The sequence below is a fragment of the Mustela lutreola genome, chromosome X (assembly GCF_030435805.1).
Source record: "Mustela lutreola isolate mMusLut2 chromosome X, mMusLut2.pri, whole genome shotgun sequence".
NCBI classification, from domain to species: domain Eukaryota; kingdom Metazoa; phylum Chordata; class Mammalia; order Carnivora; family Mustelidae; genus Mustela; species Mustela lutreola.
Window position 1 is genome coordinate 126,810,838 of NC_081308.1, and position 61,418 is coordinate 126,872,255.

The 61,418-nt window shown below is 37.9% G+C and overlaps 1 protein-coding gene across 15 annotated transcripts; it reads left to right on the plus strand.

Annotated features, from left to right (window-relative positions):
- Nucleotides 1-21,521: 21,521 nt before the first annotated feature.
- Nucleotides 21,522-60,008, plus strand: FMR1 (fragile X messenger ribonucleoprotein 1). 15 transcript variants are annotated; one of them, XM_059156969.1, is made up of 17 exons: nucleotides 21,721-21,878; nucleotides 32,194-32,246; nucleotides 35,552-35,645; nucleotides 38,230-38,301; nucleotides 38,582-38,730; nucleotides 39,693-39,786; nucleotides 39,873-39,989; nucleotides 42,194-42,364; nucleotides 42,459-42,537; nucleotides 46,425-46,534; nucleotides 47,425-47,559; nucleotides 48,070-48,132; nucleotides 50,336-50,422; nucleotides 52,937-53,132; nucleotides 54,676-54,858; nucleotides 55,337-55,419; nucleotides 57,586-60,008. In XM_059156969.1, exons 1-17 carry the CDS (start codon nucleotides 21,828-21,830, stop codon nucleotides 57,745-57,747), a joined length of 1,899 nt encoding a protein of 632 aa, XP_059012952.1. In that variant the 5' UTR covers nucleotides 21,721-21,827; the 3' UTR covers nucleotides 57,748-60,008. The 15 variants fall into 15 exon arrangements, with proteins under 15 accessions (XP_059012958.1, XP_059012965.1, XP_059012951.1 ...); XM_059156971.1 differs by having other exon boundaries at nucleotides 57,637-60,008; XM_059156970.1 differs by having other exon boundaries at nucleotides 54,712-54,858.
- Nucleotides 60,009-61,418: the final 1,410 nt, after the last annotated feature.

The window sequence follows — 61,418 nt, forward strand, 5'->3', positions numbered from 1 at the left end:
ATAAAAAAAATAGAAAAAAATAGAAATAATAATTATAATAATAGAAAATAAAGTGGTTGCCAGGAGCTCGGTGTGAGAGGGAAAGGTTGTAGTTATACAACTACAACTGTCAAAACTCAGAGAACCATACACTGAAAAGAGTACATTGTGATTTATGTAAATTATGCTCCAATCATAGAAACAACCCAAAGAAACAAAATAGCCTAGACTTGCACTCTGTGGTTACCTCATGATCAACATAGTGAAAAACTGCAAAGTCCATTCTTTCCAAGCAATCCAGTGAATACAACCCACAAGAGACTCAAGTATGGAATATGGTTTTGCCAGACCCATAACAGGCTAACAAGGGAGTGAAATTCCTACTCAAACTTGGGTGGGACCAAGGCCAGTAATATATTCTTTAGGATTTTAACTGCTTTAAATTAACCCTTTTCTAGAGGTAATACTAGCAGCTCTCATTTTGCATGTCCAGCCAGCACATGTGTTCACCAGTTATCTGGCTTAGCGTCAGGGCTCAGTCAAGCTTCTCTCCTCAGAGTTCAGTTTTCAGAACAGTTTTTCATTTTTCTAATTCTATATCTTCCCTGTGTCTGTGCTCAGACTCTTCTCTGAGCTCTGGAGGTGAGAACTGCAGCTTCTCTTCCACCAGGTCCCATCTGACTTCCTTTGCAAGTCTGACTCGGACATCTTTATTTTTAAGTTTTAATTTTAATTCCAGTTAGAAAGCTTACACTGTTATATTAGTTTCAGGCATACAATATAGTGATTCAACACTTCCACATGTCACCCTGTGCTCATCATAATAAGTGTACCCCATCACTTATTTTACCCACCTCCTCTCTGGTAACCATCAGTTTGTTCTTTTTAGAGTCTGTTTCATGATTTATCCCTATATATGTTTTCCTTTGCTTGTTTTGTTTCCTAAATTCCACATAGTAGTTAAATCATGTGGTATTTGTCTTTCTCTGACTGCCTTGTTTCACTTAGCATTATACTCTCCAGTTCCATCCATCTCATTGCAAATGGTTAAGATTTCATTTTTATGGCTGAATAATATTTCATCATGTATATGTACCACTTCTTTTTTGTTTTAGAATTTATTTATTTATTTATTTATTTATTTATTTATTTGACAGAGAGAGACAAAGCAAGAAAGGGAACACAAGCAGGGGGAGTGGGAAAGGGAAAAGTAGGCTTCTCACTGAGCAGGGAGCCCAATGTGGAGCTTGATCCCAGGACCCTGGGATTGTGACCTGAGCCAAAGGCAGATGCTTAACAACTGAGCCACCCAGACACCCCAATGAACCACTTCTTTATCCAGTACATCAATCAATGGACACTTGGACTGCTTCCATATCTTGGCTATTGTAAATAATGCTGTTACAAACATAGGGGTACATCCATCCCTTTGAATTAGTGTTCTTGTATTCTTTAGGTAAATACCTGGTAGTGTGATTGCTGGACTGTAAGGTAGCTCTATTTTTAACTTTTTGAGGAACTTCCATACTGTTTTCCACAGTGCCTGCTCCAGTTTGCATTTACACCAACAATGCACAAAGGGTTCCTGTTTTTCCACATCCTTATCAACATTTGTTGTTTCTTGTGTCTTTCTTGATTTTAGCCATTCTGATAGCTGTGAGGTGATATATCTCATTGTAGTTTTTATTTACATATACCTGATGATAACTGATGATGAGCATCTTTTCATGTGTCTCTTAGCCATCTATATGCCTTCTTTGGAGAAAAGTCTGTTCATGTCTTCTGCCCATTTTTGAATTGGAATATTTGGTTTTTGGTGCTGAGTTTTATAAGTTCTTTATATATTTTAGATACTAGTCCTTTACTAGATATGCCATGTGCAAGTATCTTCTCCCATTCCACAGGTACTTTTAGTTTTTATTGTTTCCCTCACTGTACAGAAGATTTTTATTTTCATGTAGTTTCAATAGTTTATTTTTGCTTTTCCCCCCTTGCTTCAGGAGACACATCTAGAAAGAAGCTGTAATGGCCAATATCAAAGAAGTTACTGCATGTGTTCTCTTTTAAGTTTTTCATGGTTTTGGGTCTCACATTTAGGTCTTTCATCCATTTTGAACTTATTTTTGTGTATGATATAAGAAAGTGGCCCAGTTTCATTCTTTGGCATGTTGCTGTCCAGTTGTCCCAACACCATTTACTGAAAAAATGGTCTTTTTCCTACTGGATATTCTGTCCTTCTTTGTCAAAGATTAATTGACCACATAATCATGGATCCATTTCTGGATTTTCTATTCTGTTCATTTGATCTATGTGTCTGGTTTTATGCCAGTACCATGCTATCTTTATTACTACAGCTTTCCAATATAACTTGAAGTACAGAACTGTGATGCCCCTAGCTTTCCTTTTCTTTTTAAAGATTGCTTTGGCTTTTTGGGATCTTTTGGATAACATACAAATTTTAGGTTTGTTTGCTCTAGTTGTGTTAAAAATTCTGTTCATATTTTGATAGGATTGCATTGAAAGTGTAGACTCCTTGGGGTAATATAGACATTTTAGCAATATTTGTTTTTCCAGTACATGAGCATGGGATGTCTTTCCATTTATTTGTGTCCTCTTCAATTTCTTTCACCAGTGTTTTATAGTTTTCAGAGTACAAGTCTTTTGTCTCTTTGGTTAGATTTATTCCTAGGCATCTTATTATTTTTTATGTCATTATAAATGACATTGTTTTCTTAATTTCTCTTTCTGCTGCTTCATCTTTGGAGTATGGAGATGCAGCAGATTTCTAGGCACTGATTTTGTATCCTGTGATTTTACTGAATTTGTTTATGAATTCTAGCAGATTTTTTTTTTTGTAGAGTCTTCCAGGTTTTCTACATAGAGTATCATGTCTTCTGCATATAGTGAAAGTTTTATTTCTTCCTTACCTATTTGGATGCCTTTTACTTCTTTCTGTTGTCTGATTGCTATGGCTAGGACTCTCAGTATTATGTTGTTTAAGACTAGTGAGAGTGGAAATCTTTGTCTTCTTCATGACCTTAGAGGAAAAGCTCTCAGTTTTTCCCCATTGAGGATGATGTGAGCTGTGGGTTTTTCATATTTGGCCTTTTGAGGTATGTTCCCTCTAAACCTACTGTGTTGAGGGTTCTTATCATGAATGGATGTTATACTTTGTCAAATGCTTTTTCTGCATCTACTGAAAGGAGCATATGGTTTTTATCCTTTCTCTTATTGATGTGATGTATCACATTGGTTGATTTGTGAATATTGAACCATCCTGGCAACCCAAGAATAAATCCCATTTGATCATGGTGAATGATTTTTGTAATATATTATTGAATTCAGTTTGCTAGTGTTTTGTTCAGGAACTTTGCATCTATGTTCATCAGAGATATTGGCCTGTAGTTCTCTTTTTTAGTGGTGTCTTTATCTGGTTTTGGTATCAGATAAGACTGGTACCAAAGGTACCAGGTAAGACTGGCCTCAGAGAATGAATTTGGAAGTTTCCCTTTGTTTTCTATTTTTTAGAATAGTTTGAGAAGAATAGGTATTAACTTTTCTTTACATATTTAGTGTATTTCCCCTGTACTGCACTTTTGTTTTTTTGGGAGATTTTTTTATTCCCGATTCCATTTCTTTGCTGGTTATCAATCTGTTCAAATTTTCTATTTCTTCCTGTTTCAGTTTTGGTAGTTTACATGTCTCTAGGGATTTATCCATTCATTCTAGGTTGTCCAATTTGTTGGCATATACTTTTTCATAATATTCTCTTTTAAGTGTTTTTTTCTGTGGTATTCATTGTTATTTCTCATCTCTCATTTGTGATTTACTTTATTTGAGTCATTTCCCTTTTTCTTGGTAAGTCTGGCTAGAAGTTTATCAATTTTTTTGATTTTTTTCAAAGAACTAGCTCCTGGTTTCATTGACCTATCTATCATTTTTTAAGTTTCTATGTCATTCATTTCTGCTCTAATCTTTATTATTTCTTTCCTTCTGCTAGCTTTGGGCTTCATTTGTTATTCTTTTTCCAGCTCCTTTAGGTAGAAGGTTATATTATTTGAGATTTTTCTTGCTTCTTGAGGTAGGACTGTATTGCTACAAACTTCCCTTTAGAACCACTTTGCTGCATCCCAAAGGTTTTGGACCATTGTGTTTTCACCTGTTTCCATACACTTTTTTATTTCTTCTTTCATTTCTTGGTTGACCCATGCATTGCTCAGTTGCATGTCCTTTAACCTCCATGCTTTTGTGGTCTTTCCAGATTTTTTCTCGTGATTAACTTCCAGTTTTATAGCCTTGTGGTCAGAAAAGATGCATGGTATGACTTTGATCTTCTTGAATTTGTTGAGGCTTGTTTTATGGACTAATACATGATCTATTCTGGAGAATGTTCCATGTGCAGTTGAAAAGAATGTGTATTTTGCTGTTTCAGGATGGAATGTTCTGAATATATCTGTAAAATCCATCTGTTCCAGTGTGTCATTCAAAGCCGTCATTACCTTGATTATTTTCTGTTTAGATTATTTGTCCATCAATATAAGTGGGGTATTAAACTTCTCTACTAGTGTATTACTATTGATTAGGTCTTTTATGTTTGTTATTAACTAGTTTATGTATTTGGGTGCTCCTATGTTGGAGGCAGAAATATTTACAAGTGCTCTATCTTGTTCTTGGATTGTCTCCTTTATTATTATCCTGTGTCTCTCTTGTTATAGTCTTTGTTTTAAAGTTCAGTTTGTATGATGTAAGTATTGCTACCCCAGCTTTTTTTTAAATTTTTAAATTTTTAAATTTTTTTTCTCACTTTTTTAAAAAAATTATTTTCAGCGTAACAGTATTCATTGTTTTTGCACCACACCCAGTGCTCTATGCAATCCGTGCCCTCTCCAATACCCACCACCTGGTTCTCCCAACCTCCCACCCCCCACCCCTTCAAAACCCTCAGATTGTTTTTAGAGTCCATAGTCTCTCATGGTTCACCTCCCCACCCCAGATTTGACATCCATTTGGATGATAGATGTTTCTCCATCCCCTTACTTTCAATCTGCAGGTGTCTTTAGGTCTCAAATGAGACTCCGGCATCTTTCATCTTGGCTAACTCTGGCTGTATCTGCAAGAGAAGCCCTTATGACCTGGCAACGTGGGAAGATGGGAGTTCTCCCAGTGTCTTGTTGGATCTTCTCCTACTCTCTCAAGTGTTCAATGCCCGAAGTACTATTGCACTGTGATCGCAACAGATTTCTACCCTGTCTGATGCTGTCCCTTTAATACCCCTGCCATCTTCTACAATCTACATTTCTCCACCTTTATTAAAGAGACTGTCCAAATTCTCTACTTGCCTGCTCCGATACCTCAGCCTCAAGCTGAGATTTTAAAACATTCTAAGAGTAAGAAAACAAAAGAAAAGCAAACTACTCTTTTCCCAAGTCTTATAGCCTTGGAGAAAAGCTATTCAATAACAAAAACCTGGGTTTATTGACAACTGATCCCTTGCCCCCAGTCTCAGCAGCATCCCACTCCAGCAAGATCATCTTCTTCCTTCAATAAAATCATGTCTGAAGTAAAATGAGATATCTAATTTGTTAAAATTATACTTATTTTAATCCTTTAGGTAAAGTACCTCAAGGCCATTTCAGTTCAGTACACTTGAAGAGCATAGATCATTATGGCAATGCCAAATTGTTCAGACCCATTAAATGTCCTAATACTGTCTGATCTACCTGCCCGAAATGCATACATACACTCAGTCATCTTCTAAAGAAAATGTCAGACAGAAATCATTTTTTGGATCATTAACCAGTGGAAGTTTTGTGTAATATTTACATATCCATTTTGGGGGAAAGGGTTAAATTCCAGGTAGAAAATCATTTCTGAATCCTTGTCCTCTGACTATCACTTAAAAGTAAAAGAATTCACCTACATAAATCACAGAGCTCAAAGATTTCAGCTGCCTTTAAAAGAGAAAGATCTAGTACGTATTTTACAAGAGTTACTTTTAACAAAAACTTTTAACTTGAAGTGTTTTTCCTCCTTAACCAGTTTTTCAGGAAAGTTAATAAAAGCAAAGTTTTTTTTTTTTTTTAAACTTCACTGGTATTAGTATTATCCATTCCTACATGTAAAATTTTAGGTATCTATTTAAGTCCCCTGATTTTTTAGTCTCCATATTTCAGACAATTTCTACAAGGAGAGTGAACTCTATGAAAGTTCAAAGTTTTTCATCACAGCTGTCACCACTTCCTGATTCTAAAAGCACTGGGTACAATGAAATTCCTGCCTGAAAAGTTAGCAACTGTTCATTTCTTGGGGTCGCAAGGTGGTTCTCAACACATCCCTAATTTCCTATGTTACCATCTGCAGAAACAGGACCTGGGGCATCCATTTGAGATATTTATTCAGGCCCCGGCTTGAATGTCTGGTTTCCCCTTTATTCAGGGTTCCAACTACCTTTTGTTGTTAAAAAATACAAATGAGAAATTAAAAAGACCTAAGACAAAAAAGGGGGGATTGCATAAACATTAAGATAGTACCAATTTCCCAGAACAGGGGAAAACTATAAATATTTGATAAACAGCACTAATAGCAACCTTGGTAGGGAGTAGATGCAGCATAATTTTCCATGGCTCTTCCCTTGCTTCTAAGTTCCACTTGGGGGTGCAGCTGCCAGTTTCACTTTCCCAGGCAGGATCCCCCCACAACAGAGAAAGTAGCCAAATTATAGCTACACCACTGCCCTTTTATTCTCAAACTTGAATCACATTCTGGACAATTTGAATAATCTGGATGCTTTCCTTTAAGGCAAAGTTTACAAACATTGAGCTATCCTGATTCTCGAGCAGGACTTGGCATCAGCCAAGGCAGGGAGCTGAGTCCATGCAATGGGAGCTGAGTCCATGCAATGGTGTCCCTGTGGAGTACATCCCACGGCTTTCCGGGGTCCTGGAAAGCCCATCTGCCTTCAGTGACTCTTCCCATCACCCCAGCTGGAAACCTGGTGACCTCCTTCATCCTGGAGACCCTAGTGTTCCTTCTCTCACATAGACTCTCCCCTATCTCCTCCTTTTTCCCTCTTAGGCCTGCTACTAATTTTCACATTAAATATGTGCCTGTCCTCCAAATGTCTTTTCTTTTCTCTCATGATTTCCATGTCTTTCTATTTTTTGTGTGTTTTGGGTTGATATTCCAGTCCGCAAAATTGGATCCCAACAGTGACTCTCCTTCAATTCATCTACTGTACTGTTTAGTTGGGAGAGCCAGTTGTAGAACTTTAGACTTCTTCTTTGTGCTCTTGAATATCCTCAAATGCTCTTGTAATTTTCTATTCAATTTGTCCTGTTTCCTCTAGCAGGCCACTTACCTGGAGGTGTCTTGAAGGATCGTTCTCTCTGGCTGCTGAGACCCTGAGCTGATGGTTATTTTGTTGTTACTCTTCCCTCTTAGGGGCTCAGTTCTGGATTTTAGAGAGTCCTCAGTTGAGGCAGTCCTCCAACTGGAGGCTGGTAAAAAAAAAAGATTCAGCCCTGTAGGTTATGCATATGGAAACAAGTAGATTGTCAGTTCCTAGCAAGCAGGCACTGAAGATGACTCCATTTTGCTTTGACCACCAAGCTTTTCCTGGGATGTAAAGCATTCTTTCCCTAATCCCAGGATTCCTGGATGCTGGTCACCAGGTGTTTCTGTAGCTCATGTAGGAGAAAGCCCCATAGCAACCGTCTCCACTGGAGCTCTCAAGCAGAGCCCAAAGCTTTATCTGCACTCAATATCTGAAAGTGTCAGCATCTGTCTCAAGAGAAGGAGAGAGATTGGAGTTGGGAACTATATGTTCAAGTCCTCCCTCTCCATTTCCAAGACTTTGTAACTCAACTAAAATTAGGGAATTTTTTATTTCAAGCTATATATTGAGTTTGGATTTTTAAACTCTGCCTGATTTTCCTCTAGATTTATTGCAAGAATTTTCAGAAATTCACTATGGTAAAGAAGTTTCTGATTTTAAAAATTACAATATTTGTAACATTTTTTGGTGTTCTTCATCTAGTCTTCTTATCATAAGACTTAACTGTCAGTGATCAGATTGACACCAGCCCTAAACCCTAGTGCTGAGGAATTAATTTCTCCTGAATAATTAAGTGGTTAGTTTCCATGAATAATAATAATAATGCTTAAACTGTAGCTCATTTTCTTTTTTACAAGACAAGATCACCATTTACTTGAAGAAAGTAGCATTTTCAAATACACATCTTCTAAGCCAAACTGATTTTCATTTCCTTTTTTATCATTCTGTATTTTGGTCAGCATCCATGAGTCAGATTTCATGTACTAAAAGAACCCAGCAAGTAGCAATCAGTTCTACAGTGAGGCCTTGCAAAATGCATTTTCATATCAACTGTGATTCTTGGGTCATACCAACCTCAATGTAAAAGGAAAGTTGCGATAGCAGTTGCATGTTAGTATTTCTCTGTCCATGCTCCTCTTCAGTTCTGAAGAAACATTGGCCTCTTCAGTATCTCAAACATACTTCTGGTGAGTCCCCTGGCTCTGCTTCATGTGTTCTCCTAGAACCAGCCCTCTTGGTTCCTGTGGCATTTTCTATGTCCCTCTTCTCCCATACTGACATCTTGTATCACTAAAATTATGCTACCACTGCCCTCCAACTAGGCCACTGATGCTCAGGCCCATTGCTAACAGTCCTACAACAAGAAAATAAAGGATGCACACTCCCATCACCACTAAAACACCTCATGTCATGTCTACTGCTTGGAGAAAATCATGGACCCAATTCAACTGACCCCTTACATCCTCTGTCAGCAAGCTTTGTGAGCTCTTTATTGTTTTTCTTACTTCTAGAACTCTGACATGATGCCAGGGATTCTAGAACTGGGATATAATCTGAATGACTGATAATACACTATACTTAGAATTGGTCCTCTTGTCCCATGGTGCCTTCAGTCCTTGAACCACATTTGCTTGATCTCTCCACTTCAAAGATAAGTTCTGTCATATTAGGCTTTTTATCCCTCATGAAAAACAGACTCATGGTGGGACTTCCTCCCATCAGTTTCCCTGACATACCTAAATTCTCACTGTGAATATATCTTACACTCATACTATTACACTTGGATTCCATTCACTCTAATTACAGTTGCTGTTAATGCTGTTAATTAAATAGAAACACCTAGTTCATCATGTAATAATTTTTCCTCTAACATTTCCTTAATTCTTTCAAAAACATTTTATGTTGGAATAATTTTCAATTTACAGAAAATTACAAAGGATAATCCAGAGCTCGCATAAGCCCTCACCCAGTTTCCCCTAGTATTAACAAACACATTACCTTGTTATATTTGCCACAACTAAGAAAGCAACTTCTGTACACTACTGTTAACTAAACTACAGGTTTTATTTGGATTTCACTAGTTTTTCTGCTACCTTCTTTCATCTCTTCCGAGACCCAAACTAGAACATCACATTGTATTTTGTCATCATCTCTTTTTAGTGACTTTGGGTTTATTACTATTCCTCTGTCTTTTATTGTCCCTTTAATTTTAAGTGGTTGAAATATTTTTATGTCAGTTCTATAGGAAGAGTCTGAGCCCTGCTCTGGCTAGATTTTAAAGGTTATGCAAAATATTTTCCCCATCAATTCTGAAAAGACATGTTTACCAATAAAGAGAGGAGCAAGAAAGCTCTAGAATATAGTTTTATAATATAACAATTACATATTTCTGAGGTTGGACTTTCCTTTACTCCTTCAAAATAGGCAATGTTTCCATCAAGGCCAGGGGCAAACATCTCTACATTTCATTGACTACCTCTGCTCTATTGACTAGCTTGCAAGTGTTGGCTCCTCAGCTATTACTGTCCTACAGTTGACACTATGGATTCAGAATGTGGCACTCACAGCCAGCTGTATAACCAATATCATTCCCATCTCGTTCTAAACAAACAAACAAACAAACAAACAAACAAAAACAACAAAAAACCAACACCCAGTTTTGTTTAGAGCTGCAATGTGTCTGGTTAAAAGATGGCAATCCTCAGGCTTCCTTGCAGCTATCTGTGGCCATGAAACATCATCTAGTGAGACATCATGCCAGTGAGATGTCAGCAGAAGCCTATTAGAAGGGGCTTTTGAAAAGCTAGGATTTTCTTGATTTTTTGAAGGAGTAGCTAGCCTGTACCTTATGCATTCTTTTCTTCCCTCTTTTTCTGCATAAACTGTAAACTTAAGGCCTGGAGAAGGAGCAGTCAACTTGCAAGCATGGGGACATCAAGAGCAGTAAGTAGAAAGCAGAAGGATTCCCCCATATTAGCTCCACATTGTCTGTCTCCAGGCTTCTCATTATGTGAGAATAATAAATAATATTTTAGAAACCATTTAATTAAGTCAATATTTATCAGGTTTGAGTGATCTGTAATCAAGTGTAATCATACTGATAAATAGAGCCCCGCTTGCAACATGTACTGACCCAGTATTACAGCACACAGTAACAGTTGGTAACCTTTTTAATCTCTGAGAAATCAAGAGAATGACAAAAATGCCAGAAGACTGAAGACAGACATTATTTCACATTTCAAAGAGGATGGAGAGACCTCCAAGCTTAGTCAATTCTTAGAAGAACTCTAAAGGAGATTGTTACTCAACAAATTCATGCTTCCAAAGGACTTCATATACTTTCCCGCAGGTTAAAGTTCACTTGATTTTGGCAGCTCATTGAGCTCAAATAAATGATCAAATCAAGGTCCACTGAAACTTGGAAACATTTCTCTACCCTGCTATTAAGAACCCTTCTTGGGTTCCTTGATGTGTGAAGAACAAGCCAGTCATGTGTTGCTCCCCAGAGTGAGGCAATGTCCCATGTGAGTTTGTGGCTGGTAATGATAATGCAGGGCAGAGGACTGTGCCCACAATCCAGTTCTAATACTTTTGATACAACACTTCTGGTGTGCAGGCACTAGTTAAACTTTTCACATAGATTATCTCATTTTAATGCTCATGATCCCTCAGTGAGGTGCATATTATTACTATCCTCATTTTATGGCTAGGGAAACTGAAGCACAGAGAGATCAAATAAGCCCAAGAAGACTGGTTAAGGAAGAACCTCTTATCCTGATTTCAGACAATTTGAGAAATCCATCTTTTGGTTAATTTCATCTGTGCAGCTCTGAGACACTACGATAGTCCTATCTCCTTAAAAATTGCCCTCTTCTCATGCTACTGGTCCCTGTGACTTTGAACTTTCACAGAATCAACATTCCCACCAATCTTATATAACATATGCAAAGAATAAATGGCAATCAGCAAAACTCTAGTCCCTGGTATTTCAACATTAAGATGAATCTTTGCTATAGTTCTTTGAATGGGCGGGTGTCAGCATTACTCTTTCATTGTAGTCAAACTTACTCTTGCTCTTTCTAGTGTTTATCTGTTAGATTCATTTTTCGGTTTTATAGCTCAGATTCCATATGGCTTAGGTGTTCCATGAGTTAGAAGTGCATATGTCCGTAGGTTAAAGAAAAACCAACTTAAGAAGGCTTAATCAAACAGAGGTTTATTTTTCTGACTCAAGAAATCTGGTGGTGGGTGGTTGCTGACAATGGTTCAGAAAGGCTACCTGGACATTCCCTAGCCTTATGTATCAAATCTATAATCAAGGCAGGCATTGCAGAGGAAGTAGCAACACCAGCCAAATTTGTCTGCTTTTCTCAAACAAGCACTTTCTCAGAAACTTGCCAATAAACTCATGTTTACATCTTATTTAAAAGGAAGGAAGGGTGGGAGGAAAGAAAGAAAGAAGGAGGGAAGGAGGAAGGGAGGAAGGAATCATGTAGCCATTTTCACCTCTGGGTAGCTGGAAAAATGCATATTTAAGTTTTCTGGCCTCTAGGGTAGAGGCAGCCAAGGAAGAATGAGGCTGGGAATAGAAGTGGAGTTAGCCAGCCCAGTGCCTGCCACAGACTGCATGCATATTTGTTCTTAAAAGATAAATAGAAAATAGTACAATTATCTCAAAATGAAGTAGACACTTAACTGACCTTGAAAGTTAATAATTCCACTTGTGTAGGCTTATTGGTGATGTTTGGGTCATGAACTGGAGTCCTGATACACAATCCCAAGATACAAGATAAATTCCAACTCAAATATCTAATATAGAGTTCTGATATATAGAGAGCTTGGAAGTTGTCACTTCCAGACTCACAACAAGAAAGATGCAGGGCAAACAGAAATGACTTTTCTTAGACCCAGAGAACTGAGGTCACAGGACAAACTGCCAGCCCAAAATGTGGAGAGACAGGTGCATACAGAGAATTGCAGCAGAGATCAGATTACTGAAGGCAGAAGTTGCTGGAGCCAATTATTGGTAGGAATGCTTAAAAGGTCCAATTATTGGTAGGAATGCTTAAAAGGTGGCTTTGATGAATTGGTTCAGGCTGGCTGTAGACTTAGTTGAGAGTTAAAAACTTCTGGGGAACCAATCTTGAGGGGAGGCCTATATTTTCATGGGTTTTGCCTCCAGGAACCCATGAGGCTCTCACAGTGAAGATCAGAGAAAAAGTCCCTCCTGTTTCCTGCAGAAAGTGGGGGAAAGCAACCATTCTAAAATATACCTCCTGCTCTCCACAATAAAAGCCTGCCCTCTAAGGGAAATTTACTTACCAGAGCCAGTCCTTACCTGAAAGAAGGGCTACTTGCTAACGGTAGTCCTCTCTAATCTTCCTGTAGCACCTAAAGGGAGGGAGGAAAAAGCTAAGAAGTGCTTCTGAAGAACACAGACCAGTAACTCAGGCTTCCTAAAACTCTGACAGTTAATCATAAGATGATAGAATGCTTCCCCTCCCTGCCATCTTGCCACCACATCAACAGGGCTCACAAGGATACTAAAAGAAACTGAAGTATCTGCCACCCACAGCTGCAACAAATAAACACAGCTCAGGTCCTACCCAAATTAACATAAAACGTGAAACTAAAAGCCTAATTAACTCAGTTCCTATTACGCAATGCACCATGCCTTAACTTCAACAAAAAATTTCAAACTTTACTATAAAGCTGTGATCACCAGGACAGCATGGCACTGGCACAAAAACAGACACATAGATCAATGGGACAGAACAGAGAGCCCAGATATGGACCCACAACTCTATGGTCAAATAATCTTTGACAAAGCAGGAAAAAAATTTCCAGTGAAAAAAAGACAGTCTCTTCAATAAATGCTGTTGGGAAAATTGGACAGCTATGTATAGAAGAATGAAACTTGACCATTCTCTGACACCACACACAAAGATAAAGTTGAAATGGATAAAAGACCTCAATGCGAGCCAGGAATCTATCAAAATCCTAGAGGAGAACATAGGCAGTAACCTCTTCATCATCGGTCACAGCAACTTCTTTCAAGATATGTCTCCAAAGGCAAAGGAAACAAAAGTGAAAATGAACTTTTGGGACTTTTCAAGACAAAAAGCTTCTGCACAGCAAAGGAAACAGTCAAGAAAACAAAGAGACAACCTAAAGAATGGGAGAAGATATTCCCAAAAGATATTACAGATGAAGGGTTAATATCCAAGCTTTATTAAGAACTCCTCAAACTCAACACACAGAACAGATTATCACATCAAAAAATGGACAGAGGACATGAACAGAGATTTCTCCCAAGAAGACAAACAAATGGCTAACAGACACTTGAAAAAAGGTTCATCATTAGCCATCAGGGAAATTCAAATCAAAACCACATTGAGATACTACCTTACACCAGTTAGAATGGCCAGAATTAACAAGACAGTAAACAACAAGTGTTGGAGGATGTGGAGAAAGGGGAACCCTCTTACACTGTTGGTGGGAATGCAAGTTGGCGCAGCCACTTTGGAAAACAGTGTGGAGATTCCTTCAGAAATTAAAAATAGAGCTTCCCTATGACCCTGCAATTGCACTACTGGGTATTTACCCCAAAGATACAGATGTAGTGAAAAGAAGGAACATCTGTACCCCAATGTTCATATCAGCAATGGCCAAAATAGCCAAACTGTGGAAAATACCTAAGATGCCCTTCAACAGGTGAATGGATAAAGAAGATATGGTCCATATGTACAATGGAATATTACACCTCCATCAGAAAGGATGAATAGCCAACTTTTGTATCAACATGGACAGGACTAGAGGAGATCATGCTTAGTGAAATAAGTCAAGCAGAGAAAGTCAATTATATGGTTTCATTTACTTGCATAGCATAAGGAATAACATGAAGGACATTAGGAGAATGAAAGGAAAAGTGAATTGGGGTAAATCAGAGGGGGAGAAAAAGCATGAGACACTATGGACTCTGAGAAACAAACTGAGGGTTTTGGAAGGGAGAGGGCGTGGGTGGTTGGGTGAGCCTGGTGGTGGGCATCAAGGAGGGCACAGATTGCATGGAGCACTGGGTGTAGTGCATAAACAATGAATCTTGGAACACTGAAAAAATTAAATTATATTTAAAAATCATGAAAAAAATATGGAGACTGTCAAAGAAGATGTGACTACCTATTGTCTACAAGATATCCACTTTAAATATAAATACAAATAGATTAAAAGTAAAGGGATGGAGAGAGATATACCATGCTAACACTAATCAAAAGAAAGGTGAAGTAGGCATATTAATTTCAGATAAAGCAGACTTCAGAGCAAGAAACATTATCAAGGATAAAGATGGGTATTATAGGGGCACTTGGGTGGCTCTGTGGAATAAGCCTCTGCCTTCAGCTCAGGTCATGATCTCAGGGTCCTGGGATCGAGCCCCACATTGGATTCTCTGCTCAGCAGGGAGCCTGCTCCCCACCCCTACCTGCCTCTCTGCCTACTTGTGATTTCTCTCTCTGTCAAATAAATAAAATCTTTTTAAAAAACATGGGTGTTATACAATAATAAAGGGATCAATTCTCCAAGAAAACATGAAATTTCTAAAGGTCTATGAAGCCAATAACAGAGTATCAAAATACAGGAGGCAAAAGCTGATAGAATTACAAGAATAAATAGACCAATCTTTGTTATATTTGAAGACTTCAATACCATTTCTCAGTAATTGATATACTGAGCAGCAGAAAATCTGTAAGGTTATATAGTTGAACTGAACAGCTCTATCAATTGACAACTTGATCTAATAGACATCGATAGACTATTTCAACCAACAGCAGCAGGGTAATTTTTTCTCAAGTTCACATGGAACATTCACCATGACAGTCCAACTTCTGGTCCACAAAACATAGCTTAACAAATTTGAAAGAACAGAAATCCTACAATGTCTGCTCTCAGACCACAAGAGAATTAGACTAGAAATCAATAACAAAAAGGTAACTGGAAAATCCCCAAATATTTGGAGATTAAACAACATACTTCTACATAACACATGGGTAAAAGGAGAAGTTTCAAGAGAAATTTAAAACTGTTTTGAACTAAATGAAAAGCATTACAACTTATCAAGATTTATGGGTTTCACAGGCAGCTGGGTGGGTCAGTTGATCGAACATCTGCCTTCAAACAAATAAATAAAACATCTTAAAAAAATCCTTCACCAAGCTAGACCATGTACACTGCTATCAGTATCTGTCTCAGTGGTTCAATCTTGGACATGCCTCAGAATTACTTGGATGGCTCATTTTAAACACAGACTACCAAGGATGCCTGGGTGGCTCAGTTAGTTAAGTATCCACCTTTCACTCAGAAAAGTCCTGCTTCAGGCTCCCTACTCAGTGCTTCTCCCTCTGCCCCTGCCCCCTCCTACGACATGAGTGCACTCTCTCTCTCTCTCTCAAATAAATAAAAATCTTTAAAAAAAAGATTTATGGGTTGTAGCAAAAGCAGTGGTTAGCAATGAACAATTAGAATTTGAAAACACAATACCATTTACATCAGCACCAAAAAAATAAGATACTTAGACATAAGTCTCACAAAATATGTCCCTATATGAGGAACACTACAAAATCTTGATGAAATAAATCAAATAATATCTAAATGGAGGGATGTTCCATGTTCATGGATAGGAAGCCTCAATATTGTTATCATTTCTTCCCAACCTGATCTATAGATTCATTGCAATTGTAATCAAAATCCCAAAAAATTATTCTGTAGATATTGACAGACTGATTATAGAGTTTAAATGGAAAGGCAAGACTCAAAATAGGAAACACAATACCAAAGGAAGGGAACAAAGTCAGAAGACTGACACTGCCCAACTTTAAGATTTACTCAGAACTACAGGAATCAAGTGAATATGATATTAATGAAAGAATACAGAAATCAATGAAGAGAAGAAAGAGACCATAATTAGACCCATACAAATATAGCCAACTGATCTCTTCCAAAGGAGCAAAGGCAATTCAATGGAGAAACAGTAGTATTTATTTTAAAAAAAATGGTACTGGAATGATTGGATATGCATATGCAAAAAAAAAAATAAAGAATCTAGATACGGACTTTATACCTCTCACAGAAGTTAACTCAAAATGTATCATAGACCTAAATGGAGACCACAAGACTATAAACTTCTAGAAGATAACAGGATAAAATCTAGGTGAACGTAGGTTCGCTGATGACTTTTTTGATACAGTGCCAAAAGCATGATCATGAAGAAAAAAACTGCTAATTTAGACTTTTTAAAATTAAAAACCTTTCTTCTGTGAAAGACACTATTAAGTGAATGAAAAGAGAAGCCACAGACTGGGAGAAAATATTTGAAAAGCACAATTTGATGAAGGCTGGTATCCAAAATATACGAAGAACTATTAAAATTCACCAATAAGAAAATGACCCAATTAAAAAATGGGCAAAAGATCTGAACAAAGACCTTATCAATGAAGATATATGTACAGATGGCAAATAAACATAAAGTGGTGTTCAACACCATAAGTCATTATTGCAAATTAAAACAATGAGACTACACTACACATATATTAGAATGGTCAAAATTCAAAACACTGATAACTCCAATAGCTTGAGAATATGTGTAGCAATAGGAACTCTCATTCACTGTCAGTGGGAATGCAAAATAATACAGCTACTCTGGAAGACAGTTAGCAGTTTCTTACAAAGCCAGACATAGTCACCATACAATCCGGCTACTGCACTCTTAGGTATTTACCCAATGGGTTGAACACTTGTGTCCATACAAACCTGCACATGAATGTTTATAGCAGCTTTTTTCATAATCAACAAAAACTGAAAGCAAACAAATGTCCTTCAGTTGGTGGATAAACCATGTGTATCAGATGATAGAGTATTATTCCTCACTAAAAAGAAACATGCTATAAAGTCATCCAAAGACACAGAGGAATCTTAAATGCTTATTGCTAAGTGAAAGAAGACAATTTGAAAAGGCTACCTACTACAGGATTCCAAACATATGACATTCTAGAAAAGGCAAATCTATGGAAACAGTAAAAAGATCTGTGGTTGCCAAAGGTTTGTGGGTTGAGCTGATGATATACAAGTGGAACACAATGGATTTTTAGGGTGGTGGAATTATTTTATATGATACTGTAATGTTGGTTACATAGCAACATTACATATGCATTTGTCAAAACCCATACATTGTACAACACAAAGAATGAAACTTAATGTAAATTATGGGCTTCAGTTAAAAACTATGTGTCAATATTGGCTCATCGATGACAACAAATGTAAAACAATAATACAAGATGTTCATAACAGAGGACACTGGGAGGGCGTATCAGGGAACTAATACGGGAACTCTTTCCTATTGCCTCAATTTTTCTGTAAATCTAAAACTGTTCTAAAACATAAAGATTATTAATTTTAACAGGTTTTTTAACACCCAGCTCAAAGGACAGGTCAAAGTGAGTTGAAATTGTCAGAGAAAGTGTCATGAAAGAAGTGAAGCTTTAGGTGGGTCCTAGAGGATACACAGGATTTCTAGAATTAGAAAGGAGTAAGGGCATTTCAGCTGGGATTGAGGCATGAAAAATACTCAGAGGGCTCAAATTGTGAAGGAGCAGGAAATAACACAAAATAAATTAATGCGAAGATAACAGGCAGCAATTTAATGGAAGCTAGGGGCCAAGGCAAGGCTAGCAGTGCTGAAGCATCAATTCCACTATCAGATAAACATAGGCATGGGAGCAGACTTGATCTCAGCTGGATCCTCAACACATGTTCATTCATTCATTCACTCAGTAAATATTTAGTAAGCACCTGATATGTTCCAAACACTGTGCTAGGCACTGGGACAAGCAGTGAATAAAAGAAACAAAATCTCTGTTCTCCATGAGCTTATATTCTAGTGAGAGGCAACCTGCCTGGTGTTTTCAAGAAACTGTATGGCTGGAATGGAGTGAAGGGGGAGGTGGAAGATGCGAGACATAACAGAGGCCAGAGTATGTAGGGCACTGAGGCCAGAATAAATAAGCACTTTGGCTTTGACCCTCAGACAATCAGGGAACAACTGAATGGGTTCTGAGTAGCAGAGTCACTTGATTGACACCTGAATAGGGCACTGTCTCTTCCATGTTCAGAATAGACAAGAGGGTAAGAGTGGCTGCAGGGAGACCTGTGAAATTTTTGTGGTCATCCAGGTAAGAGAAAATGGGGGATAGGAATATGGTCTTAGCAGTGCAGGTGATAAGAAAAAGATTATAAACTCAGGAAAAGATTGCTTTTGGATTAGGAATGTGTTGGAAAGGGTCAAAATGACTCTATTTTAGGCCTAGGGAGCTAACTTGAAGAAAGGGTTGCCAGTGACTGAGAGAGAGAGAGAGAGAGAGAGAATATGGGAGAAGCAGGCTTACAAACAGGACTGAGCCCATGTCTACTTCAGCTAAGCTTGTCCAGAAAGGGGGCATTGCAAGAGTTAGAGATAAGAACAAGGCTAAGATGCAATTAAGTGGGAAAGGCTAAGTCAGAGCACATACAGAAAGTGAAGCTAGACAGGTATTTATTCATCAAATATTTCCTAAAATCAACCACTTTGTGCCAGGGACACAAAGAAAAGCAAGACATCTTTCCTGCCTGGAAGGAACTCACAGTGTAATAAGGGAAATAGCAATATAAATAAGTGATTGTAGTACATCAAGCATCACAGGAGAGGTATCCAACATTTACTGAATCCCTGCCATATGCCAAGCAGTGTGGTGAGGAAGCAAGAAGTGTATACAAACTTCTACGAGAGCACAAACACAAAAATTATTGCAAAGGTTCGTAAAGACGTTCACAAGGGCTTTCACCACAGTGTGACATCAGGAAGTTGGCAGTAACCTAGACACCCTTCAGTAGGGAAACGTATCAGTAAAATCTATGGAATACTCAGCTGCAGTAAGAATCCCAAAACTAGGTGTACACACAGCAACGTGGCTATAGCTCAAGAACACAGTGTTGAGTGACAACAGTGAGAAACACATTTCTACCCCAATACCATCTCTGTAAATGTAAAGGCATACACAAAACACTGCATGTCTTAAATTACCAAGGATCTGTATCAGCACATTGTAGTTGGTATCTAGAAGAGGAATGGGAATGTGTATCAAGTAAGACAATGAAAACTAATAGCAACAATATAAAATAATAAAAGTAAGAGAGGGGCCTGGCAGTGACTGATGATGATAATATGCTGAGAACTGAGGAGCAAAGTTAACTCAACTCTCTGCACCTGAGGTAAAATAGCTAATAGGAATCCATCTGAGGGGCGTCTGAGTGGCTCAGTCAGTTAAGCATTTGACTCTTAATTTCAGATCAGGTCATCATCTCAGGGTCTTGGAATGAAGCCCCGCATCAGACTCTGTGCTCAGTGTGAAATCTGCTTGGGATTCTCTCTCTCCCTCTGTCCCTCCCCCTGCTCTCTCTCTCAAATAAATAATTTTTTTTTTTTAAAAAAGGAATCCATCTGATAACTCTAAGGAGAAGGGTAGTTCTGGAGAACCAGAAGTGCATGTAGAGACAGGGAGGCATGAAAGTGAATCATAAGTTCAGGGAACAGCACCAGGTTTAGCGTGGCTTATAGAGGCTCTGCAAAGCTGATAATGTTTGAAGGCCTTGGGTGAACTGAACAACATCGTACCTGTGGGTGTTATAACCATCCTAATCAATCTGTTCTCTTTTAATACATTGGCATTAAAGAGCGGGCTCTGCTCCTATCCACCCTGTGGTGAGATTGTTTCAGCCATTCTGCAGTCTTCACATCTTGTGACTACCCTGGAAACGCTATTCCAACGGCTCATTTTTGTGTACTGTGGCTTCAAGGAATGTGGCCCTTGATCCACTGCTTTAAAACTGGAGCTTCACGCCAGTAACACTGCTGCTCTGGACAGGAGTAGGGTGGGAAGGGTACTGGAGGTCCAAGCATGCCTCGAATTCTGGGGCACCTGCCTGGGGCAGTTCACCCCACCTCACCAACTCTCCCTGGTCACAGTCCAGCTGGAGCCACTTCCCAGTTCTGACCGCCCCTCGCCCACCCCAGACTGGGTCCTGTCCCACTATCATAGGTTTACCTAAATCTTCATTGTCCTTATCACAGTTGCAACCCCACATTTATTTTTCTGATAATTTGATTTATGCCCATCTGTGCCTCTAGGTTCCAAATTAGATGCTGGCAATCTTTTTTTCTTTTTACTCTTCACCTTACTCAAGCTTTCCAAAAGAAACCTAGCTCAAAGTGGGTATAAGCACAGTGTTGAAAGAGGAATGAGAAAGAGCTGGGATTTGTTGTATTGTGGCAGGTAAAGGGGGAGAGCTGCAGGGAAAACTGGTGCACTGGCCCCTGTAGATAAGTCACCTGACTGCGGCACACATGCTCACCCCACCGTCCTGTACAGCGTGGGCACACAGTAGGGGCAAAATATTAGGAAAATAAAATGTAAAGAAATTAACAAGTGTTTAAGACATATTTTTTAAATGTCAGGTATGAGAGTGACTCAAGGGGAGGGAAGCACATGTGTCAGTAGTGGGTCTGAGGGATAACTGACGTTTCCAGAGGTCCTGATACAATGCACTGCCCCTCAGAGGGCGCAGTATGTATCCACAGGACAGCCCAAAATCTCTAGGGGAGGGGGTGGCATTACTCTCACCTTCTGCCTCTAAGGGTCACACAAGTCTGGGTCATCGTGGTTGCCACTGTTACTAGTTCAAAGTCGTCTTCAATCTAATTCTTCACCTTTAGTCTTGCCCCCTACTCCGCTTCCAGCTCAGACTCTGCCTGTGTCTTAAAAAAACAAACCCTCCAACCCAAGACAGCTCAGACTCGGATAAGTGAATACACTTGATATATACACAGCAGGACCTTTCCCACGCCTGTACCTAACCTTCTACAGGAATAGACGCTCTGGCCCTTGCCAAGAGACCCGAAGCGGCTCGACTTCGGCCAGCCGGGCGACCTGTCACCGCCCTTCCCGCCTTCCCGCCCTCCACCGAGCCCGCGCACGCCGAGCCCGCGCGCCTTACGTTGGGCCCGGCCCCCAGCCGGTTTCCCAGTAGCACGCATGCGCGCGCTCCTGGGCCCGCGGGGAGAAAGAGGGCGGGGCCGAGGGGCCAAGCCCGCGGGGGGGAGGGGCGGTGTCGGTCACGTGACGCGGTTTCACTGTTTACACGCGGAGCGGCCAGAGCGTTCGGCCTCAGTCAGGCGTTCGGCTCCGTTTCGGTTTCACTTCCGGTGAGGGGCCGCCTCCGAGCGGGCGGTGAGCCGACGGCGAGCGCGGGTGGCGGCGGTGACGGCGGCGCCGCTGCCGGGGGGCGTGCGGGAGCGCGGCGGCGGCGGCGGCGGCGGCGGCGGCGGAGGAGGAGGAGGAGGAGGAGGAGGAGGAGGAGGCGGCTGGGCCTCTTGCGCCCGCAGCCCACCTCTCGGGGGCGGGCTCCCGGCGCGAGCTGGGCTTTCGAGAAGATGGAGGAGCTGGTGGTGGAAGTGCGGGGCTCCAATGGCGCTTTCTACAAGGTACTTGGCTTCAGGGCAGGCCCCATCTTCGCCCTTCTTTCCCTCCCTTTTCTTCTCGGCCTCGGCGGGAGGCAGGCCCGGGGCCCTCTTTCCAAGCGCCGCGCCCGGGGGCCAGGGTGCGCTCGTTGGGATGTTGTTAGGGAGAGAAGGACCGGACTTAGGGCCTGTAGGAAGCCCCTCGAGCCCCGCTGCTCTCCTTTGAGAGGCCCCGGCGCCTGTTGGTATGAAAGCGGGCAAGGAGAAAAAGGTGTCCTCTCGGGAGTCGAGGGAGAGCTGGGGATGGGCAAGGGCCGGCGGCAGGTACAAGATCCGGCGGGAATGGCCGGTATCCGCGCGAAGTGACGGCAACGGCTTCTTTCCCTTTCCTAAATAACCTCTCCCAGTGGGATCCAGGCCTGACGTGTGGGTAGTTGCTGAGTAGCGGGGGGCGCTTCCGTCGAGCCGCCTCCTGCCTTGCAGAGACGGTTTGAGATCTCCTTTGGCTTCTCTTTTCCGGTCCAGCGTTGGGACTTCGGAGAGCTCCTCGGTTCTGGGCAAGGGGTGTGGAGAAAGAGTAGTAAGAAGCTGTAGTCAGTTCCGAATCACAATGGCAACTGATATTTAGTGGCCTCTCTCACTGAATTTCAGAAGAGATTTTAGATCCAAAAGTTTCAGGAAGACCTTGACATAACCGAGCAGTGCATTAGAGAAGTTCTTAACCTTAAATATTCGCGGTCCCCCTCCCTTGTTATAAATGCGGCCAAATTCAGGAAGACGGATGCTTCAGCATCTGAAAACGTTATAGCAACTCTGGTACTTAAGGAAAACGTTCTTAACTCTCCAAAGGCCTGAATATATGCCGTGAAACTTAAGGAAATTAACGGAAAGTACATCATTACTAGAGAATTTTAAATCGTGAGTGGAAATAATTGTTTTGTGCTCCAAGTACTTGACTGTCTTCTCTGAATGTGTAATGTTGCGGTGGACGGTATTGAGGTTTTAAATAGACATGCATAGTGTTACGGTGGATTTTTCTTTTTTAAGTTACACCATTGCAGATCAACTAATATCTTAAATTTTCAAAAGGAGGTATAAAAATATTTTAATGTATCGGTCGTGCGTCTGTTGGTACGAACTTACTGTAGATTTACTGATCTATAAATTATCGCTTTCTCTTGAATGTTCCTCTGGAACTTCTGTAGGTAATATCCCATCTTAGTACAGTATTTGGGCAATACAAGATACACGTGGAAATTAGCTATTTCCGTTGTCCAACACAATTCTTAAATTTATTATAGCATAACTTAAACGTTTCAAACGAGACTCATTTGACAAAGGAAAAATTAACAATTGACTTCATGTGTGTGTTTATCAATTCTATGGAGATATTTGGAGATCAGCATATTTCATAAGTGTAAAATATGTAAACTGTTTCATACTTTTAGCTAAAAGAAAAAAACCTGCAACTATAAAAGGAAAAAAACCCAGCATTTATGTTCTTAAGTCTCACCAATATAAAATTGTTTCAGTAGACTGCAGGTAAAATTTTGGTTGCATTTATTTCAGTCATCCATAATAATTCCTACTAGTTAGTGTAGAATAATTTGGTTCCTAGATTGGCAGTTTTGCTCGCTAGGTTTGTGGTGCTAACTGTAATAAATATAAGCAGAGGTTAAAGATTGAGCAATATTCTAATTTGTCTGTGATATGTGCTTACATTGACACCACTCTTAATGTCTTTCGGTGGAATTTGCCTGCTATAAGAGGGCAAGTAGCAAGCATATAGTGGTCTTGAAGGATTTATTGTTCTCTTCCAACAACCTATGATTTTCTCTGGTGATATTGCTTGCAAACTGATTGGAATAGAATAAGAAATGCCCTCTGTTTTTGCTATTAATCCCCCATTTTAGTTGTTTTTTTTTTTTAAACGAATTTGCTTAATTCGAAGATGAATAAAAAGAATTCATTGTCCCTTAGTTCTTTGAGGAGAAAAGTGAAAATTGAATATTGATCAATATGTATTTTTAAGGAAACCTCAAATGGTCTGTGTTGGTAGAAAAATAGTTTCTATAATGAAAAGGTTTAAGTTTTTATAGGACTCATAGTATTGTTTTGAGTTATAAAGTAAAACAAAAAGTAAACTTGAGTTGCTTGTCTGGTAAAATGGGCAGAAAATATGGGAAATAGACCAATAAAAAATGAACTACTAGGAGTAATGTTCCATTTATGAAAGAAATAGGAACATGTTTCATTAGAGTGATAGAAAAGCCTTTAAAAAACTCTACTCAAATGACTTGAGTATTAGTGAATTTGACTTTGATTTGCCTAACAGAACCACCATATTGAAAGGGATGATTCTCCATCTTCTGAGCACATGGTTCAAGTTTACAATATAAACCGGATAGAGTATAGCTGGGCATGTTTGGATTCTTTCTCTGCAAAATATCTAAAGCTCAGGATTCAGAACTAACAGAACCATGAAACCTTAACCAAAGATCGGACGTCTCATTTCTGTTTTTCTCTCTGGTGTTTATTCTTTAAAATGTGGAAATTAGATTTAGTAGTTGTCAGAGCCACTACTTTTATGCTTAGCTATTTCCTTGACTTAGAAAAAGTTAGTTTTGTGTACAACTTAGAGTCTTATGTTATTTAAGACATGAAGACACTTGGGTAAACTTCACCAAATCTTTATAAAACATTTCCTAAACACATAATGTTGAGATAAGTTCTTTTTTCTAAGGGCATATGCCTGAAATAGTGTCATGTTTTGGGGTTTTGTTTGGTTGGTTGGTTTTGTTTTGATGTGTGTGTGTGTCCGTGTGTTCTTTTGGGGGGGGACTGAGTTTTGGTATATTGAGAATGGAAATGAATTTAATTTCAATTTTAAGTACAGAATATATGATTTTCTGATAAGAATGTACTGATCCTAGGATTTGGGTAGCAGTATGAAAATTACTAAAGATGGATAAATCATGTGTTGGAAACATAACACCTTTTTGTTTTCTGAAAATATAGTGACTGATAACCAATTCATTAATGCAATATGGTGTGAATATGCTAAATTGTATTCTTATTTTTAGATTTTCATTTGATATATCTTATGTTTTTAAGTTTGGTATCTGAGGACAGACTTTAACATGATGAGAAATATTATGGAACTAGCAGCTAACTATGACAAAATTTACAATCAGGAAGAATTTTTTTTATAGAACAAATCGTTTTTTATTTTTAAAGATTTTATTTATTTCTTTGACAGAGATCACAAGTAGGCAGAGAGGCAGGCAGAGAGAGAGAGAGGAGGAAGCAGGCTCCCGCTGAGCAGAGAGCCCGATGTGGGGCTTGATCCCAGGACCCTGGGATCATGACCAGAGCAGAAGGCAGAGGCCTTAACCCACTGAGCCCCCCAGGCTCCCCAGGAAGAAATATTTTTAAGGAAGACATTGGTGGCCTAGCATGTCATGTTAGTTACGTAGCCTGCTAGAAATCCATGTTTTACCACAAATAAACTTGGATAAGGCGTTATTCATGTTTTCTCTGAAGTCTCTAGATCTAACTTTGCATACAGGTGTTGTTACAGGTGTGTATTTCAAGCAAGTGAATGATTCAGGTTAACCACTTTTTTTTTTTTTTCTTCACCGAGTCTGACTTTTAATGTTTGGTGTCTTTGTGGAAGTATCATTTTTCCCCTTTTGAACATGCATTTTCCAACTTCATGGTCACACATTCTGAAAACCTCCAAATTATTAATTAAATACAAAATTGAGTGATATAATAATTGGGTTTCTGTTTCCTGTCCACTGTGGGAATTTGCTTCATGAGATGACTACAGTCAAGAACACGGTAACTGTTAAGAGGTACTGAGAGCTTTTTAGGTGCCAGGCACTATTCCAGACACTTGTACATCTCTGAATAATTTAATTCTCTACCACAATCCTGAGGTACTGTTATTCCCGTTTTATAGATGAGGATGAAGATTACAAAGAGATTGGGTAAGTGGCTTACTACTAAGTGTCAGAGCTAGTAAGGGACCTCAGATCTGGGATTGAGTTCAGATAGTCTGACTTCCTGAAATGATGAAAGTTAGCTTGAAGAAACGAGCTGGATTTGATTTCCTGCCCATTTTTAAAATTTCATTGTAACCTTCAATTTTGTTTTGTTTTTGTAACGCCTCCTTAGCATTCTTTAAGTACAGTTGCAAAGTGATGTTACCACTTTTTACTTTTGGAAACAAAGATGTCAGGACATACTCAGCTTATGTATCAACTTCCTTTCTATTAACTGTTGTAACTTGTTATTATTACTTGGTAATTCTTCACATGAATGCCCGCTAAAGAAAGAGAAAGCTGGAAATCTCCGACCTTGCTATGAAATTTGCTTTTGTTACATTGGAAGCACATAAGGACTGAAGTATTAAAAAGTTAGATTACAGGCACACAGGAAAGTTCTTACTATTCTCTCTCTACCTGTGTGTTGTCTTTGTGTCAGGATGAATCAAAAAGCATGCACTTTTCTCAGAATTTATGGTAAGTGCCCAAGTCAACTCAAGTATTCCTGGACCTTTGCTGTGGTTGAAAGGGTTGTTGATGAGGTTAATTGAAGTTAATTGGTGTTTTCCCTTTCCATTTTCACTCCTTTATATTGTTAGTGCCCACATACAAAGGTAACAAAGTGGTAACTCAGCTTTATATGTAAAGCCTTGGGTTTGAATTCTATACCCCTGTCCTCCAGAACTATGTGTTTTCTTTAGGAGGGAGTTTTTTGCAGTGTTCTACATTTTCTCTAAGGAGAATTATTGCCCTACATATATGTTGTCTTCAGTGATAATGTAGTAGTTGTTCTCAGTGGTGGTCAGGGCCTTACTTTGAAATTTTGTCTATACAATAAGCACTCATGTGACCAGTGACTCATTTGTGAATTTAAGCTAAGGAGTGTGAGATTGGGGGTAAGGGTGAGTAAGAGTTCACCCAAATAAGGATGGACTTCTTAGTTTCATCAATCCTTATAATGTAATGTTTGAATTGGATAACTCTAGTCATCACACATTTGGATAAGTACAGATTTGTAACTGCTTCTTTGATCTATTTGCCAGTAAGTTTGGGATCCCTTAATGACTTTTTGATTTCCTGCTTATTCCCCCAATGAGGAGCGTGTATCTGTCTTTAGCACTGAACTTTAGCACCTTTTTCAAACCCCAGGGATTTTCATCACATTTTTTTTCTTCTCAGAGTCTAAATAACCTTTCAGTATTTAGTATCTTTGAGGATACAGCCTTTTCTTTTTGTATCCCAATTTTTAAATCTTTTTTTAGTGTGCTTTTGTTAAGATGTAACTTTCTCAACTGCAAGACTATTTATGGTTCTGCCTCTTTTATAAAATACGCCCCTCTCTGCTTTACCTCTCATTTTATTTAGTGCCATCTATGTCTCAGGCGGGCATTGTAGCAGGTAATAGACCCTTAGAAGGCAGGTCCAGTTCCCCCATATCCATTTGTTACTTGTATTTGAGGAGTCTGAGGCACAGAGACCACTTGGGGAATTGAGTCTCCACGCTTATCTGGTAGAACCAAAAATTTGAGCCTATATCTCATTTACAGTAAAACTCTTAACTACGAGGTTTATGGACTCCTGTAAGATCCCTAGCTCTCATTCAATGAGGTGCAGCTCCCTTTGTGCATTCTATTACTCAGTCTGCCTTCTTTGGTAATCTCTCAGGAGTCCCCTGAATCTGTCTTCTCCCCAGAGGATCACCACAAAATGTAGTTTTCCAGGTTGGTGGCTGGTGGGGTGGTAGTGCTCTGGGGTTGTCCAGGGCACAGAGGAGTGTGGGGCTAAGGGAGGGGTGGCCAAAGAATGGTTATTGGGGAAAATAGGAGCAGCAGAAAAATGGGACCCTTGTTGGAAGTGAATGACAGTTTAGTAAAAAGGCCTTCGAAGTCAAAAGAGGCATCCTTGGTATGAGCGCAGGGCAGAATCAACCAGTAGTTTCTTTTATTTGGTGTGTTATAGCAGCAAGAAGGTATTACTTGCCTTCTGTATTTACTTAATATGCAAACAATGACTAAAAATGACTGATTTTGGAATAGTCCTGTGAACATCCACATACAGATAAGCCTCATTAACCTGAAGGCCATGGGCTAGTAGGCTGTGATGATTATTCAAACCATTTTTGACACTCTACATCCGGACTGCCTTGGAAGCCTTTGAAAGCTTTTGTTGTTAATAGTCACAACAGTTGCAGACTTTCCTCCTTTGAGGGAATATTTGATTTTAGGAACTAGGCAGATGTGGTGAATGAGTATGATTAAACTGTGCAATAACTTTGTGTCAAAGAGAGAAAAATAAAAATACAGCAATAATGAGACAATGAGACTGACTTTTAGAATACTTTTAAGGTGGGTTTGAAAACAGTCCCCAACATTTGTAAATGCTTTATTAATTAATCAACTAATTACTAATTAGTTGATTAATTATAGAGGGAGAGAGAGAAAAAGAGAACCCTAAGCAGGCTCTATGCCCAGTGCAGAGCCCAAGGTGGGGCTGGATCTCACAACCCCGAGATCATGATCTGAGCCAAAACCAAAAGTCAGACGCTTAACCAGCTGAGCCACCCAGGTGCCCCTGTAAATGTTTTAAATCCCTTCCATCCAATGGAATTTTCTGCAGTGTTGGAAATGGTCTCTACCGGTGTTGTTCACTAAGTAGACACTAAGCTATGTGTGGCAGTTGAGCATCTGAAATGTGGTGAGTGTAACTGGAAGACTGATTTTTTATTTAATTGTAACTACTTTAAATATGGTCACATACGACCAGTGTCTGCTATGGTAGACAGAATAGTTTTAGACAAGGGCAATAGTACTGTAAAGATACCTGATTAAGCGAGAACAGTTCCTCACTCAGCTATAACAAAGTTCTCTTAACTGACTAAAGGACTTAACGTTTTCAGTGTAATATACAGTATGGAGCTAATGTTAATTATAGCCAAGTAATACAAACATAAAACTTCAGACAAGAATGAAAACAGAAGCAGTGGGCCTTCTTGGTAAAGAATGGATCACCTCCTAATAGGAGTCTTGATTTTCATCCTTGATGGACTGACTCCCTTCCCTCACAAGCAGATGTTAATTTGGTATTAGCTACCAAGTAAAAGAGGAGGGAAAAACGGGGTGGGGAGTCCTGTTATTCCCATTCTTCATAATTTGTGGGGCTCTATAAAACTAAGAGTAACCAATTCCTGTAACTTTAACTCAAAATCAAGCCTTTCTGTTGGTGAAGTAATAGGAAAACGACCCCTTAAATTCTTGGGCCATGCACCGTTATGAAATTTAGTATATTCTGAAACATCATGGTTGGTATTAAGCTAGAGTTTTCAAAAGCTGCTGAAGAAAGTAGTCATGATTTAAATACAGCTGAGGAAAAATAAGGGAAAGTGATGGGAAGAAAATATTAATTCCCCCTAAGCCAACATCTAGAGAAATATATATACATATTTAACTTAGAAATAATAATTTAGCCATGCTGGGCACAGCAGAACACTTGGATTCCATTATAGTCCACCTTGATCTTATAAGGAAACTTCTTTTTTTTTTAAGCATAGCTTTTCTTTCATTCTTTTAAGCATAATTGCAGAAGATTGATGTGTCTGTTTTTGTAGTTTCTATATAAATATTTTCTAAGGCCCTGCCTCACCTGATTATTTTTCTTAGGAGCAGCTAATTAATATTTGACTGATAAGTTTTAATTTTATAGTTGAAGAAGTTTAAGGGTTTTTTTTTTTAAGATTTTTATTTATTTATCAGAGAGAGAGGGGGAGAGAGCGAGCACAAGCAGACAGAATGGCAGGCAGAGGCAGAGGGAGAAGCAGGCTCCCTGCTGAGCAGAGAGCCCAATGTGGGGACTCGATTCCAGGACGCTGGGATCATGACCTGAGCCGAAGGCAGCTGCTTAACCAACTGAGCCACCCAGGCGTCCCAGTGTAAGGGTTTTTTTTTAAAAATACTTTCACTTCAAGTCTTTCAGGATGTTTACCAAGACATTTGCATTGTATCGATTGTTTATAGTTCTAGCTCTTACTTTTTGGTCTCATGCATTTTCAGTTGATTTTTGTATATGGTCTGAGATAAGGATCAAACATGTATTTTTTTGCATATGGATATGCAGTTGTCTCCGGGCACCATTTGATAAAAACACTGTTCTTTTTCACATTGAATTGTGTTGGCTTCTTTGTTCACAAAGGATTTATTTCTACCAGACCCTAAGTTGTTTCTCCAGGTCAGAGCCTTTGTTCCTGACCTTCCCACCCCTTAGACCTGGTAGGCCTCCTGTATCCTCCACTCCCTTTTTTTTTCTTTTTTTTTAAAGATTTTATTTATGTATTTGACAGACAGAGATCACAAGTAGGCAGAGAGGCAGCAGAGAGAGAGAGGAGAAAGCAGGCTCCCCGCTGAGCAGAGAGCCCGATGCGGGGCTCGATCCCAGGACCCTGAGATCATGACCTGAGCCAAAGACAGAGGCTCAACCCACTGAGCCACGCAGGTGCCCCCTCCACTCCCTTTTGTGTGGCTAATTCTTCCCCAGCCTTCAAAGTTTGGTAAGGAAACTCACCTTCTTCACTTTGTCTTCCTTGATAAATGGAACATACATACCCCTCACACACATGCAGTCTTTCCTCTAAGGATAGAATAGGAGTCCCTTAGGCAATGGTTCATTTAATAACTACTCATTGAGTTCTTAGTAGTCACTCTGAAGTCTAAAAGTAAATAAAATAAGACCTTAGGGAACTTTACTCTTAGTGGGGAAAATGGTAATAATAATACAGTGGGGTAAGTTTATTGTAGGGATAAGCACAGGATGTGCTATAAGAATGCAGAGGACGGAATTTAACCTAGTCTGGGTTTTCCCATAGGTGGTGACATCTGAATTGAAACCTATAGACTAGAGGTAGCTAGATGAAAAGAGGGGAAGCACAATGGGAAAGAAGGAACAGCATTTAGGGAGAGAGGCCCAAGTAGTTTAGCACGGGGATCCCTGCCTCCAGGGATGTGAAAGATGAAGCTTGGAGAGGTGAGGGGTGGGGCTAGGTCATGAAGGGCCTTTTACAGCCAGAAAAGGAGCTTGGCCATAATCCCACAGGCAGGGAGAAACCAAGGAAGGAGAGAAACATGTACAGAACAAATTTGAGTAAGAAGCTTAAATCTCTCAAGCCATTTTAAAATGAATTAAGATATAAAGCCTCTTGGGTTTCCTTATGTTTTATCCTACTCCTCTAATTGTCAAAACAAAAACAAAACCTCCTTTCCTGCACCTATTAAAAACTTAATTTTATAGAATTACGGACAGCATGCTGCCTAAAGAATTCTTGATAATTAGTTAGCTATTACTTTAGTTATGTCATTTTATAGAATTACGGACGGCATGCTGCTTAAAGAATTCTTGATAATTAGTTAGCTATTACTTTTGTTATGTCTTTCTGCAGATTACTAGCAATTGCGTCATCAGATTTAGAAGATTTAAACCTCTACTTTGTATTACTGTTTTTTTCCTCCAAGTGCCTATGAGATTGAGAATTTAATTAAACTCTGGTAATTGGACATTTTAGTGGTATTAGCAGCATATTGTCGTTAAGGAAAATTTAGTGTGCTTGTATATTCCTAAACTTGAGATTATATTTAGTCATTTACTGTGGTATTCTCCTAAAATTTTATCAAGGAGAGGAAGATAAGTTTTAACAGATCCATACTGATTGGCATGTGGCACATGGAACAGATTTCTTTGTTTTCAATAATTCTAGCCTAAAGTGCACCTCCAGGTTTGTACTCAACACCTGCATTGTAATTTTCAATTATTTAGCCCTCTCACTCTTTCATTAGATGCTGAACTCTGGAGCATTTTCTTTCACATTTTGTTTTAACTAGTCCATATTCCCAGGGCCTTACACATAGTAGGTGGCCAGATACAGATGTGATCCATGAATGAGTCATCCTCATAAACTAACAAACTTTCATTTGAAGCTCCATTTTTTTCTTTTTTTTTTTTTTAAAAAGATTTTATTTATTTATCAGAGAGAGAGAGGGAGAGAGAGCGAGCACAGGCAGACAGAATGGCAGGCAGAGGCAGAGGGAGAAGCAGGCTCCCTGCCAAGGAAGGAGCCCGATGTGGGACTGGATCCCAGGACGCTGGGATCATGACCTGAGCCAAAGGCAGCCGCTTAACCAACTGAGCCACCCAGGCGTCCCATGAAGCTCCATTTTTTTCTTAAACAGGAATGTTTGGTATCTCTATAAAATTTAAATAAAAACGTGATCTTTAAGCTTAGAAGTTAACCGGTGTTTTTCTTACAGGCATTTGTAAAGGATGTTCATGAAGATTCAATAACAGTTGCATTTGAAAACAAGTAAGTGTCTTGATATAATTGTAATGTTCAGGTTCTGTACTATTTTATACTAATTGTTCTTTTTACTAGTTGAAAAAAATTCAAGTCTAGTTTGAGTGTTTTTCAGGAGTGGATCTTCATGTTACTGACAAGGAAGTTCCTGAAAAACTAAGTATTAAAACCAATGGAATGACTCTTCCCGCTAATGGCCTTAGAGATCCCTTTCATTTAACCTTGATCCCTACATCGCAATCCCCTTGAATGTGAAGAAAAAAACAGATTCTTCTGTATTAATAACTGAGAGTTTGGATAGAAATATTTGTAATTGTTACAAGGTGAAAATGAATGGATTCATGGGTATTGGTAGAATTAATGTGGGTTTTATAATGTTAAATCTAAAATTGATGGTTTTAGTTGTCTAGTACATTTTATCAGGAATAATCATATTTACTTATTAGCTTATTTTATATCTGCTTTGTGTATTTATAATCAGTAATAGCAGTAACCAACTTTCGTGCTAGAAGAGTAAATAGAAATACTTGTAAGCCTAGGAACATTAGCTACATGAAGACATAAGTGGTATAGATGTTAGTATTTTATCAGGAGAGACAAATCTGTTGACTAAATTTTTTGAGTAGTAATAAAGGCTATTTTCAGAGTAGCCATTCAAGATGCTAAAGTACATATGAACTCCTTAGCCAAAGTGTCGATGTCATGATGTTAATATTATATTGAACTCTGAAGAATGGTCAACAATTATGTTTTGGATTTTGTGTACCAAGAGAATTTGATGGTATCCCAAAAGCTGGTTGCAAATCCTATAGAGAAAAGAAATAGCTTAGTAGTTGCTTAGGGCTGGAGGGGGGATAGGGAGTCATAACAAGGACACGGGATTGCCTTTTGAGGTGATGAAAATGTTCTAAAATTGACTGGTAATGGTTGCACCTATCTGTTAATATACTTAATACCATTGAATTATACATAGACAAGTGGTTGGATTATATGGTACATGAATTGTATCAGTAAATTTGTTGAAATATAGTATCTGGCCCAGGCATACTATAATTTGACTGTTAGCAGATTCTTTTAGCTACCAAGAGGACACAGTAGTAGTACTCTTGGATGCCTGCAACACATTTAGGGAACAGAGATAAAAGGATTTAGAATACCCAATCCTGTTCTCAGCTCTAGACTAATCTCAGTCCAGAATACAAGCATGAATAATAGAATAACTTTTTATGAATGCATAGAGCCAAAGTTTCCAGAATTGGCCTCTGCTGGTTCAGCTCTTCATGGATTTGCATGGTTATATACTAGATAGCAACATCACACTTTTAACAGAAGAACCTTTGATAACTTGAGAGTAGTTTTTTCCTTAGTAATTTACTCTTAACCTGCTTGCTCCCATCACTAGATAAACACTGCTTCCCACATAGGAAGAGTTATCTTTATTTGCCACTCTTTTAATTTCTCCTATAGTCTTTAATCTAAAGTGTTAAGCAAACACTCATTTCCTCCATGCATTTAAGAATGTGTCTGCTTAATACACTGACTTATAAGATTAGTTCTCTTGGTTTTCAGTCAGATTTCTACTATAAACCTAAAGTTATTCTACATTTGGACCTCCTAATTCTCTTCTGTTCTGTAGCTACATAAAACTTTTTCTTCAAGATGTCATCCTGGGAATTTGAAACAAATGAACTGTTTTCCCTGTGTTCATGGAGTATATTTGAGATTCAACATTGGATTTGAGCACATCACTAGTGTATGATAGGTCTCTACCAAAGTGGTCTCTGCCCTTCCTTGGGTGTTTCCTTTTTGTTTTTCTGTTAAAAAAAAATTTATAGAACTTCAGACTATATTTACCCTTTCTTTCCTTTCAGTCATAAAGCAATTCCTATTACTGTAACACCAGCTTATTTTAGATGCGATGTTTTTACCTCCCATATTTCACATTTTTGAGGAAAGAATTTGTATTTTCATCTCTGTACACTTAAAATTCTTCCTTTGGAACTCAGAAAATTATATTATGTATTATTATGTTTTCCAGTCACCTTTAGCAATGAATTTGTGACTTGTTAAAAGTTATTAATTTTCAGTAAATATAAAAAGGCTTTTCTGAAGTAAAGACAGTGTTTTCTAAAGCTTCATAGTTTTCAAATTGTGTAATTCAGAGAAAGGGTTCAGTCTAATATAAACCTAATTAGATTTCCACAGATTCTGACTTAATTACCTACCCTCCTACCTTATATATGGCTCTTCTTAAAAAAAAAAAATTAGGGGCTTCTGGATGGCTCAGTTGGTTAAGCATCTGACTCTTGCTTTCACCTCAAGTCATGATCTTGGGGTCCTGAGATTGAGCACCGAGTAAGGCTCTGTATCAGTGGGAAATCTGCTTGAGATTCTTTCCCTCTTCTTCCCTCTCTGTCATCCCTTCTCCACGTACCCCCTCATGCTTGCTCTCAAATAAATAAATAAAATATTTCTTTAAAAAAATTAGCACTTAGTAGGATTTTACTAAAGAAAGCTCTTTGGGAAAAAAACCCAGAAGTGACTGCTTCAGCAGTTGAATCTTCCAGTGTTTTTGCAAAGTTTGTCTTTTAATATTTTATATCATTTTGCACATAAAAGAATAATTTGGTGTTTTTCAAAATTGTTCCATATCGTTTTAAATTTAAAAACATAGGCAACTTACCAAACTCCTGTAGGCTGTCTCCATCGGGTTTCTGTGGTTTAGCAGACCCCACCAGGTCATGCTGATCAGCAGCCAACTACCCGTGGCAAGAATTGACCACCTCGTGGGATCTTAAATTTAAAGGGGGAAAAGTGAGTTGTGAATTCCCGATGTGCTGGCTGCCCCATTTTGCTTGGGAATTAAGAGGGCATTTAGGACCAGTTTCTGTGGTCCTTAGAATGTGGTTCAAATTTCTTTGCAAGTAGAAGTATGGTGATGATGTTACTAACACTTACTGATACTAACATTTAATTTAAGCATCAGAGGAAATTGCTGTTGGTACCTTGCATTTAGCACTCTTAGAGGTTGAAATTACTGAAAGACTTGTTTGGAAAATTGTAATGTTGATCTATTGTGTTGAGAGGAATATTCCAAATAGAACTACAGGGCTGCTATGCTGCATGCAGACTTTGTTGAAATGTTTCTGCATTGCTATTATGCCCCACTCAGCAAAACACTGACCGTTTTAAAAGCATTTGCTTCTTTAAACTGGAAAAACAGAAGGTCACACTTAACCAAGAGTTGATGGCACTGTGGTCACTGTTTCCATCAAACCAGAAAGCATGTTAATTATGTATTTGCTTATTTGCAGCTGGCAGCCAGAGAGGCAGATTCCCTTTCATGATGTGAGATTCCCACCACCTGTAGGTTATAATAAAGATATAAATGAAAGTGATGAAGTTGAGGTAAGTTTCCCCTGCCCTCAAGTTACTAAGCACTGAAGGAGGGAGCATTTAATTTGTGCCTTTTGTACCTGTTGTCTTTAACACTGCTTAAACTACCTTGAAAATTATAGCCATGATGGACGTGTGCTTTTGATTGAGCCATCTTAATAATGATCTGATATACTACATAATGCTTAAATGGGGCTGCCTGAGAAGCACTGAGGGTGCATCTTTGAAAGTCACTGCTAATTTCCTTTGTCTGCTGGGAAATTCCTTTTGCCCTTTCCTTCAATCTTTCAATCTTTATTTGAATAATGTATTGTTAGCTTACAAGTTTGTCTTCATTTTAAGCAAAATGGATTAGGAGAATTAGTCTTACAAAGAAGAAGAAATAATGCCTTGTGATAGAGCAGCATTCTAGAATTTCTTTAGCAACAAATCCTTCTGGTGTATTATTAAAAACCCATCTATGTGTTTTAACACAAGCACATATAGGGAAAACCTCTTTTTTACTGGGCATGCTGTGAACCACCTGCCCCATGTGCCATTGATGTTTTTGACCAAAATGTGTTGTAGAGATAAAACACAGTAACAAAAACGTTGTGTTCATAATTTCTCTAGCTACTGAAAATTGTTTTGGGACTTAAAGCACTTGGAGTCTGCTTTATGTTGTAGTTGGTCTGTATAGTATCCTCTCCTGCCTCTCCTTTCAAACCATTTTAAGTTGCTTCTCTTCTTTATCCACAATGTCTTGTTAATAGTTGCAATGTCATGAAGGAAGTTGCAATGCGGTATGAAGGAAGCAGCTAAGCAGACATTTATATACAGATAGGGTAAAGCTCACTAGGTCCTTGAATTCTTACTTCCTGTGGTTGCTAGAGTACAGATGGTACAGTGAACCAGAAGAGTCCTCTGCCTTTGGTGAGGTCACATTCTTGTCAGGGTATCTAACATGGTAGATGGAATAAAAAAGTGAGAGGATGTAAGGTGATTAGGGGCTGGAGTACTATTCTAGAGAAATACTCAGGGAAGGTCTCTGAATGTCCAGGCCTGTGTTCGTCTGTCTTCTAAAGTGGAGTAGAAAAAGTACTATGTAATTACCAGAAATGTACTCAGTACCTACTAGGTATAAGGGACTGGGCTTGGTGTTGTGAGGGATCCTATTAGGAAACAAAAACATTGTCTACATTTAAGGACCATTAGTTGTCCACTACCCCAGGAGACTCCAAGCTTCCTGAAGGCAAGGACATTTGGTCTGTATGTTAGAAACGCTCTAATAATGTTGGGGTGGGCAATGCAGATGTTTTTTTCCAACTGAGTCACATGACAGGTGGTAGCCAATGAGATGCTGTTGCTAGAGTGGTCTTACTATATTGCTTCACAGTGATACATAACGGAGGTTATTGCTCTAGGTAGAGTTGAAAGGTCTGGGTGGTGGCAAGAGGGAAAGGTAGGTTAAATTAAGTTGTATTAGTCACTGTATTGTATAACCATTAACTTAGGTTGTAAAAAGGGACACAAGACACTGGGTCTTCTGGTGTGTCTGTATCAGGAATGCTCATAATAGTGATGGATTAAGGGAACTTTTCCCCCAACTTAATCACATGACATGTGGGGGACCAGTGAGGTCCTGTTGCTAGGACGACCTCACTGTATTACATAACAATTAACTGAGGTTATTTCCCTGGCTAGAGCAGAATTGAGAATAAGTGATAGGACAAGAGAGAAAGGTAGGTTAAGCTATGTTTAGTCACTATGTAACTTCAGTTGTAAAAGGGAGACAAGAATTGGAGCCTTGAGTTACTCATCAGCCTTAGGCTCTGAGCTCTATCTCCTCTCCTCCCTGCTTTCTGTTTCTGAGTATTTCTGTCTGTCTCTCCATATATACTATGCCATCTCTTTTCCCATTATCCTTGATTTGCTGGTGTCTTCACAAAAGGTTCCGTGCTGCACGTTGTAAGTGGACTTTAACGTGGTCACCAGAGAGATCAGTTAGAAGAAATGATCCAGTGTGCGAGAGCAGGAAGGTTGTATCCAGAGGATTGCCAGCCTATAGTTGTCCATTTTAGTGGAGTGAGAAAGGGGACAGGAGACCAGGGAGTGACCAAGGATTTGTTTATTTAGGCACCAGGAGACATGAATGCCAGAGTGGTATCCTTAGTGGGTTCAAGTGGTCAGCGGCCCTTACCCCTTTAGTTACCAGGCAGTAGGCCAGGTCAATAACTTCCAGTCAGTTATTTACCTACCAGAGTAAAACAAAAATAAGCTTATACAGTTTTAGATACATTTTCATAGTTGACAGAGTATCCAAGGCAAGTATGCCCAGGTTTATGAGCAATCTGCTTTTCTTGAGCATTCATATGCAGGGGACTGATTATTATTGATCTGAAACAGAAAATAGGAAGGTGCTTTGTTCAGGGCTCTCCCAGGTAATCAAGTAGTTTCTGATTATGTATCTGTAGTGTTGCAGTCTGCTTTAAGGCATATAGCATACGGGTTTGCAAGACACCTGGCTCATTTTAAGAATTTTCTTCAATGTCTGATAATCTATAGATTTCTGAATGATGCTAATTATGAAATAATCTATGTTGTAATTTTTGTGTAGGTTTATTCCAGAGCAAATGAAAAAGAGCCTTGCTGTTGGTGGTTAGCTAAAGTGAGGATGATAAAGGGTGAGGTAGGAAACTGCATATTTAAAAATTTTTGTACTGTTTGCCTTTTCTAAACCCAGGTATTAACATTTCAGTGTGGATTTCTATTTTAAATTAATATCTGACTTGAGTCATTTTATTAAAATGTTTTCTCTACGTGTTCAGTATGTTTTGTGTATTTTAGTTAATTGATCAAATAGAGTTTTTTCTTCCTTCTAGAGAACTTAAAAATAACTGTATAGGTAGAGCTTATTGTTCTTAATTTAAAAACTATGACCAGGAATGACTTTTATCTGTTTCTATCAGTTTTATGTGATAGAATATGCAGCATGTGATGCTACTTACAATGAAATTGTCACAATTGAACGTCTGAGATCAGTTAATCCCAACAAACCTGCCACGAAAGATACTTTCCATAAAATCAAACTGGACGTGCCAGAAGACTTAAGACAAATGTAAGTTAATATGCAAGAAATGCTGAGAACTTACAGGTGATAGGCAGTTAATTTAAAAGAATATAAATTTTAAAATAATATCAATTTTCAAATTCAACGAACTTTGGCAAAAATGGTTTGCAAAAGTAGTGCAGAAATAAACTTCGTTCATAGAATTTTGAAATTTTGAAAAATGACTAGTGTAGATCTTAATATCCCCAGATAAATATGTAATGAGTAGAGTAAAGAAGCTTCCAAAGGTTGTCTCAGTCTTATAATCCCTGGGCTGGAGTTATGCTTAAAGATTCTTTTAGGTGAGAAATTCCTTTTTAAAGGTTTCCTAAGGGGGGCTGTAATGAGTTTGCTTTGGATGTGTCACACTTTAGATAAACATTAACTTGAAATTCAAAGTGCATAGAAATCCTGCTTTTTCAAGTGATTACATATATGTGTAAATTTTTGTGCTTTCTGATTCATATACATTTCCTTCTTTCCCTTAAATTGGTCCGCAGTTTTTCTGTGAAAAGGAGCAGCAGAATAAAACTAGGTAACATGTAGCTATCCCCAAAAGTTTTCAACAGTTAAGAAAATTACTAATCATATGTACCTGAAATAAGGAAGATTCAGAGGAGAGTGACTGTCCTAAAAATGCCACCTTTGGTAGTCTATGACCACTAGCGATCCCTTAAAAGCATAACTAGTTTTTTCGTTTCTCTGTAATCTCAGATGTTTGATTTGGCTGAGTATGACAGAGGTGGACAGCAAAGGAACCTTTCTCTGTAATCAAATACTTGAGTGGGCTAAAAGTATTTCAGGGATGTCCAGCAAAGGAACTAAACTTTTAAACAGAAACAGCTTTTTTTGTGTATCATGTTTAGTATGAAATCATACTTCTACTAAGTATAAGTCTCTGCATAGACTTAATGCCAGTAGTTCGCAATCATTCATCTTAATTTCACAGTGGATATTCTTTTTATTTCTAGGTGTGCCAAAGAATCGGCACATAAGGACTTTAAAAAGGCAGTTGGTGCCTTTTCTGTAACTTACGATCCAGAGAATTATCAGCTTGTCATTTTGGTGAGTGATTTTGACTTGTCTCTTTTGATGTACTTCATTTGGAGTATTTAGTTTGATAATAATAGTGTTAATTTAAATATCCTTAGTCTATCAATGAAGTCACCTCGAAACGAGCACACATGTTAATTGACATGCACTTTCGGAGTCTGCGCACTAAGCTGTCTCTGATACTGAGAAATGAAGAAGCCAGTAAGCAGCTAGAGGTATGTGGCTTTCCCTAGTGCTGCTTGTAAGGCTATCTAGAAATGGTAACTGTGGAGTTTCAAAACTTGAATATGGGCAGGTTGTCCTTTATTTACTGTGTCTTAGCAATTCCCTATATTTTATATTTTGAAAAATTAAATTATATAGCGCCTAATCATATTAAAGTTTTTCATGGCTAAGGTTTCAGAATTAACCAGCAGTTGATTATATTAAGGAACTTCTGGTCAACTCACTTTTTCTGGAAGTTCATCAAAGCTGTTAATAAAATGAGGCAATGCTTCTTCCATATAACATGTTGTCATTTAAGTACTAGAGAGTATTTAAGTATCTAATCATATTCCTTTCATTATGTATGTTTATCTCTGTTTAAAAGGGTATAGAACTTCTTCATTCTAATTGGTTGTCACTCTTTAAAACTCCTGTCTTCAGATTCCTGCCAGAGGCTATTTCCCTAACTTACTATTTCGTCTCTTCAGGTGCATTTTATCTACTTTTATTAATCTTCCAGTAATTTCCATCACCATACATTTATTTTCATTGTTAACTGTCTAGTACTTCCATCCATAACCATAGAAACTAAATGGATTTTAATGTCCCAACTCAAAGGTATTACTGTCAGATTCCAGAGTTCTTCATCATTATTCATTTCATAGAGGGAAAACACCATGCAGATGAAATAATAAAGAAAAAAAAAGTTCCAAATTGCATATTAAGAGAGAAGGTAGTCAAGGCTTTAGTCTCATAAAACCCTATGAAACTTGCCACCTTCCCACTTGATGTGTGATTGCTGAACTCTCAGCAAGAGAGAAGACACTCATCTTGTTTTGTTACTGTTTTCCTTATGGCCATGGAGGTCTGTTTAAATGGTTTTTACTCTCATTCTTTCTTGATGTCCCTATGTTCACACATTTGTGGTTTCTTTAGCAATTCTTTCATAACTTTCAGGCCTGAACAGCCTCCTTACTGTCATTGTGAGTATTATGGAAAATATACCCATGCCTCTTCTTAAACATCTAATACTTCTTAAATGATCTGTTATGGTACCTTTGGTTTACCATTTATCAGTGAATTATCAGTGAAAAGAATAAACCAGGTGAATGAACCAGGATTCAAAAAACAAGACTTCTTGAAAAATCCTAGGAATATTTCATACATTTTGTTACTCTTATCTACAAAATGGTTATTAGACTTTTTAAAATTGTTTACAGTAGTTAACACTCATACATTCCAGTTAGTCGGTATGTTGAAGACTGAGAAACTAGTGTGCATGCCTATCTTTCCTCACTACTAATATTAAAGAGATCCACATATTCAGATAAGAAATTTCCATTTTCAACATGAGCCACTAATATGTTTGGTTTTCATTTATGGCATGCTAGAACAAAACATTAAATTTTGATAATGCTGTTTAAAGAGAGAGCAATTATCCACAAGTTTGGGGTGTTGACTGTAACATATTTCAGTCATTACTGAATATTTGAAAGAATTCATCATACTTGTGGATCCAGATCACAAGGTCTTACAGACTCTCATATTAGGTTCCAGGTGCATATGCAAGATAAGATGTAAATCTTTGGCATTCTATAATCATTTGATTTCATGACTGCACCAACAATTTTTATGATTCCATTCCTCAGGTTGGGGAGGTGGGAGAAGGAAAGTATTTTAATATCTCCACTTCATGAGAGGGATGGATATCTAGACCACAATATCTAATGATAAGTTAAATAAATGGAGCAGTTTCCAGAAGAAAACTGAAAAAAATGTATATGTACTGATATCCTTTAATAAAAATGAAGTGAATTCAATTTTCTATAAAGATGGTATTTAAATTTTTTTTTTTTTTTTTTTTTTTTACTTAAATAACATTGAGTCTGTCAGATCCGGTGGGCTGGTTTTTATTTGAGAACCTTTTATCTGCTTAATACTACGTTATTGATGTTATTGGTTACCTACGGCAGCCTTGAAAATAGGTTGACGAGAAGCCCTTTCCTATTAACAAATATATCAGATGGTATAGACCTTCAGTAACCTAAAAAGTGCTTATGCTGTGGGAGGTGTTTTCTAAAATCTTTTAGTTTACAATTGAAACTAATTTATAGGCCCCTGATACATAGGGTCAAGATTATTTATATGGCTGACCTAAATATAGTTGCCTTGATAGTTGATAAAGCATATTAATCAGACGTGCATTTTTCTTCAGAGTTCAAGGCAGCTTGCCTCAAGGTTTCATGAACAATTTATCGTACGAGAAGATCTGATGGGTCTAGCTATTGGTACTCATGGTGCTAATATTCAGCAAGCTAGAAAAGTACCTGGGGTCACTGCTATCGATCTAGATGAAGACACCTGCACATTTCATATTTATGGAGAGGTAAATATTTTACTATGTAGTTTTTTTCTAAAATAACAAAGAGTATTTCATAAGGCTCATCTTTTATCTTAAATCTTTTCCCCTTTGTTGTTAGGATCAGGATGCAGTGAAAAAGGCTAGAAGCTTTCTTGAATTTGCTGAAGATGTCATACAAGTTCCAAGGAACTTGGTCGGTGAGTCAGAAATTACTGTTGACATGCACTACAAACACACCAATTAGGGAAATAGTTCAGTTATTCTGCTAGAATTCCATGTTCACTCACTTGGAGAGTCATTTAATTGAAGCTTAATCTTTGAAATATGGTCTGTTGTTACAGTATACAGAAAATATTTGACAAATATGATACTCAAAAATTAGAAGGTATACAGAAGACACTGCTTTCCTAGTTCAAACCTGTTAGAGCCTAGAAGAATAAATTTTGTACAGCCTCTTCAGTGTGTAGTTTCTGTGTCTTAAAATTAAACATTTTTTCAAGGGACACCTGAATGGCTTAGTGAGTTAGGCATCCAACTCTTGATTTCGACTCAGGTCATGAACTAAACGTCGTGAGATCGAGGTCCCATGCCAGGCTCTGTGCTCAGCGGGGAGTCTGCTTGTCTCCCCCTCTTTCTGTCTCCCCCGCTCACACTCCTGTGTGCTCTCTCTCTGTCGAATAAATAAATCTTCAGGGACGTCTGAGTGGTTCACTCGGTTAAGCATCCAAACTCTTGGTCTCAGCTCATTTATTTGGTGACCTTGGAGTTGTGGGATTGAGCCCTACATTGGGCTCTGTGCGCTGTACAGAATCTGCTTGGGAATCTCTCCCTCTGCCCTTACCCCCTGTGTATTCTCTCTCTCTTAAGTAAATAAATCTTAAAAAAAAAAGATCTTAAACCATTTTTTTTTCCAAGATGAATGACATTTGAGGGCTTTATAATATGGAGGATATTTGTATTTATTTGATCTCTCTGATGGGACTATAAAATGATAGCATTCTGAATTATCTCTGAATTGAGAATCTGAATGTAGGTTACTTAAATCTAATGAGTTGCAAAGCTAAAAGTAACTCTGAATGTCTCTGGGGATTTTTGCAACACCAGTGGTAGTTCTTCATTTTGACTTAGAATACTTCTGTTTCATTACTATCATCATCACAGGTACCAGCAAATACCAGAAACTCTCTACCAATATTCTCAAATGCTGAAGATCTCTTTAGCAGAACATACCAAGCCAGTTGCAGGTTTTTGGTTGTGTTTTTTTTTTTTTTTAATCAAGAATACTACCTATGTCTTTATACATAAAATTGGGACATAGTGCCTATACATTTTTAATTTACTGAACTTGAAACCACAACTGATTATAAAAAGTAATGCATGCCCTTTGCAAAGTTTAAAGAACAAGAAAATAAGAACTTCTATGCATTTTGTTCCCATAGTTTCAGTCCTGCTTAGCCTGCTTTAATTTTTTGTCAGCATAGAATTAATAAACATCTTCCTGTGCCATTAAAAACACTTGGAATAATATTTTTCTCTTGAATAAAATTAGTTCAAGGGTAAATACCAGTGAAGTTAATGCAGAATTATTCATTCAGCTGTGTTGTACAGACAGCTAAAGAATGTGATGTTATTGAGGTAACTTGGACACAGTTTTGTGTGTGTGTAGCACTGTCCTTTTTACCTCAGGATAAGTGGGGTTTTGAATGATGCTTATTTTCCTTTTAGTTACAGTTTGCCAAGCAATTGTATACATTTTATAGTTAGAAACGTTGTTTTAAATTTAAAAATTCTTATATAGCCAGCTGACAGTTTTTTCAGTAATTATCAAACAGAAACTTTGTGTTCGAGTCATTCACTACAGTTCATTTGGGAGGTGGCATGATGCCTCTAGGGGAAAGTTCTTAGGTGTTGGAGTTGAATGTAGATTTCGGTCCCTACCTCACTTTTTGGTAATTTGACCTTGTAACTGACTCCACCCCCTTGAATTTTATTTTCCTTACCTCCAAAAAATGTGAATAATAGTGTCCACCTCATAGAGTTGCCATGATAACTAAACAGGAAGATGTTGATAGAAAGGTTTAGAGAAGCTTTGAACATAGTATGGGACTCTGTAAATGTTACTTCTCTTATCTCCTCCTCATTTAGATCAATTCCATCCAGTTCAGTAGAGCAAAATTGTAGTAAGCTGTCAGTTGGGATTGAGAAATAACCATGTGGTATATAGAATTGCATTATCTGTTATTAAAAATAGATTCTACCTCTGGTCATACCTGAAGAGAAGAGGGTTCCAACAGTAACCTTTCACCAGAAGGCCTGCTGAAGTACAATCAGCCTCGGTTTTCTTTTGTTTCTGGTGAATAAAATAAAGCAAGTCTCTTTTAGAGATTGGAATGTTGAGAGTTTTCAGAAAGCATTTTTGTGTAAGAGAGTTGGCAGGGCACATCTTTAGGGAGATGTCTAATTAGTATTGCATAAGTTTTCTTTGAGTCCCACAGTATGATTTATGATCTCTTTATTTTTCACAAACTCTGTCTAGCACGTACATGGATTTGTCATTCTTTTCTAAAAATTTGCTTGTTTTTCATCCACTTTGACAGTGAATTGGTTTAATTATTCTGTTAATTATAGTTAACACAATACTTAGGATGGTTAAGCTATTAACAGCAACATGTGCCAAGCTCAATTTTCTTTTTCCTGACTCATTGAGACCTTTTTAAAAATCATATTAATTCATGAAAATATAATAAGTTTTACAGATTAAAAACAAACTGGGTGGGACAACACCGTGTAAAAACCTCTCTTCATTTGAAGACAGGAGTAGCAGAAATAATTGACAAAAGGACCTGCCTATATCAGGAGTCCTGATTTAATGTCAGTTCTGTTCCCTGACCAATGAGCAGTTAGAAGAGGTTATAAGGGCGAATGAGGCTTTCTTATGTGGCTGGAGTGCCGGGGTAATGCTGATGAGAAGAACCACAAGTTCCTGTTGTGACACTTTCCCTGGTTTCTTCTGTAGCATTGACTCAAAGAAAATTTTGGCTTCCAGATTTTTCCCCATCCCTGCCTTAGAGGAGATACTGGGACAAGCACATGATGGTCTTGGCCAGTATAAGGGTGCTTTTTAGGTACCTTAGGAAAGTACTCAGAAGCTGATGGAATTCACATGTAGACTTCTGGAACCAGTAGTTCTTTTATTTGCAGGGTCTTGCTTTACACTAATGGATTATGATGGCTGTGAAAGCAGTCATTTCCCAGTTAAAGGGTATGACTGAGTTTTCTAAAATGAGGGAAAGAATGCCTATTTATTACCAGTATTCAAAGTCTTTGTAGTTTTAACAGATGGTATTGAATAATAATTAATCTTGAACTGGTTTTTAAGTTTTTTCATTATAGTTTTGAGTTATCTTAATAAAGTGTGATTTCTTAATCTTCTATTCTGTGGCTAATAAAAGATTAAGAAGTCACACTTCACCTTTTAATATACTGATACAATCTATGAGTGATACATAGGAGTAATATTATGTTAACATATTGGCCTGGAAAATGTGTACTTCTTTTAGATGTATGTACAGCTGCCTAAGTCCCTTTTAAACTTGGAGTATCTTTTATAAATGTGACATATAAAATTCTAAAAATATTTATCATGGGTAAAGAAGCAGATTTAAATCAGGTACAGACAGAGCTAAAATTTCCAAATGAATAAGCAAATGTATTTTCTATTATCTGTCCTTTCCCTTATTTCTTTTCATAGAACTTTGCAGAAAGAGTGATATACACCAGTGTACCAGCAAGTTTCAAGTAGACCCTTTTAGGCAAAATAAGAGCCTATCTTCAAACTTCCTTAAAATTTCAAAATTATCCCATCAATTCATGAGATTTAAATACCTCTGATACTTGACCAAAGTAGTTTAAACAGTGACAGACAACCTAATAAACAGAAAGCCTGTTTAACTCTTGTCTTTTTGAAAAGAGTTTCTGTTTTGGTTTTGAAATCTTACGTTTTATGTGATAGTTTGCAGTGGGGTACGCTTACTGGTTTGAGATAAATGTTTTTAAAACCAAACATGAATTACTCATTTCTTAGGCAAAGTAATAGGAAAAAATGGAAAACTGATTCAGGAAATTGTGGACAAGTCAGGAGTTGTGAGGGTGAGAATTGAAGCCGAAAATGAGAAAAGTGTTCCACAAGAAGAGGTATGTGATAGTGCATGTGTTTCTGGTTTGTCTGATAGAAGTTTCTTACTGTTTTTTTTTCAACATGTTAATTTAGAGGCCTCTGTAGTATGGTATGCACATGCTAGGAATATAAAAATTCTGATAGTCATGCTAGTCATTGTTGTAGCCGGATAGTGACTTGGGACTAGTCACTTGAATGCCTTCAAATCTTTCTCAGGCTTTAAAATGGATGGCCATAAATTCTAAAAAGAGTATAAGGCACTTTTCAAATATAACTTTGATGTTGCTGACAGAGACCAAGTTGGGACACTAATCAGGTCTTCTGGCTTTTATCCTTTGTCTTTTTTAGTTTGTGTGTATGTGTGTTTATTTTCTGTTCTTTACGTTTTTATCTGGGCATAGTAATCTCTTCCCAGTCATTAAATTTTATAACCCTCACTTTCATCTTCATGAATATATGGTTTTTGGTAGCAACCTTTAAAGAATTTATGTGGGTTGGGGGAGGTAAGGGTGTGCTCTTCTGTACAACGATATTGTTTAAAATAAAATCCCCCCAAATTCATATTATTCAGTGCACAAAAATCCATATGAAGCCCGTGGGTTTTCAGTGGCACCTGACTCTTCAGCTGGTCATTGCTACTGGGAAGCGGTACCTTGCCTACCAGATAAAGGTCAAATTTTGCCATATTTTCACATATTATCTAGTCTTTCCCTTTGTGAAAGGTTCTTTTAGCTGATGTTTGATGTTTTGGGGGGGTTACTGCATAATATTTGCATTCTCTAATTATTTCTGCCAAAAATGTTTACAATAATTTGTATTCTTATATGATCATTGATACAAAAATGGGGCTAAATACAGTCTTGTAAATTGGTTCTCTTTTCCCTTTTGTGTTTTGTTTTTTACCAAGGAAATCATGCCACCAAATTCCCTACCTTCCAGTAACTCAAGGGTTGGACCTACTCCCCCAGAAGAAAAAAAACATATAGATATAAAGGAAAACAGTACTCATTTTTCTCAACCTAACAGTACAAAAGTCCAGAGGGTAAGAAATATTTATCACTTTGAATTATATTAAAAGGAATTTCTTTGACCCAGATGTCACAGTTGGTGTTTTGGGTGTTTTCTCTGGTTAGGCTTATAGACTACTCATGTGTTTTGTTTTGTTTTTAAATCTGATTGCCATCTTATGAGAGGTCACAAACCAAAGTGATACCTACTTCTCAGTTTATTCACAGTGACAAATATGATGGTATAAACATAAAATATGGGGTTACAATTAATGATCACATTTTTTTCTTTTGAGGGTGGTCTTTCATTTTTTCATGCTGTTTCTTGAAATTTTGCAGGTTGTGGTAGCTCAAAATGTACCTTCTGTTAGATACATTTAGTTACTACTTAGAATCATATTTTAGAAACTGGTTTTCAATATTTGAACTAACCTAACTATTTAGAAATGGGTTTAGAAGTCCTACAGTGAAAGTCCTGCGTTCAGGCTTCTGTGTATCATTTGTTATAGTTAATGACATCACTTGCATTCCTTATACTGCTTTAGGTGTTAGTGGTTTCATCAATTGTAGCAGGGGAATCCCAGAAACCTGAACTCAAGGCTTGGCAGGTAGGAAAACATTCCTTGAAAAATACATTTTAATTTTATATTTTAATGTTTATTCCCCTTGTTAAGAAAGACTACAAATGATCAACAGGGTTGGGGGATGGTGGAGGAGTGTTTTGGGGTATGTTTATCCATTGCCCTGGGGAGAAAGCTCAAGTTCCTTCCTGTTGCTTATCAGGCCTTTCTTTGATGCTCACCTGTCCAGTGTCACCTCTTCTCATTCCCTTCCTTTGCCTTCCAGAGTGGCTTGAGCCATACTGAAGTACTTAGGGTTCTCTGAACACTATTGCCTCTGTATGCATATGTATCCTTCACCAGAGTGCTCTTTACCCTCCAACTTCCCAATTTGCTTTGACCTTACTCCTTGTGCAGCTTTCCTTGTGTACTTGCCACAGGTCTCCTCCCCCTGAGTGGCCCAAGGGCCTTTCCCCCTTCTGTGTTCCAGTGTGCTCATCCCTCTCAGTAGCACTTCCTACATAGACATTCACTTGTTAATCTGTTCGGCCACAACATGAGTTCCTTGAGGGTGCAGGGCCCCCTACCTGGCCCGTGAGAACTATTTATGGAAAAATGTCATGGCTCACCAGAGACTAAAAGCAAGAACTGCCATTTTATAAAGAGAAATAGAACCACAAGTGGCTGGGATATTCCTCTCTGCCTTTCTCCTTGCCTCCATATTGAAGGCTGCTGTTGTGCTCTTGGCCCTTCTTCATTGGACTATTCTAGTCCCCTAGTGATGTGCTCAAATTAGAGTGGCACTTGGTATAACCACAGTTTGGACGTGGGGAAGAAGAAAATGTTTTAAAACTATTTGCTCCAAAGTGATAAGACTAAACCTGTGACACAGGATTTTAAAGTTTATTTTGGACATACGTGATCTAGAGGGAAGAGTGTAACATTTCATCATATGACATTTTGGGAAATGATAAGGTTTAACTGCTTTGTAACAACATCAGTTGGGGAGAAAACAGTCAAAAATGTTTTTGAGAAAAGGAGATCGGATGCATAGGCCTGATCATTTCCATAGTTCATATATTATTCAGTGCAAAAAAATCCATACGAGGCCTGTGGGTTTTCAGTGGCACCTGACTCTTCAGCTGGTCATTGCTACTGGGAAGCGGTGCCTTGCCTACCAGATAAAGGTCATTTTACAAGCATTAATTCCTAATTGTTCAGGTTTGTTTTTTTTTTTTCTCCCACATCAACAGCCATGTTAATGTGGAAGGGAAAAGAAAGAAAAAACTATTCCAGCCCCACATACATTTAAGCAGCCCAGCAGTAACCACACCTATCAGATGAATGCTCTTTTTATATAAAAGAGGTGATGCTTGCTAAAGAGACAGCTTCTTGATTTTTCACATCTAGAAACTTCAGCTAGAAAATTACGTCCTCATCAAAGCCACCATATGGTCATCTGTGGTCACGTGTTTGAATATCAATAACCATGTATATTTCTCCAGTAGTAAAATATTAAAGTATTCTCGATTTTGAATGTCCTAATTGCCAGCTATAAGTTTGCACAACACCTTCGCTTCTTTTTTTGTATACTCCTTTTTGAAAATCTGTCTTTATATTAAAGTAGTACCATAGAGAAAAGATCAAACTTTCCTTATGATTCAGCCTTTTACAATTTTTAGAGTACATTATTGAAATGTTCAGTTTTGTGCTCATGGATCTGCCTCTTACCCTCAATCCCCTGCACAGAATAATTAGTGCAGGGGATTTACCCTAATTCTTCTTGTTTGTATTTTGTTTGTACTCTCTTGACTTGGTTAGCAAAATGGATTTAGTTTTACTTTGGTGCCCTGGTATTTGACTTTGAATTTCTCTGTAAAGAATTTGATCCAGATAAAACCTGTAGTGTATGAATTAGAGTACCTTAAAGTATTCGTTTTGTTTATGCATCTCATGTCAGAGCTTGTATAATTTTGAATTACATAATTTGTGATTTTTGCCAACACTTAAGTGTAGCATTTAAAACATAATAATCTGGTACACTCAAGGGGTTGCTGTATTGATGTGTCGTTATTCACAATAGATGTGTATAATATGACAATTTTTGTTTCCATGTATTGATTTATATTTTCAACAAACATTTGTGTACCTACTGTTTGTCAGGCCCTGTGCTAGGGATTTAGTTATTATTTGCATTTTTGTCAGATTAATCCATTATTTTATAGGATTATTGTTGCCATTTATTTTTCAGGGTATGGTACCATTTGTTTTTGTGGGAACAAAGGACAGCATTGCTAATGCCACTGTTCTTCTGGATTATCACCTGAACTATTTAAAGGTGAGAGCAAGAAGAACTTTAACTTCTAATCCTTTTGTACTAAAATATAAAAACTCCACAGTCAGTCTTTTCAGCAGTGAAGTTTCATTCTAGCCTGTATATTATAATGAATGACCTTTAAAAGGTAATAGAGCAAATATTCACTTTGTTTTGCTTATTATATTCCTTTTGAAAACTCAAGTCCATTTTCTATCATTATAAATTTAAGGAGCAATATCCCAGTTCTCAATAAATCCCCCTATTTCCCATTATTTTTCTGTTAAACCCTTAACTTTCAATGTAGGTACTCTTGTACATAGCCTTTTCATCCAGTTGATACTTTCTAGCCTCTCAGTTTTTTCCAGGCCAGATTTTGTCTGTTAACACTTGCCTTTGTTTGTCCCTTTTATGTTATTTATTAAGGAAATCCCAGTGTTTCATGAAGTCTTCTGTTTAAATGTTTATCCTTTGTATTTTTCTCTATACTCTGTTATACAAAATATAAATAACTCGTGTCTTGTAGATGCTCTTTTTAGTTAGTATTTGTACAGTTATACTTTCTCTAGATTGCAAACTGGAAATCAGGAACTGGGAAGCTACGAGGTATAGTGGAAAGAGCACTGGATTGGCTTCTAGTCTCTCTCCTACCATGAACTAGCTTATGTGACTTTAGGCAAGTCACTTCTCCCTATACTGGATGCTTTTAAAAATTTCTTTTAGCCAAGATATTGTATAAGTCAATGAAATAAAATCTTACCCATGTCACTTTTATAATTTCTTTTTTATATCCATATACATCAAAATTACAAGTGACTAGTACTAAATAGGATTTTAAAAATAATCTAGCTTTCTGTTTTATTTATGATCCTGTCTTAAGAATGTTTTTGCTGATTTCTTGAAAGAAAGAAACAATTTTTGGATGCAATTAAGGGGGAAAATGTACAGTAGTTAGGCATTTCATTCATCTTATGGTGGTCAGTTAATAATTGAAAATGGGAAGGTTTCATCCAGCAAGGTTTGCATGGGTAGGATACCCCGTTAGTTTGCTTATTTATTTTTGTTTTAAACTGTGTATTTTATTTGTAATCTGTTCTGTGTGTGTGTGTATGTGTTGTTTTTTTTTTTTTTTTTCATATTCTTAGCTTAAATAATTACGATGACCTGGAGAGTTAGGGTTGCATTGTAATCAATCCCTTGTTCTTTTGACTAATGTTCTTTTTAAGATCTTTTTATTTATTCTTCACAATTGAATATCTTTTTTGGTTATCAGCAGCTGTCCCGTTGCCATTCTTTTCATCACCAGATCTTCCCTTGATTGGGCCTGGCATCTCTCACCAAAAGGTGACTGCTTTGCCCCAGTGGGATAACCTGGACTACCATTCTGTTTCGCAAAATAACACCCATTCCATGAGTTATAACTATACTTGTGGAGTAAACTACTCACTCTCTCGTTGCTCAAGTCCTTTGTAAAACAGAAATTCTGGTTCAGAGCACAGATTAAATGTATCTGCCCTTTATTTTCCAGAAGCTTCCACAACCAATATTTTAAGAACTTGGCTTAACAGGGGCTTATCCAGTGACTGTCCATGTCAGCAGTCCCTATGATGGCCACTGCTTTACTCAGACACCCAGTACTATTAGAGTTATGGATACAGTTCCCTATTAGCCAGAAAAGGAGATCTTTAATGGGTAGATTGGAAGGACAGGGGTTAGAATTGAGGCTTCATCTTGATTTGACAGAACCCAACATATCAAACATATCAGAAGCACTATGTGTAAGGGTCTCTCAGTTGACCCAGGTCTATATTTTGATCAACATTAATACTGTTCATTGTACTTGTTCTAGCATAGTTGTAGTCTTTAAGAGGTTTCAAGGCATGATGTTAAGATCTAGCTTTTTTGGTTAGCTCTTAAATAGTTGTATCCCCCCTTCCCTGAGATATAAGGAATAGGAGCATTTTCAGTTCCCTGAAAATAATTTTTCCTTAATGGTGTAATCATATCCAAAGACCTACCATAATATATGTTCTTTGAAAGCAGAAGATGGCCCAAACTCAGTGCTTCATAAATTAAGATACTAGCTGGCAAATATATTTTGATTAAGATTATTTACAGTGTGTGATTTTTTTCAGTTTAGCTCGATAAACCTTAAATGTCATTTACCTACATTTTGGAGTTGCTTTATTCAATATCCTATCATCAAGAAGTCCCCCAACTAGCATATCTGTGCCTTAGCAGATTCTATTGAATAATAGTGCCAAATCAAACAACTTTAAATTCTATTCAGTAGAATTTTAATGCTGAGTATTTTTGTTATATCTCTAATTATGGACATAATAATCTGTTATCTATAGTAATTTTTCTTTTTAAGGACACCATTCAATTTCCTGATAATTCTGTGTAATAGTGTTTACTATAAATTTAGAACTGAAATTGAAATATTTCCAGTATATTTTTTATCTGATGAAAAGGAGAAAGGTATTATTAAGTAAAATGTCAAATTATTTTTACTGTTATCTTGTATATTTTAAATAGGAAGTAGACCAGTTGCGTTTGGAGAGATTACAAATTGATGAGCAGTTGCGACAGATTGGAGCTAGTTCTAGACCACCACCAAATCGTACAGATAAGGAAAAAGGCTATGTGACTGATGATGGTCAAGGAATGGGTCGAGGTAGTAGACCTTACAGAAATAGGGGGCACGGCAGACGCGGTCCTGGATATACTTCAGGTACAAACTAAGCATTTTACTCAGTAACTTTATCTGTTCCTAGACTTAATAGCTGCTAATCTCTAATATTCATTAGAACCCCATTATAACGGTTTCTCACTACATGGTTTCCGAGTCACAGTGGGTCAAATTGTGTTGTAAGAGACAGAGTTAAAACCTGATGATAACACTTAGAGTTTACAGGGCAAGTGTGAGTTCTGTCCACGTTCTGACTTGGGGATAAATCTGCTTAAGCCCTTGTGTGTTGATGACTTCCTTAAGGCCTTTCCTGATTTTATTACTGTATAGCCAAAATTATTTTCATTTGTGTACTGTGGCTCATTTTTTGTCAGGCATGTGCTGGTCATACTTGCTGGATGGACTGTGTAAATCAGGGCTCTGCATCCTATGGCTCATAAGGTGATTTTGAGTGTCATGGCCAAAGTCAGCCCTAGGCACAGTCAAGAAGTAGGCAAAGTTTCTCTTTGCCTTCCCAGCTCTTCTGTCAGTGCTTCTTTCTTCTCTCCCAGTACCTTCCACTGAACACTGTCCCCACCTGCCAGTGCCTACTGTCTTTCTTGCTCAACTGTGTATCTACTATGTAACTTGCTAATGGTGGTATAAGGTATAATCCATCTCACAAATATTTGCATTTCAAAAAGGAACTCTTTTAGATGGAAAAGCCTTCAAGATCCACAGGAAAGAAGCTATAATGGTGAAGCTATAATTGGTCATTAGCTCCAACAGAGGAAGAGAGAGAGGTAGTAGAGTTGATATTCTGGAGTGGGGGAGACAGACACCTACTCCTAAGGCAAACCTTAAACCTAACCCCTAACCCCTCTCCCAACAGTCTGTCCTTTTTGCTGTTGAAGTCCCACGTCTCCATGGAGCTCTTTTCTCCCACTTCCATCTCCCCTACATCATTAATCTACCCCCTCATGCATAATGAGCTTATCTTAATAATTCCCTTATTAATGATAAATTATTTCAGTGGGAGAGGGAGGGAAGGTTGTGGACCAAGCATCAGGCAAGCATATCCCCTTTCAGCTAAGTTCAATCCCGGATCCCACGGAAGACCCTTCCCTGAGAGAGTTACCATGTTGGCCTTCGCCACCCTCTCAGAGGTGACCAAAATGTATGCATCCCCCGCTGTCCCTGGGCCAAACCTTGTTAAAAGGAACTCTCTTTATAGAGGTTTATTTATCAAGGCATTGCATTTAACTGTTGTAGACAACTCTTCCTCCAGAGAGCACAGATGTTTAAAGGAGCACAGCTGTTTAATGATGTGGCATACTCAGGTTTGAACTTAGATGGCTAATAAAATACCTTTTTTTTTTTTAATGAGAACCAAAAACATTCAAAAGCAAAATTACCTCAAATATTGTGAAACCCTTCATTTTGAATTTAAGATAATTTGTTTTACAAAATGGAAGGTGATGATACTCTTTGGGTTTATAAATTGGGAAGAGTATTGGATTACCCCTGAAACGTCTCTGGAAGCTTCTGTTAACCTAACTTTTTTTTTTAAGTCGGACAACGGTATATAACTTTTAACTCTCGATAGGAACTAATTCTGAAGCATCAAATGCTTCTGAAACAGAATCTGACCACAGAGACGAACTCAGTGATTGGTCATTAGCTCCAACAGAGGAAGAGAGGGAGAACTTTCTACGCAGAGGAGACGGACGGCGACGTGGCGGTGGAGGAAGAGGACAAGGAGGAAGAGGGCGTGGAGGCGGCTTCAAAGGTACACAGCTGTTCATTTCTTAATGATTAAAGGGGAATTTCAACAGCCAAAGTTCCGTGAAAAATCTTGGTGATTCAAGGATATATTACTTAAAACCCCATTTTTCCTGTTTTCTATTGGTCAGCAGAGGAAGGGCTCAGCAGTAGTCAACGGAACGTCAGCCTTCCCGTGGTTTGTGCAGAACGTAAAAATAAACACCGATAACTAGTTCGGCTTCTTTGGGGATTCTGCACATAACGTGAGCATTAGCTCAGGTTGACCGGTGACGTAGTTGATGCAGAATCGTAACACCTTTGAAAGATTTTGTGCTTCTTGGTTACATGCTAGATTTCTAAGCATTATGTAACTGGAATCACTAGATTGTTGATTATGTTTTAGATTCTGTGGTCTAAATAAATTGAGAGTGTAGGAATAAAGAATTTCTAATAAGCACATCAGAATCAGTTAACTGTTGAACCTTTTAAAATTGACCCTGTAGGAAATGACGATCACTCCCGAACAGATAATCGCCCACGTAATCCAAGAGAGGCTAAAGGAAGAACAGCAGATGGATCCCTCCAGGTAAACTGGTGCCTATTTACATCGAAATTATTTGAATTACTGTAGTTTGAGACTTACAAGTTTATTTTGCTTGATTTTTAAACATGTTGAAAAGTTGCAGAATTGATACATATGACATGTTTTCCTTTCAGCATTATAATTGTGGGCAGTCTTAGTTCTTCGTGACAAATATACCAAGAGAATTTCTCTAGAGACTATGCAGTCTTAAGCATTTGTGAAGACTTTGACAGTCTGTTAGGACTTGAATACCACATTGGGGGTTCCCTGCAGTTTCCGCAAGGAAAGGGACATCCTGGAATGTACTGGGAGACCTGAGTAACCCTGTGGACCCCTCTTCCCCTGAGTTGCAGGGATACGGTGATCTCTTTGAGTGGAAAGTAAGGAAAAGGAGGGCTCTGTCTCATAGGTAGTAATTATGGTAGACAGGGCTGCTGGTGCTCTCAGCTAGTACGGGCGATCAGCCAGCTGTTGGTTTATAACCAGCCTCTATTCTGAGATCCCTTTTCAGTTGGTCATCACCTATGCTGAATCCATTGTTAACTTTAAAATTACTCCTGAGCATGTCAGACACCATTGCTAAGTGCTTTCTGTGTGTGTGTGTTACCTTATTTACTCTTTCAGCAGCCCCCTGAGGTAAGTAGTTTTATTTTTTATTCTTTAGGTGAGTAAACTGAAGCTTTTAGAAAGATTCAGTCCTTTGTCCACAGTCACATAATGATCATATGGTGGAATGATATTTGAACTCTGGTATATGATCCCCAGAACCCGTATTCTCCTCTGCTTCTTAAATTCTTAATCCTTAATCCAAGTAGTTAGGGTTCCTTATTGACTGTGGATTGGTTTAGGACCAGCATTCAAGATTAGTGAGATGCTTTTCAAGAGCACAAATTTCCTGACAGAATATTCCATGGGATTCCTAGCAGTTAGTTGTAAGTAGGTGTTAACTGTTGGCACGTTCTTAAGGAATAGAAAAGACCTTAGATCTAGGTAAAGAGATGAGGAAATGATGTACGTACATGTGTTTTGCAGAGATAGAAGGCCTTTATCTGCTGGCCTTTTACGTCTCTGCTTAAAGTGACATGTTCCAGGAATTTGGCAGTCAGATCATATTGGTTAAAAGGGTGCATATTCATAATTGTATTTATAATTAAAATGGGACAGCGAATAAAAAGGTTTGTGTTTTCCATGTAGGAGAATAGATCCAAGTCAAAGCACTAAGCCTTTGATGGCCAAACATCTAGAATGCACACTGAGACCCAGCACTTGAACACACTTTTAAATTAGAGCAATCCATTTTGATATCTGTGTAGCATTTGTATTTCAAGCAGATCAATAGTTGTTTTAAGCCCATTGGTCAATATTATCTTCTTTTATACAGCATCTGGGATTGTTAGCATTGTTTTAAGTGTTCTGTGTTGGCACTTAAACTATTTCATAAATCTTAGGATACTATTTTCTGAACTGCATTCATCTTTACACATGTCTTGGCATTCCAGTCCTTTCACACATTAGTGTTGTCGAATTTCCCTGTACCATTATTATTCTTCAGAGTTCAAGTCTTAATGATTATCTGACTTGCCTTACTGAAAATACAAGCTATAAGAAAGCAAGGCTCAAATTTTTCTACTGTAAGACAGTGAGAGCCTCAGTATAGAGAGGTTAATCTTACCTATGATAGATAATTCAGGTGTAAACTAAAGGCTAGTTACTTAATAAGCAAGTTGAGTTCTTATCCTGGTAAAGGGGAATAGGAAGGCATCAATCTGGGTCCCTTGTGTGTTTCACAGTCTTTAATAACCCATTCTTTTGAACTCTAGTATTATAGTTACACATTATCTCGTAATTAGCAATAGTAATTAATTTTAACTATTTTGTTTCTCACTATTGTATTCTGCTTAGAAGAAGACACGGTAGGATTGTGAGTTTTTATCTAAGTTTGGACGCAGTGAGATGACCAGTGTGTTCCAGTTAAAGAAGAGTGTTTTTAAAATCATAAAATAAATAAAAAATCCTTCCTAACTTTAATTTCTTGCACTTCCTCTATTCTCACTCCCGTTTCCCCTTTTACCATGTGGAACTTACACTTAGGCTTAAATTTCTTGTCAGGCCAGTTACAGATTACAATAGGATATGGTCTGTGTATATAACAACTATAACTTGTTTTAGATCAGAGTTGACTGCAATAATGAAAGGAGTGTCCACACTAAAACATTACAGAATACCTCCAGTGAAGGTAATCGGCTGCGCACGGGTAAAGATCGTAACCAGAAGAAGGAAAAGCCAGACAACGTGGATGGTCAGCAACCACTTGTGAACGGAGTACCCTAAACTGCATAATTCTGAAGTTATATTTCCTAAACCATTTCCATAACTCTTATTCCATATTAGAAAACTTTGTTAGGCCAAAGACAAATAGTAGGCAAGATGGCACAGGGCATGAAATGAATACAAATTCTGTTATGAATTTTATTTTTTTGGTATTGGCCATAAGCAACAATCTTCAAGTTTGCACAAAAAGATACGTTGAAATTTTGAAACATTGCTTTTAAGTATACATTAGCACTTCAGGGCAGGATTTTAGTTTGGTTTATTTTTTAAAGTACTGAGCAGTGATATTTTTTGTTAATTTGGACCTTTTTCCTGCATCGGGTGATAACTTGCCGGTATATTTCAGTTTTTCTCAATAAATAGCATTTTTAGTAACCATATTACAGTTCTGTTTTCAGTCTCCTATAGAAGTCCATGAAATACTATGTCATTTCATGTCCTGTGTCAGTTTATGTTTGGTCCACTTTTCCAGTATTTTAGTGGACCCTGAGATGTGTGTGATGTGACGTTTGTCATTTTCATTAGCAAAAAAAAAAAAAAAAAAAAAAAAAAGTTGTATGATCTGTGCCTTTTTTATATCTTGGCAGGTAGGAATATTATATTTGGATGCAGAGTTCAGGGAAGATAAGTTGGAAACACTAAATGTTAAAGATGTAGCAAACCCTGTCAAACATTAGTACTTTATAGAAGAATGCATGCTTTCCATATTTTTTTCCTTACAGAAACATCAGGTTAGGCAGTATAAAGAATAGAACTTGTTTTGTTTTTGTTTTGTTGCACTGAAGTTTGACAAATAGTGTTATTGAGAGGGATGTGTAATTTTTCTGTATAGACAGGAGAAGAAATAACTATCTTTTCATTTGAGAGAGGCTAAAATAAAATGTTTTCAGCTAGGAATAAATCTTCCTGGTCGAAAGTTAGTAGGATATGCCTGCTCTTTGGCCTGATGACCAATTTTAACTTAGAGCCTTTTTTTTTAAATTTTGTCCTCCCCAAGTTTTGTGAAGTTTTTCATATTTTAATTTCAAGGTTATTTGGGGGAGATAGAAAGGTCATTTTCATGTGTGCATAATAATCCTGTGAAGTACAGGTACTTTGTCTAAAAAAAAAACATTGGAAGCAGGTTAAATGTAAGCCTTGAAATATGAGCTCTAATGTATAAGTGGAATTGGAAAGCAGACTAGAATTGGTTAACAAATACTTCTTTTCTTTAGTTTTTTTTTTCTTTTGTTTTTTGATGTGTTGGGTTTGGTTCTGTTTTTGAGTCTTTTTTATGAATGAAATTTACTGAGGAAAAATATGTGAAGGACCTTCACTCTTCAGATATTATATTTTTCTTAAAAAATAACTCCAAGTAGGGGTACCACTGAGTCTGTACAGAGCCGTGTGAACCGAAGTTCTGCCTCTGATGTATTTTGTGAGTTTGTTTCTTTGAATTTTCATTTTACAGTTACTTTTCCTTGCATACAAATAAGCATATAAAAATGGCAACAAACTGCACATGATTTCAAGAATATTAAAAAGTCTTTTTTAAAAGTATTGCCAAACATTAATGTTGATTTTTAGTTATTTATTCTGGGAATGTATAGTATTTGAAAACAGAAATTGGTACCTTGCACACATCATCTGTAAGCTGTTTGGTTTAAAATACTGTAGATAATTAACCAAGGTAGAATGACCTTGTAATGTAACTGCTCTTGGGCAATATTCTCTGTACATATTAGTGACAACAGATTGGATTTTATGTTGACATTTGTTTGGTTATAGTGCAATATATTTTGTATGCAAGCAGTTTCAATAAAGTTTGATCTTCCTCTGCTAAATTGATGTTGATGCAATCCTTACAAATGATTGCTTTTAAAATTTTAAGATAGGAAAAGAAATCTATAGAAAGTGTTCTGTTACAAAATGTAACTGTTACCACTGGAAGTTTCACATGTCTTAGGAAGTTAGCTGTTATCTACCAACTTTCAAGAACTTGATCTTGTTTAATAAGGTGGAAAAAAAAATCAACAAAATGGTACAAAAGCACATTGTGCCATTACAATATGCACTAAGTCTCTTTTTTTACAAAGGCTGAATTCAGCAAGGCGCTAACTTGCTTAAATGTGAATTACTAACTTCTAAAACTGTAATTTGATTCACATGTTTTCAAATGGAGTTGGAGTTGATTCGTATTACAATATTTGTGTGCTAAACGTGTATGTTTTTCAGTTCTAAGTCATGTTTTTAAAATCTTATTAAAGTTTCAAAAATCTGAAGATTGTTTATCTAGATGTAAATTTTTATTAAAAAGTTGCACTTATGAAAAAGCAAAAAATTAGTCTGACAGATGTTTGCTCCTGGTCTTAAATTTCTAAATATAACAAATATTAGCAGTATTGGGGGGGGGTTATTTATCATTCAAAGCATATATGCCTTGCAAATAATGTTTTACGTGCCCTTAAAAGGCAAAAACATAACCACTAGAAAATGCTTCTCCGTATTCCCAGTCATAATATTTCAACACGTTAATTACATAAGGTGCCACCAAACCATATTGAACACACACTCCTGTCTGTGCATACATAAATAAACCCTGCCATTTGAAAATACTAAATGTGTCTGTGTAGTTTAAAAAAGAAAACCATAGGAGCGCCTGGGTGGCTCAGTGGGTTAAAGCCTCTGCCTTCAGCTCAGGTCATGATCCCAGGGTCTTGGCATCGAGCCCCGCATCGGGTTCTCTGTTCAGCAGAGAGCCTGCTTCCTCCTCTCTCTTCCTGCCTGCCTCTCTGCCTACTTGTGATCTATCTGTCAAATAAATAAATAAAATCTTTAAAAAAAAAAAAAAAAGAAAACCATAATAAAACAAATGATGGGTTTGTAGGTAGAAGGTGCCTGAAATGGCTGTTGTAGTCACTTCAAGGAACTCGGGCACAGCTGAGATAAAAGGTTAAAAGTGGAGAGGAGAGCGAGTCAAAGTTCTCTGTGTTAGCATCCAAAATGATTTAAGGATGCAGGACAGTCTCTTCTATATTGATGGCCTGCCTCTCCCCTCCCCCGTTCCCCCTCTGAAAACTCCATCTTCGTTTTCTGACTTTCTGCTACCTTGTTCTGCCTTCTGCTTCGTTCTGGACTCTTCCAGGGCCAGAAGAGCTGAGCACAGTCCATTAGATGTGATAGGTTAAAACCAATTTACGAGTAATTTGGTTGGGTTTTCCTAGTTTCACAGTGGTCTTCAGTGCTACATATGAAAAGCCTGTTGGCAACATCCACCTTGACACTCCATTTGGCTTACTCAGATGCCTTTCTCCCATCTGATCACGATCTTAGAGCTCCTAGTGCTTAGGACTAGTGTCTTTTAGAGTCAATATACGGATTTGATCCCTGTTGAGTCCATTTGTTTCGTGGCCATAAATAGCATCTTTCTTTCATGACCTTCTGATGCCTCAGATAACCAGTTATTCTGAAATAGCCATTAGCAGATGCTAAATCTTTATCGCTCAAAGCTTAACAGGTACCAGTACTTATTTATTCTGAGATTTTATTTATTTGAAAGAGATAGTATGAGCATGGGGAGGAGGGGGAGATACAGTCTCCCCATTGAGCAGGGAGCCTGATGCCGGGCTCGATCCCCCTGGGATCATGACCTGAGTTGAAGGCAGCCACTTAACCGACTGAGACACTCAGGT

What these genes read in the sequence shown, in the direction of transcription:
- FMR1 (XM_059156975.1), top strand. Translation starts at nt 21,828, where the DNA reads ATGGAGGAGCTGGTGGTGGAAGTGCGGGGCTCCAATGGCGCTTTCTAC. An exon ending in ATGAAAGTGATGAAGTTGAG is followed by an intron (nt 35,646 to 38,229) that starts GTAAGTTTCCCC and finishes ATTTTTGTGTAG; the next exon opens with GTTTATTCCAGAGCAAATGA. An exon ending in CATTTCATATTTATGGAGAG is followed by an intron (nt 42,365 to 42,458) that starts GTAAATATTTTA and finishes CTTTGTTGTTAG; the next exon opens with GATCAGGATGCAGTGAAAAA.